The 72089-nt window shown below is 43.0% G+C and overlaps 1 protein-coding gene and 1 pseudogene across 1 annotated transcript; both read left to right on the plus strand.

Annotated features, from left to right (window-relative positions):
- Window positions 1–19348: 19348 nt before the first annotated feature.
- Window positions 19349–19807, plus strand: LOC101047747 (large ribosomal subunit protein uL24-like). Its single transcript, XM_003922776.4, has one exon. It carries the CDS (start codon window positions 19370–19372, stop codon window positions 19805–19807), a length of 438 nt encoding a protein of 145 aa, XP_003922825.2. The 5' UTR covers window positions 19349–19369.
- Window positions 19808–36782: 16975 nt separating this feature from the next.
- Window positions 36783–36889, plus strand: LOC120362222 (small nucleolar RNA SNORA70; annotated as a pseudogene).
- The last annotated feature ends 35200 nt before the right edge of the window (window positions 36890–72089 follow it).

The raw sequence follows: 72089 nt of genomic DNA on the forward strand, positions 1-72089 counted from the left end.
GATAGCCTGAATGAATTACTTTGTGTCCTTTCAAGGGTCACTCTTGCCTTGTTCATCATAAAATCTATCTTGATAACTTGTCTTTGAGCCATACAGACCTAATGAAAATAAGTTTCCAGTGCACAGCAAGGTCTTGAATTAAGAGAACACTGAAATGTCTATATTTTTGCAATTTCCTCTTCAGCTATCACACTGTTGCCATCCACTATTTGTTCAATTTATCATATGTTCCATTATCTTTTACTTCTGTGAAATGCATTCTGTGCTCTCTGTTTTATTGGTCTTCTAATTTTGCAATAGGTTGAAGGGCTAAATCCCATTTTATGGCTTACCTAGCAGGGTAGTGATATTTTCTTTGCTGCTGCCTAATTCTGAACAACTACATAGGAGCAATTTCCTTCATATAGGCCGTGGCCAATGGAGAGGTAATTCTTAGCCAGAAAGTCAGAGATGGAAGCAGTTTAGTATGAGCTGTCATGAATCAGACATTGACTCCTTAGGACTGACAGCATTTCATATCCTCAGTGTTTACCAGAGGGAGCTGACTTTGAGCTGCTCTCTGGATGGAAATCACCTTAGTCTAACAATTCTGACAGAATTCCATTATGCACATAGTGGGGGCAGAGTGTGGTAAGCAAAGATGAGGAATCACAGGGCAGAAGAAAGATAAATGCGCATTTTAAGAAAACAAGTATCTACACACCCAGCTTGCAGATAGCTTTAATTGCAAAGTTATTTTCTCACTTCTTATCTAATTTGATGCAGCCAAACATCTCAGTATATCAAAGATCTTATCTCTATTGTACAGGCAAAAAGAACAAGACCTCGAGAAAACCTAGAGTGCTTCCCTCTGTGCCCAATAGCTCACTGTGTCAGGGCAAAGGTGAATGCCTGGCCATGCCTGTAGAAGTTACACAGCCAGAAGCAGAGTTGAAGGAAGCCAACACGGAACCTTGGCAAGGGAGATGCAGAAGGGCTTGCTGATTGATACTGACTAATGTTACTCTCACAAAGGTAAATTGACAAACCACATCACCCTCATCAGTCAAATGTATGGGGTCCTCAGGAAATGAAAAGCCCTATGCCCACATCATCCCCCCATGCACTTGGACTTTCCATTTAGGTGGGCTAAAGGGTCACTTGGATGGAGGCCATACAGCAAATTTAGCAGGACGAGTCCAAGTCACATCAGCACCTCCAGCTATCAGGGAAAGAAAAATGAAAAGTAAAATTCTGCCTGTGGATCTTATTTGAGAGATGAAGGACAGGCATTCTGGCATCAGAAAAGCAAGAGCTCTGAATTTAAAGAGTTAAACTCATAATCTCATACCAGGCAACTGTCCTGAGCTCAAACCTGTATCCTCCAAGGCTCCTCCTTTACCCAGAAAGTTGTAATTGGGATTAAAGGGAAGAATTAACCAAAAATCTTATTTTAGATTAGCATATGCTGCTTCTTCCTAGAGCCTGTTTCCCCAAATTATATATTCAACATGTGCTTGTATAGATGTCAGTGCCAATGCAGGTGCAGGGGAGATGCTCCAAGACACACAAAAAAGAAAAGTCACTTTATGCCTTCCTATTGTAGATTATAAAATGATATTTCTCAACTACACTTCTTATAATGAAGCCAAAATGGCTGAAGCAATCATTGTCTTTCCCATATAGTTCAAGCTGTTGTTGGGACTCACTGTAAACTTTCAATTTGAAAGCACAAATGAAAACAGGTGTGCAGGAAGCAGAAATGCATGCTCATCATAGAATCTGAAAGGCATTGTGCTTTTAGCTTCTACAACAATTGTCTCTGCTTCATCTCTTCTCCTTTGATTTTGATCATTCACAATGAAGATGTTGGTTGTTTCCAGTATGAATACTAATAACATCTGATTGAATGTTTGTTTATTCTTGAGATAATCAGCTAACGATTCTGATTTGAAAATATGTATACAAATCAATATGTACATCACAGGGAAAGGAACACAAGGTGTGTTTGAAATATTTATTTTAATAATTACTAAACAAAGGGAGAATAAGACATATTCCTTCTCCCTAGCATGCTGATAAGCAAGTTCATACTCCTTTACAGTTGGGAACAAACAGGATGCTATGGAATTTTAAAACTTGAAATCAGAAAATTGCTCATGAAATTAGTAAGTGTTGTTTATGTAAAGCTCAGTGATGAGGAGTCAAATGAAATCAGCAGGTTCACATCTTGCTAGCAGAATGGTAAATTGGTGTACCTTTTCAGGAGGGCAGTTTAGCAGTATTTCTTAGGACCCTTAAAACTGACTGTACACTGCAGCCATGTAACTTTTATTCAGGAAATATTCTAGATAGATAACCCTAAATATGGGGAAAGATTCCCCATATTTATTACAATTCCCCATTAGGGCTTGTCACAGTGTTTACTATAACAGCGTAATATTAGAAATAATTGGTCAATCACAGGGAAATTGATGCATAAATGTTGGCATCTAAAATGGATGCTATGCATCCATTCAAATTGTGTTTATAAAAAGTTTTGCACTAACACGGAAAAAGCAATTATAATAGCATAACAATGGAAGCAGCAAAATGTAATAGTAGTCTTACTTTGTAGATACGTAGAATAAATCTTAAGATACATGCAAAGCCATGAAGAATTTTAATCAACAATTAAAAAACACTCAATTCAAGGTTTGACTAGCAGAGTAGGACAACTATACTTTTAAAAATATATTGTTCACAGGTGGTAAAAACCCTGAAAACCCTGCTTTGATCACTACACATTATATACATGTAACAAATTTTCTCTTATACCCCATAAATTTACGCACATGTTTTAAAGAAGAAAATTTGTCCAAAGTAGAAAGAACAGTGTTTTGTTCTCTATTTTTCCACTGATCTATTGAAGTACCATTTTGTATATAATCTTTAACAAATGTCATTAAATCCCAATATTAGTAAATTAAATTTATATTTTACAAAGCACTCATTTCCTAAAACAGATGATGCTATCATTATTTCATAGAATTTGTTAAACTCTAGGGAAACCACCAAATATTTTTTGAAAGAATTATAATTGATATGAGAGGAGAGAAAACAGAATTATATAAAATGATCACTCAACATCAAAGAAAGCAGAAAATAATTGCAAGAAAGAAAAGAAGGAGCAATGAATAGAAAAGTTATAAATGTAGTAGATATTAATCCAACAATATCAATAATCATCTTAGATGTGAATGTTCTACATATACCAATTAAAAGATGGCGACTATAAGAGTGGACAACCTTTCCCCACAATATCCGAATATATGTTGTCTATAAGAAGCCCAGTTAAATGTAAAGATAGACAGAATAAAAGTGAAGAGATGAAGACAAATATGCCATAACAATAATCAAAAGAAAGAGGAATAAATAACTCAATTTCAGACAGAGCAAATGCAGAGCAAACATTTAAAAAAAAACTCATCAGGTATTAAAAAAACTCATCAGCTGGCCCCTCATCAGTTATGATAAAGGGGCCAGCTCTCCAAGACAAGATTGCAGTCCTTAATGTGTGTGCCTAACAACAGAGCATCAAAATACATGAGGCAAATACAGATCTAACTGGGAGGAGAAATAGGCAAATTTACTACCATAAGTTAGAGACTTCACTATTTCTATCAGTAATTGACCCACCCTGCAGGCAGAAAATCATTGAGGGTAGAATTGAACTGAAACAAAGCCATCAATTTGATCTAATTGACATTTATTGAATACATCATGTAACAACAGCAGAATATACATCCTTCTCAAGTTCACATGGGACATGTACTAAGACAGACTACATCCTGGGCCATAAAACATAACTTACAAAGTTCAAAGAATAGACATCATGCAAAGTATGTTTTCAGACCACAATTAAGCTAAACTAGAATTCATAACAGAAAGATAGCTAGAAAATACCAAAATGCTTAGAGATTAAACAACACACTTCTAAATAACACATAGTCAGAGAAGTTTCAATAGGAACTTAAAAACATTTTGAACAAATGAAACTAAAACCACAACCTATCAAAACATATGGGATGTAGTGGAAGCAGTGCTTAAAAGGAAATTTATGACATTGAATGCATGTATTTAAAAAGAAGAAAACTCTAAAATTAGTAATCAATCTAAGCTTTCACCTTAGGAAACTATAAATTTTTTAAAAAAGCAAATGCAAAGTAAATGGAAGAAAGAAGGAATAATAAAAATCAATAAAATTTAAAACAGAAAAACAGTAGAGACAATTGATAAAAACAAAAGCTGGTTCTTTGAAAAGATCAATAATTGATAGGTCTCTAACCAGGGTAACCAAGAAAATAGAAGACATAAATCATTAATATTAAAAATGAAGAGGCCCTCACTACTGGTCCCACAAACATTAAAAGGATATTAAAAGCTATTACTAACAACTCTTTACCCACAGATTTTATCACTTACATGAAATGGACCTATTTCTTAAAAGATACAAACTCACATAGGAAAAACTGATAACCTAAACATGTTCAATTTTTAAAATATATCTATTTTAAAAGTGAGATTTATTTCAGGTAAGTAAGAATGGTTAAACATTTAAAAACTGATTAATCTAATCCACCATATCAACAGGCTAGACAAGAAAAATCATATGATTATATTAACAGATGCATAAAAAGCATTTAACAAAATTTAACACCCATTCGTTATAATTAAAAATTCTCAGCAAATTAGGAATAGGAGGAAATTCTCCAGAAAGAACATCTACAAGAAACCTACTGCTAACATTTTAATGACGAGAAACTAGATGCTTTCCCACTATGATCAGGAACAAGGCAAAAATGTCATCTTTCACTACAACTATTCAACATTGTAATGGAAATCCAAGCTAATGCAACAAAGAAGAAAACCAAATAAAAGGTATATGGATTGAGAGGGAAGAAATAAAAATTTATTCACAGATGTCATGATTGCCTATGTAAAAAATTTCCAAGAATCACTAAAAATCTACTGGATCTACTAAGTGATTACAGCAAGGCTGCAGGATACAAGGTTAATATACAAAAGTCAATTGCTTTGCTATATACCTAAAATGAACAACTGGAATTTGAAACTTAAGATAACACCATTTACATTAACACCAAAAATTGGAATACTTAGGTATAAATCTAAAAAAGTATGCACAAGATTCTATTCATTATATTGTATTATTTGCCGTATTTTTGATGCTCTGTTATCTAACTCTTCCCTAACCAGGGAAGATCTGCCCCTCCCAGTGTTAGCTAATTTCTAGATAGTAAAGAACTCACTCAAGAGCATACACTCCATATGCAAAATAAACAATCCAAAGTCCATATCCCCTGCCCTCCACCCCCAATTTTCTCTATGTAATTCTCACACTCAGGGCAAATATTTCCATACCCTAATTATGCCAGGTCTGGGTACCCTACACCTGAAAGCTGGCTGAATTATTCAAATGAGCCAATCCTAAATTTCCTTAGCCTGCCTTAGCCATTTTTTCTGACAGAAACCACAAGAAAGCCTCTTGTTATATTTTCGTCGCTCTTTCTGCTTCCTGACCAACCTTAGCACTTCCCTGTGTGGTGCCTTCACGATGTGGTGTGCCCTGTCCTCTTGGTAACTATCTTTTCAATGGCAGTCATCCCCTGATGTGCTATGCTCACCATACTTGAGTAATAATAAGACCTCCATTTCTATTTCTTTTCCCTCAGCTTATATTAAGGTATAATGGATAAAAATTATACACTACATATATTCAATGTACAATATTACACACACACACATACATATACACACTGAGAAATAACTAAATTAAGCTAATTAACATAAACATCACCTCACATACTTACCCTTCTTGTAGTGAGAACATTGAACATTTAAGAACTACTGTCTTAGCAATTTTCAAATATTTAATACATTATTGTTAACTGTAGTCATCATGCTGTAAATAGATCACCAAGACTTGTTTATCCTGTCTAACTCAAACTTTGTACTCTTTGGCCAACCTCTCCACATTCAATCTCCTCACCCCTACCATCAGGCTCTGGTGACCACCATTCTACTGACTGCTTCTGCTTCCCAACTATTTTAGATTCCACACAAAAGGGAGATCATGCATTATTTCTCATTCTGTCCCAGGCTTATTTCACACAGCATAATGTCCCCCAGTTTCATCCATGTTGTCATAAATAACAGTATTTTCTTACCTTTTAAGGCTGAATAGTATTTCATTGTGTGTGTGTGTGTGTGTGTGTGTGTGTGTGTGTGTGCGTGTGTGTGTGTCTTATTCTCTTTATCTATTCCTCCATCAGTGGACACTTCATTTGATTCTGTATCTTGTCTACTATGAATAATGCTGCAATAAAAAAAAGAAGTGCAGATATCTCTTTGACATACCAATTTTACCACCCTTGAACATATGTCCAGAAATAGAATTATTGGATCATATTTTAAAAAAACAAAAAAGCCCTACATTTTAAAACAAAGATCTATATAAGGAAAACTATAAAACTCTGACAAAAAAGAAAATCAGTTCTAAAAATCTGAGACATAGTCCATGTTCATGGATAGGAAGACTCAATATCATCAAGATATTAGTTCTTCCCAGCCAGGCACAGTGGTTCACATCTGCTATCCCAGCATTTAGGGCGACTGAGGTAGGCAGATCACAAGGTCAGGAGATCAAGACCATTCTGGCTAACATGGTGAAACCCCATCTCTATTAAAGATAAAAAAATATTAGCCAGATGTGGTGGTATGCATCTGTAGTCCCAGCTACTTGGGACATGGAAGAAGGAGATCGCTTGAACCTGGGAGCTGGAGATTGCAGTGAGCCAAGATCACACCACTGCACTCTAGCCTGAGCAACAGAGCAAGACTCCATCTCAAAAAAAAAAGAGCTACTAGTTCTTCTCAACTTAATATATAGATTCAATACAAAACCAATCAAAATCCCAAAAGGTAACTTGTGAATTTGAACAAACTGATCCTAAAGTTTACATGGAGAGGGAAAAGTCCCAGAATAGCCAAAACAATATTCAGAAAAAAAAGTGCCAGTCAGAGGACTGGCATTACCTCACTTCAAGAGAGTGTGGTATTATGAAAGAATAGACAAATTGATCAATAAACCAAAATACAGAGCATATAAATAGATTCACATAAACGTAGTCAGCTGATCTTTGGCAAAGGAGCAAAAGTAATACAACAGAGAAAAATATAGTCTTTTTTAAACATGGTGTTGGAACAACTGGACAACCACATGCAAAAAGTACATAAATAAATCTAGACATTGATCTTACACTTTTAACAAAAATTAATTCAAAATTAATCATATATCTAAATGTAAAATACAAAAATCATAAAATTTCCAGAAGGTTATATTGAGGAGACAATGTAGGTAACAACACATTTGGCCATGACTTTTAGATACAACACTAAAAGCACAATCCATGAAATAAAATATTGATCAATTAGACATAATTAAAATTTAAAACTTTTCTGTGGAAGACACTGTTAAGAGAATGAAAAGACAACCTATATTCTGGAAGAAAATACATGCAAAACATGTATCTGATAAAAGAATGTTATCCAAAATATAAAAAGAACTCTTAAAATTCAACAATGAGAAAACAACCCAATTAAACAAGTGGACAAAAAAATCTGAAGAGATGAAAGAAGACATACCATTAAAAATCAGCATACAAAAGGATGGATGCTCAACAGCATCTTAGGAAAGTGTCAATTAAAACAGTAATTAGATACCACTGCCCACCTTGTAGAATGGCCAAAATTCAAACCACTTACAACAGCAAGTGCTGCCAAAGATATGGAGCAACAGAAATTCAGTGCTGGTAGGAATGCAAAATGGTACAACTCCTTGGAAGACAGTTTGACAGTTTCTTCTAAAACTAAACATAATCTCAACCATATGATCCAGCAATGGCACTCCTTAGTACTTCCCAAAATAAGATTAAAACTTATATCTACACCAAAACCTTCAAATGCATGTAGATTAGCTGTCTTCATCATTGCCAGCATTTGAAAGAAACCAAGATGTCCTTTAATCATGAATGGATAAACAAAGCATGGTAGAGCCATACAATGGAATACGATTCAGCAATAAAAGTGAAATGGGCTAACAAGCCACAAGAAGACATAGAGAAGCCTTAAATTTTGCAGTGAAAGAAGTCAATATGAAAAACTACATACTATATGATTTCAGTTACAGGGCATTCTGAAAAAGGCAAAACTATAGAAACGACAGAAAGATTGGTGTTTGTCATGGGTTGAAAAGTGGGTGACAGGTGGAATGGAATGAACAGGTGAAGCACAGAGGATTTTTAGGACAGTGAAACTATTTCGTATCACATAGTATTGGTGGATACATGACATTATACTTTTCTCAAAACCTATAGGATAAATAACACAAACAATGAACCCTAATGTAAACTATGGGCTTTAATTAACAATAATACTTTAATGTTGGTTTGTCAATTGAAAAAAATGTACCACACCAATGCAACATGTTAGTAATAGAGGAAACTGTAGGGTTCGGGAGGGAGTCTACGGAAAATCTTTGTACTTTCTGCTCAGTAAGTAACAAAATCAAATCTGAATAGCAATAGAATTGCTACTCATACATAAATAATAATCTGTTTCATTGGCTGAGAAGATGGTGCCTGTGGCTCCACACAATCACCAGGCAGCTACCACCTTAGGCAGGCCCAATTTCTCCCCAAATCCACGCTGTCTCTCTGCCACATGAGTCCTAAGTGAGCTGTGTCTTCAAGCAACTCCTCCTCTCCACCATTAGCCCCAGGAGCTGTGTGGAATTGTTCAGTTCTGGTGCCTTGTCAGGTAGGGACTCAGAAGTCAGCCAGAGTCAAGTGTTGGTCTGTTAGCTGCCCAGGCAGGATATGGGATCCATCTCTTCCCAGGCTGCCCTCACCCAAGCACATGCGATGGGTCCTCTGGTGGTGAGACCCAGTGTCCCTTCTCCTCACTCTGAATCCACTGATGCAGTTATACCAGTTTTCTTCAGCCAGTGAGCGAAGTGGAGCTGCCAATCCTGCCACACTCTGTAATCCCTGATTGCACCCTCATGCTCTCAGTTTTGCATGCGGCCTTGCCCTGCTCCAGTCCTTCTACCTCCCCAAACCTTCAGTGTGACCTATGGGTCCCAGCTTCATGGGACCACAGAACAGCACCCCCAAGCCTTTTCCAATAACCCTCCCTGTAAGTACCCTATTCCACTTGTAGACTGGGCATTCCTAATACCTCAGATACCTCAGGGTCAGAAAGTAGAGTTGAGCTCCTTCTTACTTCCATCACCCTTCCATTCTATTGTAAAACAACCAAAAAATACATAAAAATAAAAATAACCCTGCTCTTTTAAAACTGCACATGCTGCTCTCCTCATTGAACTCTGGTTCACCCTCCCCACTGACTGACCATTCTGGCACCTGGCTGCATTTTTCCTACCCCCAAGCTCTGCCAATAGTTGAATTTGACATTTTCATTTTCACAAAGTGCTAATCTCAAAACCCATTTCCTCCACTGCTATCAGGTGTCCATCACAAAACTGCACTCTGGACCTTGTCATTTCCTGTAACAGTGCCAAGTCCAAAAATTATTAACTCAGACACTGCTCGCCTACAATCGCTGGCTTTCCAGCCTGCTTGGCAACTCCTCCCTAAGTAATGAGGATTTATGTCCTCTCCACTTTCCCTCGATCCATGATCATTTTGTTCCTTTACCTACTTTATCCAGCCTGTCTTCCACAGTCATTGTGCAGTGGCACAGCTGCCTTGATTCGTCTTGCTCTTCTGCTTCTATGCCTGCCGCTGAGAACCAACTGATGAGGCTAAAGGTCACACCACAGTGATAACTATACTATGAATTCTTAAATACTTCATGTGGTTCTTGAATGCTACTGAAAAACCTACTAGATTCCTCTTCTCAACTCATTCTCCTAATCCTTCACAGTGTTTCATAGTTGCTCTACTTTTTTCAAAAGATGGAAGTCATCAATCTTCTTCCATCCCAGCGTCTTTCTCTCTCAGCAGATGATGAATTATTTCTGTTTGCAGAGAAAAAGAAGTCATCAGGTGAGACAGCCTTGCCTTCCTAACTCAGCTGCATCTCAAACACCCCGGCTTCCTCCCTTTCGTTAGCAATAGGAATGCTGTTCGTCCTACCTGGGCCAGAACTCCCCTGGCCATTTGTTCCATTGCTTTCCAGCTTTTCAGGATCCCAGTACACTTACGTAATAATTATGTGTGAATATGCATAGTAATCTAATCTTATCTCTCCATATTCAACCTCTTCATCTCAAGGAGATGCATTCCTTGAGTTAGTCATCTCCTACTTTGGATCCTCCCCATTACTTTTTTATAAGTTCCTGACTTTTTTTTTAAGCGCACTCTAATGTGGCCATCACTGTACCTTACACAGTATCATATCTCCCTTTGGCCTTTCATAATGTCTTTAAGAGTTATTCAGAATATCCAGATGGAGTAATAAATTCATGTTTTGATCCACCAATGATAAATGAAATATAAAAAGAGAAAACCAAAACAAAATAGACTGTTTCAAATAACAAAAACAATAAGAACAAACCATAAAAGCAAACATTTATATGCCTGAAAACATTAAAATTTAAAACATCTGTTCAAAGAAAGACACCAAAACAAACTGAGGAATAAGGTACAGATTGGAAAAATATATTTGTAACGTACATTCTTGATAAAAGATTAGAGTCCAGCATACATAAAGAATTCCCACAATTCAATAAGGAAAATAACAAAAATCTCCAAAGAAGAATGAGCAAAAAGATAAAAAAGCAGACAGGTGTTGAACAATGAGAACACATGGACACAGGGAGGGGAGCATTGCACACTGAGGTCTGTTTTGGGGAACTAACAGAGGGACAGTCAGGGGTAGGGAGTTGGGGAGGGATAACATGGGGAGAAATGCCAGATATAGGTGATGGGGACGGAGGCAGCAAACCATATTGCCGTGTATGTACCTATGCAACAATCCTGCATGTTCTTCACATGTACTCCCAAACCTAAACTGCAATAAAATATATATTTTTTAAAAAAGATAAAAAAGCATTTCAGAAAAGGAAACTAAGTTGCCAGCAAGTAGCATGAAGATGCTCAACTTCATGAGTAAAGGGGAAAAGAAACCAAAGCCACAGGCCAGGCACGGTGGCTCATGCCTGTAATCCCAGCACTTTGGGAGGCTGAGGCAGGTTGATTACTTGAGCTCAGGAGTTTCAGACCTGCCTGGGCAACATGGCAAAACCCTGTCTCTACCAAAAATACCAAAAATTAGCTGGGTATGGGGGCACACACCTGTGGTCCCAGCTACTCAGGAGGTTGAGGTGGGAAGATTGCTTGAGCCTAAGAGGCAGAGATTGCAGTGAGCCAAGATTATACCACTGCACTCCCACCTGGATGACAAAGTGAGAACCCATCTCAAGAGAAAAAAAAGTAAGGGCAAATAAATTAAAGCCACCGTGAGATACCTTTTCCCATCCATCTGAAAGGCCAAGTTAGAAAGTCTGACAACACCAAGTGTTGAGGGTGAGGATGTGAAGGTAACAGAAGTTCATATGCTGTAGGTGATACTGTGAGAGCCACCATCACTCTCTGGGAAAACTCCAGGCATGTTACCTCCCATCACAGCATTCCCATTCCCAGGAATAGTTGGACACAGGCATGCTAAGAGGCACAAATGAAAATGTTAAATGCAACTCTGTTTATAATTTTTAAAACTTGGATACAGTTTAAATATCCATCAATGGAAGTTGCTAAATTAAGGCATATTTATAATATAAATAAACCTGAGCTATATCTCCAGTGGATATGTCAATAAATTTCTAATGTATAATATTGAGCTTAAAAAACAAGTTACAGAAAGAAATATGATATATAATACCATTTCTATGCAGATTGCAGACTTGCAAAGAAATAGTGTATGTTATTTATACAAACATACAAATGTAGTGATAGGATTAAATAGAATACGCAGACGTGGAAGACACCAAATTAACAATAATGGTTACCTCTGGAAGGTAGGAAGTGGGATTGAGAAGATTAATAAAGGGAAAGTCAAGTTGCTCTCTATATGTTTTTTAATCTAAAGCAAATATGGTGAAACATTAAAAACTGATAAATCTAGGTGGCAGGAACAGATGATCATTATACATTATTTTCTAGTTATATATTTTATATTTTAAAAATACAAAAGTTATTGATAATCTTTATATCCACCTCTTCGCCTGGCTCCCATCCCACTGCACTCCTAGCTGGCTTCCAGAACCATCATTCCACCAAAACTAACAATGCCTGTGACTTCCTATGTACATTCCAATGCACATTTTCAGTCTCACTTGGCCTACCAGAAATGGTCTCTGGGCCTTGATGACACAGCCTCCCATTCTTCTCTACCTCACTGGTCGATCCTTCACAGGTTGCTGAAGGAGAGCAGGGATGCCCCTCTATCACTGCTGCTCAAAGTTAGTTTTCAGAGAGAAACTTCCAGCATCGCACTATGAGGAACCATACAGACACCTGCCCCCATGACCCCTGACACCAGCAAAAATGGTAAACATTTTTTTAAACAACCATTTAAAGTGTCTGGGAATGATCCCAAGAGCATACGGCAAATGAAGAAATAAATGAAGAAAATCTTTAAAAATTTGGTAAGAATAATGAGTCTGTGGTATTTAAATTGAAACTCACTCCCTCCCTTTCCTATCCCAACACAGTGTGATAGAAATTCTACTCCAGACTAGTACAGTCAGGAAAACACAGCTCCTCTCCTCCCAGCAGCTAGTAAGAAGGCTTTCTTCCCAGGAGGGGCAAGATGTCAGCATTTCTCATTCTGCCTCCAGCTAACTGTTGTTGAGGCAATCTACCCATCTGACAAAGGGTTAATGACCAGAATCTACAAAGAACTTAAACAAATTTGCAAAAAAAAAGAAAAAAACATCAAAAAGTGGGCAAAGGATATGAACAGACACTTCTCAAAAGAAGACATTTATGCAGCCAACGAACATATGAAGAAAGCTCATCATAACTGATCATTAGAGAAATGCAAATCAAAACCACATTGAGATACCATATCACACCAGTTAGAATGGCGATCATTAAAAAATCTGGAGACAACAGATGCTGGGAAGGGTGTGGAGAGATAGGAACACTTTTACACTGTTGGCAATAGTGTAAATTAGTTCGATCATTGTGAAAGACAGTGTGGCAATTCCTCAAGAATCTAGAACTAGAAATACCATCTGACCCAGCAATCCCATTACTGAGTATATACCCAAAGGATTATAGAACATTCCGTTATAAAGACACATGCATGCATATATTCATTGTGGCACTGTTTACAATAGCAAAGTCTTGGAACCAACCCAAATGCCCATCAATGATAGACTAGATAAAGAAAATGCGGCACATATACAACATGGAAAACAATGCAGCCATAAAAAAGGATGAGTTCATGTCCTCTGCAGGAACATAGATGAAGCTGGAAACCATCATTCTCAGCAAACTGACACAAGAACAGAAAACAAAGCACCACATGTTCTCACTCATAAGTGGGTGTTCAACAATGGGAATACATGGACATAGAGAGGGTAACATCACACTCTGGGGTCCGTTGGGGGGTGGGGGGCTAGGGGAGGGACAGCAGGGCATGGGGAGATTGGGGAGGGATAACATTGGGAGAAACACCTAATGTAGGTTATCGGGGGACAGATGTAGCAAACCACCATGGCACGTGTATACCTATGTACCAAACCTGCACATTTTGCACATTTACCCCAGAACTTAAAGTATAATAAAAAAAGAAAAAAACAGATAAATTAGACTTCATCAAAATAGAAAACTTATTACCTGAAAAGATACCATCGAGAAAATAAAAAGACAATTCACAAAATGAGAGAATATAGTTGCAAACCATATATCTGATCAGGGAATTGTATCTGGAATATATATAGAATTTGAAAGAACAACTAAACAATAAAAATATTATTAAATAATATAAGATATTCTCATATAAATAACTTTAATTTATAATAAAAACATTTAAAAAACAGATTAAAATGGGGAAAGGAGCTGGAATACACTTCTTCAAGGAAGATACACAAATAGCCAATAAGAATATAAAAAGATGTTCAACATCATTAATCATCAAGAAACACAAGTCAAAATCACAATAAGACACCACTTCACTCGCACCAGGATAGCTACAATAAAAAAGTCAAATAATTAGAAATATTAGCAAGATTATAGGGAAATTGGAGCCCTCATGCCCTGCTAGGGAGAATGTAAAATCACGAAGTTGCTTTGGAAAACAGTCTGGTAGTTTATCAAAAGATTAAGCAAAGAGTCACCATATGAGCCAACAATTTCACTTCCAGTCACATATCCAAAGAAAGAATTTATATAAAATTCCACACAAAAGCTTGTACATGAGTGTTTGTAGCAATATTACTGAAATAGCCAAAAGGTGAAAACTAGCTATGCCCAACAACAGATGAACAGATTAACAAAATATGGTATAGCCATACAATGAAATACGATTTGGTCAAAACAAGAAGTAAACTACTGATACAGGCTACAATACGGATGAAACTTGAAAATGATATTCTAAGTGAGAGAAGTTGGTTGTAAAAGATGGCATACTATATTATTCCATTCATGTAGAAGTCCCAAGTCAGGAGATCTACAGAGATAAAAATGAGTTGGTGTTGCTCAGGGCTAAGATGGGGAGTATAGGGTGGTGATAACCAAATGTCACGGGGTTTCCCTTTGAGGTGATAAAAATGTTTTAAAATTGATGGAGGTGATGGTTGTATATGTCTGTGAATACACTAAAAACCACTGAATTGTACACTTTACTTGAACTGTATGGTATACAAATTCTATCTCAATTAAGCTGTTAAAAAAGAATAAAAATAATATTATGAAACCCTATGTCAATAAATTTAACAAACTCCTTGAAAGATAAAAACTATCAAATCTCACTCAGAAATAATCTGAATACTTCTGTATCTTTTAAAGAAACTGAATTTATAGTTAAAAACCTTCCAACAAAGTAAACTGGTCCATTTAACGGCTTCATTAAACCTACAGCTGTAACGCAACTCCACTCCATCCCAACAAGCTATTATGTAGAAATTGACAAATTGCTTATAAAACATATGCAGAAATACAAAAGAATTAGAACATCAAAAGCAACTTTAAAATGAAAATTAAATTAGAGACATCTGATACCGAAAACGAAATATGTCACACCCTGCAGAAGCAGAGCTTCAATGGGGTCCAATGATAGATATATTTCTTCACATACATACATACACAACTACATACATACATACATACATACATACATACACACCACATGTATATATATGTATGCACTCACATTATATATAGAAACACAATATTTACATTGCATATACACATTACACATATGCATATGTGCATACATAGGTACACGTATTACATGCATACAAACTTAGATTACATGCATATTTGCACACCCATCGCATATATGCAAACAATTATACACATAAGTGCATGCATACACATTCATGTTATATGTATGCATACACACATACACACTCTCTATATATATATTCTCAAGCCTGTTCTTTGTCTCATTCCCACAGTGTCCTCCTCTTTTGGCTGCCAATAACTCCTTTTAAGGCAGTAGATTGTACATTATTATTAAATTATATTCTCCAGTATATTTACTTTGAATTCAAAGACCAAAAGATAAATTAAAAATCCAAAACAAGACATTTGTAAGGGTGAAATGACAAGTAAATGCTCTTATTTTATGTTAGCATATCATGTCTTTCCTCTCTCATCTTCAATTTAAACCAAATCTGCTGCTAAGCCCAGCCAAATTGTGAACACAAGGAAGGAAATGAAATTAGTACATTAGAACCTAAAAAGCCTCCAGCAATTTGAATGGGCAGACTGTGAGCTTATTAACTGAGTTCTCATTTTATTTCTTGAAGTTTAATTTACTAGACTTTAAAACCTTTAGTTATAAAAATGAGGAAACTTCACAGGTACCTGCAGCTTTAAAGCATGCACATGATGTGTCCAGGAGGTACCTTTGAAGAGAAAATTAGATTTTAAAATAGAAGCATTTAACCCAGTACACCAATAGTTCTCTTTCCTCAGCTCAAAGTGAGGCTATAGCAACACAGCAGAAAGGCCAAGGATATGAGAAACCCACTTCACAAAAATATTAATCATTCTTTTACCAAGATGGTAATGGTTTTATTTTGTAGCAAGGATTGCAGGTGGTGCATGGGAAAATCTGGAGTAAGTATGCTTATGGCAATTACTACATGCATCTAATCATTTACCATAAGAGGCATTATTTTCTTTAATTCTCTTTCGTTTATGGCTATACTTTGTATATGTCACTGTATGAGATGTGTTTTTATTTCAAAGCATTAACAAATTCAACCATAAATATTTCAACAGATCATTCAGTTCCAAGACTTTATAACAAATGTATTATTGTACTGGAATGATATTTTTGCCAAGACCACATCATGTCTCTTTTGTAATAGCCAGGAATTTACACTTGTCACCAACTACTAAAATAATTTTATTCTTGAGCAAAGATAAAACTGCTATTATCAAAAGAGTCCTATTGGTAAAAGTTACTTCTACCTCTCTGTAGGCTAACTAGTACAATGCCTTACTTCCAAGTAAGCATGGCGACCAGTTCTCCCCTTGTGGTCACATGGTGGAATTGCATCTCTGGCCCCATAGAATGAACGGTCACATCACTTGTTTTGGTAAGAATGCGCAGTGTCAGCATTTGCCACTTTGAAGAGGAAGCGCTCAGGGTCATTCTCTTTTCCTACTACCATGGTGCCTAAGTGTTCCAGCAAGCAACTCCTCTAATAACCTGGGACCCAGAGTATGGATAAAAACAGAGCAGAGCAAAGCCCAACTGGCCTATGATGGGCAGGCATCGAGAGTGGGAAACAGACCTATGTCGTTATAAACTACTAAGATTCAGAAGTTGTTAGTGGCTGCAGCATAACCCAGCTTACCTTGACCGATACAGTCATTATCAGATGTAACCAGGAGAGCCTCCTGCACTTGTTTGTATTAAATTAATCCATGCTACCCTACAAATTATTTATCAAGCATGTACTTTGTGCTAGGTATTATTTATATTATAATAAAAATAGCTATGTGCCAGGTGTCTTATATGCACTAACTGATTTTATTTTTAACACAACCCTACAAAGTACAGAACATTACTATCATCCCAATTTTGAGATTATCTAGAGAGAGTACGTATCTTTGCTAAGGCCATACTCTCTGTGCCAAAAGCACAGCAATATGGTAAAATACAGAAAGAGTGAACCCAAAGACTGCAGCTGGACTGAAAACCAAGAAAACAGTTCTGTGAACCAATCAAAAGACAAATACCAGGTCACAAGAGGAGCAGAGGCTGTGCGCCTCCTGGCCTGCAGGGTCACAGGAGACAGGTGAAGAGTAACCTGGCTACTGCAGAAGAACAAGCACTGGAAGTTCTTTAACAGGAAGGCATGTTGGAGCCAGCTCATGGATGGTGACTAAGAATTAAGCTGACCACGTACTCTCTGACCACCTTCTCTCTGGGGCGGGCAAAAATGTGAACTCCAGATGATGAGAAACTAAACCAAGCTACCTCTAGTTATTTTAAATAATATTCCCAATATCATAATGGAACCAAAGTCCTTGAAATCCATCATGCTATTTACTTAAGATCAGGAGGCCTGGGGGGCTGGCTGAGAGTAACAGCGAAACTAGAAAATTACCAGACAAGAAAAGAGACTTAGGGAAAAGTAAATAAAGAATAGAAACAAAAGCAAGAAAATCTCCAACTCAAAGGAGCTATTTGCTGAGAAAAAAATCAATAAAATTTTAAAAATAGGACTGTGAATTCACACCAGCTGAAATTAATGGCATTGAGCACTGTGTTCAATAAGTATAATTACGATATCTAAGATGATAAAAGCACAGCTTCCATTAATAAAAGGAAGTATAAAATAAATTCATAAAACATATAGATAATAAAAATTACAAATTTGGAAAATAAAAAACTTTATCAATGAAATAAGTAAACTCAGTAAATGAGATAAACTGTAAACTGGACACAGTAGAAAAAAATTACTTAATTGGAATATGGTACTGATATGGTTTGGCTGTGCTCCCCACCTCCCAATCTCATCTTGAATTGTAGCTCCCATAATTCCCAGGTGTTGTGGGAGGGACTCAATGTGAGCTAATTGACTCTTAGGGGTGTGTCTTTCCCACGCTATTCTTGTGATAGGGAATAAGTCTCACAAGATCTGATGGTTTTAAAAAGGGGAGTTTCCCTGCACAAGCTTTCTTCTCTTGTAGCTGTAATATGAGACATGCCTTTCACTTTCCGCTATGATTGTGAGGCCTCCCCAGCCATGTGAAACTGTGAGTCCATTAAACCTCTTTATTTTGTAAATTGCCCAGTCTCAGGTATGTCTTTATCAGCAGTGTGAAAATGGACTAATACAGGTACCAAGGGATTCATCCAGAATGCATCATATACAGACAAAGAGAAAAGAATCTATGGAAGAGCAGGTAGGGGTTATGGAGGACAGAGTGAGAGGCTCCAACATCTGTGTAACAGACATTCCAGAAGCGGTATTTGTGGCGATCATAGTGAGGGTGTGGTTGGCCAACTTCAAGCTGCCATTTCTGGCCATGAGCCTGGTCCCTGGGCAGTCTGTGGGCTTTCAGGTAGCAAAGGATGAGGGAACATGGAATAAGTGAGCAATTGCTCCATTATAATCTTGGAAAGTCCTGATTTCCTGGTTGACCTCACAGGATGTCAAAGGCAAGCAATCCCAGCAGGTTAGCCACTTGCTTTCAGAGACAGCTTCATCCCTCTAACATGTATATGAAAAAATGGTGAATAAACATCAGGCAAGCAGAAGTCTAGAGTAAACCAGAGGGCCAACTTGGAAGCTGTTGTGAAAGCCCCACTCCATGGATATAGCTACTTACTTTAGAGCACAATGAGCAAAGCTAAAGCAGCATCATAATAAAAGATATAGAAGGTTTACAAGTTAAGACAACCAAACAAAAAGGGAACACATTTTAGATTCTCAATGAGCAGAGCAACTTTTAAATCAAGAATCAACAGCTTGAGTGAGCAACAGAAAACCCTCTAGGATGCCATCAGAAATTTGCAGGGTTCATTGAGAGCCCAGCATGGTAATTGAAGATGATATGCAGCGTCTACAAGAAATAGTGAAGAGGCAGCCATCACCTAAGCGGGAGCTGCCAAAATGAAGTTCAGTCCCTTTGTGACTTCCGACCGAAGCAAGAATCGCAAAAGGCATTTCAATGCACCTTCCCACATTCGCAGGAAGATTGTGTCCTCCCCTCTTTCCAAAGAGCTGAGACAGAAGTACAACGTGCGATCCATGCCCATCCGAAAGGATGATGAAGTTCAGGTTGTCCGAGGACACTATAAAGGTCAGCCAATTGGCAAAGTAGTCCAGGTTTACAGGAAGAAACATGTAATCTACATTGAACAGGTGGAGCGGGAAAAGGCTAATGGCACAACTGTCCATATAGGCATTCACCCCAGCAAGGTGGTTATCACTAGGCTAAACCTGGACAAAGACCGCAAGAAGATCCTTGAACGGAAAGCCAAGTCTCGCCAAGTAGGTAAAGAAAAGGGCAAATACAAGGAAGAAACAATTGAGAAGATGCAGGAATAAAGTAATCTTATACACAAGCTTTGATTAAAACTTGAAACAAGGAAAAAAAAAAAAGGAAATGGTGAAGATTATTTGAATGTTTAACACTTTTTTCTGCAAGGATGTTTCCCTCCAGAAGAAAACACTACTTAAAAAAAAGCCTCACGTTCTTGAAATCAATTCAAACATGAAAAGTGTTTGAGTGGGCTCACTCTTATTGTCTCTTTTAGACACTGAGAGGAGAGAAATGCAAAGGAAAATCATTAAAAGCCACATTTCTAATATTAGATCACAGAAAACTAAATCAAAATCTGAAGACAAGTCGGAGACATGGCAAATTAGGTTGCTTCAGATCAACCCTCCTACTGAGACTTATTTAAATATTTCAACTTTTTTATTTTTAATTGTAAATATTTTCTGTTAAACATTTTGCAAAGACTACTTAGTGCATAACTTTTTAATGCTCTTTAATGTTTTTGAAATAAATTTATAAAGACGGAAAATAAAAAATAAAACACTGGGCTCTGCAGATCAGTAGGGTAACCTAGTTTCTAATAATCTATTGTACCTTCCAAAGTAACTAGAAGAGAATAATTCAACATTTCTTGCATAAAGAAATGACAAATATTTAAGATGATGAATATCAATATCCCAAGCGCACTGATTTGATCTTTACAAATTATATGAAAGTGTTAAATTATCACATGTACCCCAAAAACTATGTACATCTATTATGCATCCATTTTTAAAATTGTAAAAAAAAAAAAAGCAAACAAATTAGTGGTAGCCAATCACTAGAAAGTGGTGCTATGAAAGGGTAGCAAACGAAATTCGTAGGATGAAACTGTTCTGTATCCTGACTGTGGTGACATCACAGGAATCTATAGACAACAAAATTGCATAGAACAAAAAATACAGACACAAATGAGTGCATGTAAAACTGGTGAAATCTGAATAAGGTCAATGGAGTCTATCAGTGTCAGCCTCCTGGTTGTGAAATCATACTATATTACACAAGATGTTAACACGGGAGGAAAGTGGGTGAGGGGTATTTAGGATGTCTCTGAGTTATTTCTTAAAACTGTGTGCCCATAATTAGTACAGAAAAATTAAGTCAATTCCACATATTAATTCTTAGAAATAAAATTAAAATAAACATATAACTGGACACACAGTGTGAAACTGCAAAACATTAGGGATGAGAGGAAAATCTAAGAGCCTACCAGAAGCAAAAGACACCTGCCCTACCTACCATTAAAAAATATTAGTTAATCAGAGACTTCCTCTCAGCAATTCTAGTGGTCAGGTATTTTCAGGCATAATATCTGATCCTCAATTTAAAAACAAATAGAATTCCCAGAATAACCAAAAATAATCCAGCTTCCGGTAATGGCAAAGTAGCTTGTTCAGACTAAGTCTCCTTCAGAAATAAAATACAGTTAAAACCAAACAAAACGACTCTGGAAGGCACCTGGAGCCCAGGCCAAGGCAAGCAGAAACTGGAGGGATGTCCAGCTTTGAAAGACAGAACCTAAAAGGGAACATGAATGAGTCTGTGGCTTTTTGCCTATGGGTATCCCCGATATGTGCACACAGTTTTGAGGGTCAGAAAATTGTGGCTGCTCTGGCAAGAGGTGCTAGAAGACAGAGTTAGAGTCTGGTAGAACAGCTAAAAACATACAGGGAAAATCCTGAGAGAAAGCAGAATCGACATGTAATCACCCTCCAAATATCTGGCTGACTACTAGACTTCAAATGTACTGGTGAGACCCCAGTAAGCCAACAGAAGGGGTAACAGCTGGAACCTGGAAGAACTGAGCCAAGACTTTGCTGCCTATCATGAAGATAAAATAGACAAAACTGAAAATATTAGTGTAAGTTTGAAGTATTGTATTATCTTTGTTTTTAGCATAATTTATGTAAATTGTAAGTTCAGATAATTGAACTTTAATAATGGTTTTTTTTAACTACTGGCTTGCAAAATTCCTGAAAATTTAACAACTGGCTCCCACGAGCTGGTTCAAGCTGACTCCAGCACATCACTGAAGCCACCCCATTATTGGAGAGGCTGACTTTGTACTGTAATATTATCTAAACTAGAACCCCATTTTCCAGATTTCCCTTCCATGTACGGCACCAGATTGGGGCTGGGTGTAAGAGAAATTCGTGCGAGACATGGAAATTGACATGAAGCAGATGGCATGACGGTCAGAAGCTCAACACAGGGCCCCAGCGCAGCAGTGGATTGTGCACATTGTCACTGATATGTTGGCTCAGCCTGTTGGCGCGGGATTGCCTGGGGTGGCAGCCACCTGCAGCTCTCCCAGCACCTGCCAGATCATCTCTTTCAGCTCCCAAGCCAGACATGTATATACTTCCAAGATGAGGGGCATCAGCTTTTTTGCTGTTCAAACACATCTTCAAAGGTAGATTCCATGAGAGACAGACCAGGCTCCCAGGTGTCCTCTCACTTATGTCCATGAGCTCCAGTCTGTCTTTACCCTTCTCCACCTACATGCAGAGTTTTTTTCCAGCTGCCTGCTCCACGGGCACACAACAACCACCTCAGTCCCTCTAGCTGCAGAGGCAACAGCTTTCCTCAGACTTGTCCGCTTCTCCCCTTTGTAGTTTCAAATCACTGTCCTGCTGCAGATCTTTACTTCTCCAGTGAAGTAAAGCTTCCCTAGAACAACAGTTGAAATTGTGTAACTGTGTAAAAGTATCAAGCCCTATGAGCAATCTCATATTCTATATACCCACGGTGGCTCTGCTTCCCTGATTGGACCCTAATATGAGTCTTGATAGTCATTTTTTTTTCTTTCTCTCTTTTTTTTTTAGACAGAGTCTCGCTCTCTGTCACCCAGACTGGAGTGCAGTGGTGCAATCTCAGATCACTGCAACCTCCACCTCCCAAGTTCAAGCAATTCTCATATCTCAGCTTCCTGAGTAGCTGGAACTACAGACACATCCCCCCGACACCAGGCTAATTTTTATATTTTTAGTAGAGATGATGTTCCGTCATGTTGACCAAGCTGATCTCAAACTCCTGATCTCAAGTGATCCGCCCACCTCAGCCTCCCAAAGTGCTGGCATGACAGGCGTGACCCACCACACCCGGCCTTAACCATTATTTTTAAATGGAAGGAGATGGGATAGGATAGCATAGACTAGTGATAGAGTTTGGATATCTGCCCCCTCCAAATCTCATGTAGAAATGTGATCTGATCCCCAGTGTTGGAAGTGAGGCCTGGTGGAAGGTGTCTGTGTCATGGGGGCGGCTCCTTCATGAAAGGCGTAGTGCCCTCTCCATGGTAATGAGTGAGTTCTCACTCTGTTAGCTCACATGGGAGCTGATTTTGTAGGAGCCTGGTACCTCCTCCTCTTTCTCTTGCTTCCTCTCTTACCATATGGCATTCTTGTTCCTATTTAAACTTCTGCCATGAGAAAAAGCTTCCTGATGCCTCCCCAAAAGCCAAGTAGATAATGGCACCATGTTTCTTGTACAGTCTGCAGAATTGTGAGCCAAGTAACCCTCTTTTCTTTATAAATTACCCAGTCTCATATATTCCTTTAAAGCATTGCAAAATGGACTGTCAGAGTTAAGATAGGATAGGATGGGACAGGATAAGACAGGGTAATGTCAATGTATCATAGAGAGTAAATGTAACTATTATTTATGAAGATTTTGCTTCAAATTTTTAGATAATCTAGGTCACCTTGGGTTTAATCCCAGGGATATCAACCCACATTCCAGTCTGTATAAATGATGGCCTCCAGAGCCGTGCAGTGTATAGCCTGTGTGTTTATCCAAATGACATCAGTCCTGGTATAAAAAGTGTTTCTCTGTGTAGGGGTGTCCTAGTTTGTCTTACACTGCTATGGAAGGAAACTACAGACCGAGTAATTTATAATGAACAGCAACTCACATCTCTGGAGCCTGGGAAGTCCAAGCACGCGTGCTGGCATCTGACAAGAGCCTCGGTGCTGCATCATCCCATGGCAGAGGTGTGACATGAGGGGGGAAAAAAAGAGGGCCAGGCCTCCTCCCTGTATCAGGAACCCACTCCAGGGATAATGGCATTAATCCATTCATGAGGGCCCTGCCAACTTTTAGGGTAAAGAAATTTAGAGGAATAAAACCTGTATTCAAAGACACCTTCTGATCGCTAACTAGGTACACTACTACATAACCCAGGTTTTGACTGGACATCACACCTTAGTCCTCTGAGCCTAAAACTCACAGTGAGAGGAGAGACAGCTGTGTTCATACACAGCCAAATAGGCTTCACAGTTAGGCAAATACAAAGAAAAGCCCTCTTCTCAAATAGAATGTGGTTCCATAAGCATCAAGGCAAAAGAGTTTTCAAGCTAGAGACAGATACACAGGCCAGTCACTTTAAGGACAAGTCCTAGTGAAGAAGGCCTAAAGACAACCGAGGGATGGGCATTAACAAGGCTCAGAGGATGCAAGATTCTGTGAGACTGCAGGAGCAAGCAAAGATTTGACAAGTGAGGCCCAGAGCTGGGGATATGCTAGTTCTCCTGACTGCCCATAAGCCTCAGGACACTGAGGGACATGGTACCCAAGAATGACATCTTTTAATTATTAAAAATATCCCAAGACTTTCAAAGTCTTTCTGCTCTTTCCACTTTTTGCCTAGTCTCCGCAGACAGATATGTCCTGCTAAAAATTTAGCCAGATCAGCTGGGCATGGTGGTACACTGTAGTCTCACCTACTCAGGAGGCTGAGGCAAGAGGATGGCTTGAGCCCAGGAGTGAGCGACTGTAGTGTGCTATGATCGTGCAAAAAAAAAAAAAAAAAAAAAAAAAAATGCCAGATGATGCCACTCGTCCCTGAGTCACCAACAGTCTCGGAAATCCTGTGAGACCTGGCTCCCACCCATTTCTCTGACCCATTTTCTACAACATATCTCCCATGCACACACTCTGACCAGCTCCACTAACCTGCTTCTTCCAGAACGGGAGGTTTTCGATCTCAAGGTCTTTGCATTTGCTCTTCCCTCTGCCTGGAGCTCTGTCCCCCCGGAAATCTGTATGGCTCTCTCCTTCACCACCTCCAGGCTGTTACCAGTTTACACCTTCGCCATGAGCACTTCCATGAGCCCTTTTTGAAAGTCACAGCCCCACACCCACAATCTTCTTCCTCCTTCCTCACTTCTGCATCCCCCAGGGCCCCTAACACATCTCACACTTGGCATATTTCACCTATTTGTTGTGTTAATTATCTGTCCATCTTTACTAGAATATAAATGCCAGTAAAAACAAGGGTTCATCTGCTTTGCTCACAGCCATATTCCCACGGGTAAAGGGACCTGGAGGAAAATCCACGCTCAATACATACATGTTGAATAAACTCTATTCCCTAGCTGGTTTTGCCCATATAGAGGAATGGTACTGCATACATATATACCTGCACATGTACATAAATGTTGGTATTCAATCAGCTTAGTGAACTTTATTATTAGTCATAATACTGAGTTAATTCTCAGGTTTTTTTGAGTATAGATATTCACACAATATCAAAACTTTCCTTCCCAGAAGCAATGAGCCCCAGACCGACCTAGCTGTTTTGGAAATGGTAGCAATATTCAAGAATAATAGGGAGGTAGAAAAAGAAATCAGACTTTCAAATAATATTTTAAAAATATTATCCAGCCACAATAGAGAAAGGGCTTATATCAGAGCCAGTTGTTGATTGGATTTCTGATTGTGCTGATTAGTTCATGAGATGGAAAAGTTGTTGCTTTAAAAAGATACTTGCGTATTCACCATAGATTCAGTTTGGTACTAATAATGCCAGCCCAGGTGAACCTCAAAAAAATAACTAATATTAGGAATAGAATGGTCCTAATATTACTTCTGTATTTTGTGGTTTCTTTGAGATGGAGTCTCATTCTGTCACCAGGCTGGAATGCAGTGGCTCAATCTCAGCTTACTGTAACCTCCACCTCAAGCAATCCTCCTGCCTCAACCTCCTGAGTAGCTGGGACTGCAGGCATGCACCACCACACCCCATTAATTTTTTGTATTTTTAGTAGAGATGGGGTGTGGGTAACACCCCCCATGGGCACCGAGGAAGGAGAACTGTCCAGACTCCAGGCACAACTAGTGCCTGAAGAATATCTTAGTTTATAGTGTTATTGCTCAGCTGTTTCCTTTATATAATCCTGCATATATAATCATATATTAGTTTATAGAATTAGTGCTTGAAGTGTAACTTACTGCTTACATATATCCAGTTTATATAATCATACTTAATACTTATATCTAGCATACTTAGTTCTATATAACCTTTCTACATAATCATACATGTATTGTAGTCAGAGCTGTACTGACACATTAAGTGCTGATTTATATAATCCTTCCATATAACCATATAGTAGTTTGTAGTAGGAGGAATGCCTAGAGCAGTCAGAACAGAAGCAGTACATGGGAAAACAGCTAGACCAGGACGAGAACCAAAGATCCAGGCAGTGGCGTACCTGCCTGAAAGGGCATACGCTGTATGGCAGGCTTGCAGCAAGAGCCTCTCCTCCTGATAAAGGAGTTGTAGTACCTTGCATCCAGTTCCTGTGGAAAGTAGGCCTCAGGCCTGAGATCCTGGAAGTAACCGAGGGAGAAGAATCCCTCTGGTGTGACCAGTCACAGCGGCTGTACACCTTGTCAGTCTTTTCTCGCTTCTGTGCTAGCTCAAAGAATCCTCCCATAAATATCTTAAGAGAAGAGCACAAGTCTGTCAGCTCCCACTGCATTAAGCTTACGGCATCCTTCTACTGGAAATTGAAGTCTCCAGCCCCTAGATAAGAAGTGTTGCGCAGGACACCTGTTGCACACAGCCCACCTCCTCGCCTCCGTGACCTAATGGGGGTGGACCCCTTTCCTGCACACAACCCTCTACTACTGTGCATGGCACGGCCCCCTGCAGCGCACAGCCCACCTCTCCGATCAGGTGATGTAATGGGGTGGCCCCCTCACTTGTAACTCATGTGATTATGTATGCCCTATTACTAAGCCTATAGATGATGACCCCACTCATGACCCTGCCCCCTGCTAGTACCTAATAAATACAGATGCTCTTGGGCATTCGGGGCCACCGCTGCTCTCCGCTCACAGGTGGTGTGGGCCCCCAAGTCCAGATGCTCTTCACCACTTCTTCAGTGTCCTATCTCTTTACTTCTCAGATCCTGCACTTTAGCACAGTATAATGGACACCCCACGACCCTGTGGGGCCTCCACAGCCCTACAATGGGGTTTCACCATGTTGACCAGGATGGTCTCAATCTCTTGACCTTGTGGTCTGCCTGCCTCAGCCTCCCAAAGTGCTGGCATTACAGGTGTGAGCCACCGCACCCGGCCCTAATACTACTTCTAATACTAGTTCATCAACCACATTTCAAGATAGAAGCAGTAAGAATATTTATCAGAGAAGAAAAGAAGCTGAACAGAAGCTGTCAAGAAGGTTATATTTCCACCATTGGTGGCAAACCTCTGCCTATGTGACTTGAGATATCGGCTAATGCTATTATGAACCCGTCAGCATTAGAAAGACATTAAAAGACATTGAAAGACATAAAATAACGATGTTGAAAGACATCCTTATTTCACCTTCGGCTCATCATTTAGTATACAAGTTATGAATAAATAAATAAACATACATTGGGGGTGCACAGTCCAAAAAGTTTCAGTATCACTGCTCCAGAGCAAGGTAGAGAAGTTTAATAACTTCTGGGAATATGAACCCTTTGCAGCATCTGGAAGCTGAAGCTGTAACCTTAGGTAAATATGCATTCACACTAACTGCTAACTATCAGGAGGGCTTGGCCTCCAGGAGGCCCACCTACATACCCTTTTTTTTTTTTTTTTTTTTTTTTAAGATGGAGTCTGGCTTTGTCGCCAGACTCGAGTGCAGTGATACGATCTGGGCTCATTGCAACCTCCACCTCCCGGGTTCAAGCGGTTTTCCTGCCTCAGTCTCCTGAGGAGCTGAGACTACAGGCACGTGGCACCACGCCCGGCTAATTTTCTGTATTTTTAGTAGAGACGGGGTTTCACTGAGTTAGCCAGGAAGGTCTCAGTCTCCTGACTTCGTGATCCGCCCGCCTTGGCCTCCCAAAGTGCTGGAATTACAGGACTGAGCCACCCCACCCAGCCAGCACCCGCATACCTTCTAAGGGTCCGTGGACTCCCGTGCTCTTGTTAGAAATGTTGGCTTATCTTTGATTTACGTTAGAGCGTAGCGAGTGCTTTCTGTCCATTCTTCTGAAGTAACCCGAAGCAATGAAAATCTAAGTCTCGTTTCTTTGGACCAGAAACAAGACCCAACGGGAAGGTTCACAGGCGGCACAGCTGCGCATACCCGGACTGGGCAGCAGGGGGCAGCGGAGCGCGAGGAGCGGGGTCATGGCGCCTGGAGGCGGATCCCCAGGGCCCGGCAGCGGGTCCCCCGCGGCTGATCCACGGCACAGGGGTCGTGTGTGAACCCGGAGGGCCAGAGGACGCTGGTCAGGTGAAATACGACAGGCACGGAAGGACAAACACCGCGGACTCTCACTCATATCTGGAACCCGTTTTTTTTTTTTTTGAGACAGTCTCGCTCTACCGCCAGGCTGGAGTGCAGTGGCGCGATCCCGGCTCCCTGCAACTTCCGTTTTCCGGTTTCAAGCGGTTCTCCTCCCTCAGCCTCCCGAGTAGCTGCGACTGCGGACACGCAGCACCACGCCCGGCTAGAATTTCTACTACAACTGTAGTATAACACAGCTAAATTCAAAGCAGCCTTCTGAACAAAGCAGAATATTTTTCAAACAATAATTATGAGCTACATGCTGCCGCCCACTTGCTTAATATCCATCCCTGGCCACAACTCGCTACCCTCAGCCCTGACTCAGTCAGCTATCTACCTCTGGCCCCACTGCCCGTCTACACCCCATGTAAACCCACGCACTGTCTACTGCGTGCCCCATTCCATTCATTGACTCCACACTTATTAACTTACCTTCCCCAAGCACATACCTGCTTACAACCTACCTCTCATTCCAAGTAACAAAGTCATTGTCAAAAGCATGGACATACTTGCAGTACTCTGCTTTTCCCTGCAGAAATACTGTCTTCTCTTTTACTGAAATCTTTTGTGACTCTAAGGTAAATTCCAGTTTTTTCATCTAAAAATTTTATGGTTTCTGTTGGCTCATTGTTCTTTTATATTTGCCACTGCAAACAAAATATTTTTCATTACATATTCAACATTATTACTGTGGCATACAGAAAAACAACTGATTTTTACACGCTTTGTTTCTATGTTGAGACCACTTCTCTGAACTCTTGCTTCTAAGTTTGTGAAATGATTCTTGTGAGTCTTCTCTCAAAATGTTTTCAGATATAGGAAAAGTCGTTGGAATCACAGCAAGAAGAGTGGCGCTGAACAGAGGTGAAAGGAACCAGGAGTGAGGCTTGTCCTTCATGGTTCCGCCCCATGGCCTCACCTCTGGGTCACACCCTTCTTTAGAGGTGCCCTTCCAGTTCCCCTGTCTCTCTGGGTTGAGCAAGCCCAGGGTGCTTTTCTGACAATCTGGACCACACCAGTGGGTCACCACATCAGTGGGTCCTTCTTACTTAAAAGGTGTCTGACAGCTAACCTGTGGACTGATCATTCGGTAACAGATCTACCTACATGCCTAAGGCGTCGCTGCCTTTGAAGAACTGAGGTTCGCTCCATCCTAAGCCAGCCAAGGCCTCCTCCAGCTGCTGTGTGTCCACGGCACAGGTACCTGACGCACTGTGGGCCATGAGAGGTAAGGTGATGTTTTAGAGAAGCCACCTAGTTCTTGAAATGCACTGATGGAAAGACATGGCCTCTTCTTCTCTGTCAATTGTGTCATGTTTGATGGGAGTGCATACTTGAGGCCACCATCTTGACACCAGGAAAGGAGGGGACCCGTGGCACAGCAGTCATGGGGGGGCATGCAGGACCTGCCAGGAGCATTGCAGAGAAGTGGAGCTGGAGCCTGACGCCTCCAGGACTTGCCTCCACTTCACTCCTTGCCTTGGGCATGGCCAATGGTCTTCCAGTGTAGGCAGGAAAAGCATCCACACTGATCATCCGAAGGATGCAAGATCAGTACTATCACAAAAGGCTTCTTGCAAGGACTCACCATTCAGCAAATTATTTACCACTAACTAGGCACCAGGACTCTGTTTACCTCCTTATCTAAATCAACAGTACTCCCAAGGCAAAAGACATAAAGGAGGAGATGCAATGGACATAACCACAGACTTTCAAAATGGCTTCAAGACAAAATTATTTTCTAAAATTAGCCAAATCCGAAATCAAGTGAAAACTGGAGAAAGTATATTTACAAAGAATCTAATGAAAACCCAATTTCCTTATGACATTAAAAAAAATTATCACATCAATAGCAAAACGTAAAACAAAAACCTAATAGAAATAAAACAGGGACATGATAGGATACAATTCTAAATAAATACGTAAATGACTTTAAATAAGTTCTCAGCAATTTCAACTGCACATTTTAAAATTCATGAACTATTTAGTATAAGAGATCCTTTTCACCTATCCAAGCAAAAATTGTTTACCAGCTTGATCATACACAATATTTGCAGCGTTGGAAGGAAGTTCCCCTCATACACTGTTAGAGGTCAACAGGCGCCACCTCTTTGGATTTTGAAATTCGTCAGATACGTAAGCACACAGCCAATGACCCTGACATTGTCATTTTAGAAATGTGTTTCACGGATAAACTTATTCCTTTTAAATAACTGATTTAACAAGTCATCTTAGGGCACCGTTTATTTGACAAGAATATTGTCTACTTGAATTCAGAGGTTTTGGCACTGTGCAAGGCACGCATGAGGCATCTATAGATATGAATAAATAGCATCTCATCGGACAGCTCCGGACAGAATTATTCCCTGGAATTTTTTCCTCCAGGCATTGTCACTGCGATGCAAGAGCATGAAACAAATAATGAGAGAAAATTCTAAAGCGAGAAGAAATAGAAAACTCAACGCTAACTCGGGAAGTTTGGTCGCTTTACCTCATCCTGACTCCAGATGGCAGCATCCGCTCACTTCCCCCAGCTGGGCGGCCATCCATCGCCCCAGGCAGCCCCGTGCAGAGCGAAATTGAACCTTTTGCAAGTAGGAGAATCTGCCCGGCGCAGGTTAGGAGGATTCTCCCCACTTGAACGAACTCACAGAGGCAGCTAGCTGACCCCACTTCGGTCCATTTACTCCATGTATATAAGCCAGGGTAACGGCATTTGTTTCTTTTCTTTTTCTATTTATTTGTTTATTTTGGTGGAGGGGAGCTGTGATTTGTTTGGTTATGAGGTTATGAGCCAGAAAAATGCTAGATATGTCCTGAGTGCTTCCAAAGCTCAACCACGGATAGGCACTGCCTTGACTTAATTGAGCTTCAAAAACAGTCATCAGCAAAAACACCGAGTAAGAAGATGTCCGAAGGGAGGCACCTCCACCTCGGGACACACCCCCGGCAACAGCGGGAGGGGCCCGCGTGCAGGCAGCTCCTCCAGGGCCCGCGGAGAGAGCAGGGTCTACCTGCCACGCTTGGGGTGGAGGCGGTGCCGTGTCCGGCTCCCCTGCGGTCCACCTAGAATCCTCAGCTTTAAAACTCCATTCGCAGGCTAGGAGCAAAAGAAAGCACTGCGAGGAGAAAACAGACAAGAAGGCCAAAATTCAGGTTATGGAAAAAGAGAGAAATGAATCCTCACAGAAGCAATGTAGACTACAGGCTTGCAGAGCCCAGGGTTATCCGGAAGAAATGAGATTTCCCATAAGCATAAAACCTATGGTATGGAAATGAAAATGGTTGAAGAAGTGTGTGTGAGTGTGTGTGTATCTCTGTCTCTTCCTGTCTCTGTTTGTCTCTGTCTCTGATCTCTGTATCTCTGTCTCTATCTCTCTGTCTCTGTCTCTGTCCACCTCTGTCTCTGAATCTCAATATCTCTCTGTAGCTCTGTCTCTATCTTTCCGCCTCTCTGCCTCTCTCTCTGTCTCTGTTTCTCCGTCTCTCTCCCACATATGCACACACTCCAAACAAAATGTAGGGACGGAGAGCTGGATAAATTACTGCACACGTGCTGAGGGGAAAGGCAGATTGATAGACAGGAGTGGCTAAAAAGCAACCCTGCGATCCCCTTGCCGGCAAATCTGCCACTCAAGTTTCTCATCTCATCAGGGCTGGGAAGGAACAGAAGGCTCCACTGCGGTGCTGGCTGTGCGTTTACATGTCGCGCATCCCCGGGGACTGGACCCAGGGCTGTTCTGCAGAAGGCAATTGAAGAAACGCTACTAGGAATGAAGAAACCACACAAGTGAAGGAAGGTAACAGATGGAAAGAATGTGTCTAAGCAGTTTTCACGCAGGGTTGTGAAAATGAAGTGTCTACAGAGGAAAAGGACATGTTTCACAGGCTCAAGGATGTGCGTTTAAGCTGCAATAAATAAGGAATTTCCCCAGCTGTTTTTTCTACAGAAATCAGTGTGAAGATCTGAAGGGCTTCAGGACTGACAGCAACTTCCAAGCCGCTTCAAGCCGCTTCCCATCAAAATGAGGTGAATATCCAAAACATTTCCTCCCTGGAGAGAACTTTTGACAGGATTAGGGAAATACGAGTTTAGCAACCAAACCAGGACATGGTGGGAAGGCTCTCCATTCAGTGTGCCTTCCTTCCTCTTCCCCCAACCACCGTCATCACCTGCGAGGTGCGGGCCTTGCAGTGAGATTGAGATTTTCACCCAGTTTTCTTCCTTGAGTCTAAGTGAAGATTGCTCTGTAGACATTAGAATCCATGTGCATAACAGGCTACGTTGCAGGGGCTGAGGAAGCCGGTGCTATCCTGGGAGCTACACAGCAGCGCCCTCAGAGGAGGTGAGCAAAAGAGCCTCTAGCAAAACTGCAGTTGCCTGGGGGGACTGGCACTCAGATTACCAGAATGTAGCTTTAAGTATAACCTGGATAGGAGTAACTAAGCTTAATATTGCAGAAACAGTATTTTAAAGAAAAAAGATGGACATATGGCCCAACGAAGAGTTTTTTTCTGATTTGCGGATTTATGAGTGAAAGTCTTCAAACGAGTCTTGAAAGAAGGGATGAAGACAATAGAGGGCATGCTAAAGAGCGGATTCCTCGGCAGGCAGCTGGGGCCCCCTCCAGGACACTGTCGACATGCCCCGGGGCTGCCTCTCCTGAAGGCATGGACGCTGGGCACTGGTCTCTGGCTCTTGCTAGCTGTTCTGGTGGCTGCTCCTGGTGGTATCAAGTGCCCTGCACTTCTGGCATGTTACAAGCATCAAACGGAGCAAAAAAGCCCGTGGTAGGAAACCTCAGGTGCCTGGAGTATAGACCTTCAGAGGGTTCTGGAAGGGCCGCTCCTGAAAGCCTCTTTGCAGCAGCATCCACTATGCACCCATGTAAGGGAGCAGGCTGCATGGTTATTACAGAGTGCCACAATCTCCCCAGCTACCAACAGTCAAGATGGTCCTAGAGATAGCCAGAGGTACCACGGACTGGCTGGTTTGCCGTGATACAGTGGATTGGTTTGGCTGCATTTATAGCTGGCCCCAGTCCCAGGAAAAAGAAAGACGCCTGCCTGGCTCTGCTGCCGCCTTCCGAGGGCTGCTGTGTTTCTCTAACAGCTGGTTGGATTCATCTAGATAATTTCCACTCTGCCTTTTTGTCAGCAGATATCTTTAGCTGCAATTTTAACCCTGGGTCGCCAAGTTTACCACTCACCACGATGAAAAGTGGCAGTGTATTTTCCTGCCAGCCAGCCTGGAGGCTGCCAGCAGCACACCCCTCAGAGGAGCTTTAACCTTGGATGTTAATGAGAGATGACCCACAGGGCGGCAAGCAGGGGGCAGTGTGGCTGCCTTCTTATTTCTCGTGCTGTCTGGGAGTTTTCATAAATTCAAGCTAGCTTGAAATTGCGCACATCATGTTTATGTGCAGAATAAGAAACCTCCACCATATTGATAATTAACTTGGTGATTTACACAGATACTTTCACCTTCTTTATTTAATCTGAATCCAAATCTGCCCATACACTTGTCTCTCTGTCAAGTCTAATATTTTAAGGTCAATTTACAAACAGCGTGTGTCACTGTATGAATTCTTGCCACATGGCACCATCTGAGTCCATCTCCCAATCCCCTTTGAAAATCCAAGACAAATTTCCCTGATCTTTTCCCTTTTTACAGTCTGATAATAAGATGATCTCTAAACAGAGTTTATAACATAATCATTTTGAGATTAAAAATATCAATCTTACATTTTGTTTCACAATGGCTGCTCCTTAAAAACCAATCCAGTTTGCTTTATTTATTGTCTTATTTGCTATAAATCTAGAGCCAATTATAGCAGTTTCTCATACATTGCCCATAAAAAATGCTATACTATTTCAGCTTCTCAACTGATACTCTCATGAGAAAATTAGAAAGCTCCCAACAATGTGTCTCATAGATGATTACCTTGTCCTCATTTCCAAATGACAGTCATCTAAGGAAGTAAAGGGACTGATTGCAGAGTTTTTATGTATGTGAAGAATGTTACTTTCAAAGTACAGATGCGCCCAACTTACAATGGGGTTATGGCATGATAAACCCATCATTAAGTTCAAACTATCCAAGTCAAAAATGCGTTCAACACACCTCACCTACAGAACCTCATAGCTTAGCCTCGCCTGCCTTAAACATGCTCAGGACACACACATTAGCCTACAGTAGGGTAACATCATCTGGAATCATAGCACCCTGTACATTATCAGCTATTTGCCCTCATGATCATATGGCTGACTGGGAGCTCCGGCTCAATGTCCTACGCAGCATTCTGAGTATTGTAACCCATATCATTAGTTTTGAAAGATCAAAATTAAAAATTTGAAGTACTATTTTTACTAAATGCATATTGCTTTTGTACCATCATAACGTCAAAAAATCCTAAACTGAACTACTGTAACCATCTGTAGTTGCTAACTGATTGGCGAGGCAGGGCAACAAAGACATATATCTAAATAAACGTGAGGTTTTCTGGAGCGTCCCCATTTACTTTTTCAAAATATTTAGCAAAATATCATGCATGCATTAAGCACTTTTCTGCATGCTGCAAAACAGAGAAAAGGTCTTGGCTTTTGCTGTCAAACAGGGAAGATGTTTCAGAAAGCGGAATGCACATGCAAAGTCACATAAGAATGAAATCACCATCTTCAAATCAGGCTTCCATTCTGCTGGGGTGAAAAGAGGAGGGCAGGAGTAGCAGAGGTGAGGCCGAGCAGTTGGACAGGGTACTGGGAAAGTCAATCCCGTGTGCCCTGGGACGAGCCTGGTTGATAGGCTCCTGGCGCTGAGCGGCCACAGAATATGTGTGAGAGTGGCCAGCTTTTGACATGAGAAAGCCACTGTAACTAGGGTGTGGAGTGAAGCAAGATGCTTGGTGTATGCTCATTGCTATGGTCCAGAGGATAGGTGGCAAGAAGGTGGGAAAGAGACATGGGACCTGTGAGGCACATCAGGCAGGCTGGAGGGACAATCAGATTCGTAGATTCAGAAAGAGCCAAATCCAGGATAAGGCTCAGGTTTCCGGCTTAGGTAAGATGTGCATGGTAAGGCGCTCTGTGGAAATGGAGAGAGAAGGAACTGGTGAAGGAGAAGTCAATGTGTTCAGCCGTCGCCACCTTGAGCTACACATGCCCCAGGGCTTTCGGGCACACTGGGGCTCCAAGAAAATATCTATGTGGGAAATGCAGAACTTTCCTCTGTAGAAAGAGGAGAGGAGAGAGGGCTGAAGATGGAGCCCGTCATTCACAGGGGCCCACAAAGGAAACTGAAAAAGGGCCACCGTAGCTCGAGGAGGCGGTCATGGACTAAACCTTGCCAATCGTGATGGAAATATGACCCGCCCGTCATCAGGCTTCACCCAGCATCCAGGAATGAACCCATCTTTTTCTCTTACACCTCAACCCACTTTTTCTTCCCCAGAGTGGAAGTAACTCCCAGACATCAGAGTTTTCATCTCTAAGCATGAGAAGTGCCGCTCCAGAAGACAAGGACTCTCTTTTAAAAAGCACGACCTTAGTTTCCCTCCATTTTGTGGGCCTCTGTCACATTTTCATCACCTCAAGGGACTTCTTTCATACCTGCAGTCTGTTTTCTTTTTTTTCTTTTTTTTTTTTGTTTGTTTTTTGTTTGTTTGGTTTTTTTTTTTTTTTGAGACGGAGTTTCGCTCTTGTTACCCAGGCTGGAGTGCAATGGCACGATCTCGGCTCACTGCAACCTCCGCCTCCTGGGTTCAGGCAATTCTCCTGCCTCAGCCTCCTGAGTAGCTGAGATTACAGGCACACGCCACCATGCCCAGCTAATTTTTTGTATTTTTAGTAGAGACAGGGTTTCACTATGTTGACCAGGATGGTCTCGATCTCTTGACCTCGTGATCCACCCGCCTCGGCCTCCCAAAGTGCTGGGATTACAGGCTTGAGCCACTGCGCCCGGCTGTTTTCTTATGATAACTTTGGAGGATTCAGCCATGACTCTTTGTTGTTTATGTTTATAATTATGGCAGGAATATTTTAGTAATAAGAATCTTTTGGACATGTTGGCAGGAGCCGGCATCTGTTGTTTTTGCAAAGTGGTCAAAAATGGCCTGTTCTCACTCTGATCTGCCTCCTTTCCTTTCATTTTTAATTGACAAATAATAATTGTGCCTATTGATGGGATACAATGCGACGTTTTGATCTATGCCTACATCGTAGAAAGATTTAGTCAAGCCAATTAACATACCTATCACCTCACCAACATATTTTGTTGTGATGAGGATGGTAAAAATCTATTCTTTTAACAATTTTGCAATAGACAACACATTATTATCAGCTGTGATCTTCTGCTTTTATCTGGACCTTCTCCTCGCTGTTCTCATCATCCCTGTCTGGCTGTAATTGGATTCTCCTTCCAGTGTTTGCCTCCCTGTGGATGTGTTTTAGACAGCAGCTTCCTTTTTAGAGTAATGCAGCCTGCTTCTTGTATGGGCTGCTCTAAGGGACCTTGGAAACAAGCCTTTCAGATATATGTTCATGTCTCTGAACCTCGCACAACCCCAGTGCAGGCTCCACACAGGCATGTGAGGTGCCTTTGGAAAGGCCCCGAGCACCGTGGCCAGGGTTCACATTGGCCAAGTTATCAGGTCCATCGCACCAAGCTGGAGAACAAGGAGCATGTGATTGAGGCCCTGTGCAGGGCCAAGTTCAAGTTCCCTGGCTGCCAGAAGGTCCACATCTCAAAAAAGTGGAGCTTCACTAAGTTCAATGCTGATGAATTTGAAGACATGGTGGCTGAAAAGCAGCTCATCCCAGATGGCTGTGGGGGTCAAGTACATCCCCAGTCATGGCCCTCTGGACAAGTGGTGGCCCTGCACCATGAGGGCTTCCACTGTGCTGCCCCCTCTTAATATTCACCAATAAATTTACTTCCTGTCAAAAAAAAAAAAAAAAATGAAGAGAGTTGAATTCCTTGATCAAGAGAGTACATAGGCCCAGCTTCTCCCGCACCTTCAGGCTGATCACATCAGAGCCTGTAGAACAGGAATGCTGTCAACACCCCCACAAGTGCCTGCTTGACCTGACCCACCTCCCACGGTGACCGCTGGAGGACAAGGAGCCACACCCCAGTGCAGCTGGCAGACCTTCCCTCCCCCCTCCCCCCTCCCCTCCTCTCCCCTCTGCTTCCTCCACACAAGCGCTCATGCCACATTGGTCCCGGGACTGCAGGTGTTCCTATCCTGAGTGCTTGTATTCGGGGCATGTGGGGTTCCTTACCACTCACTTGGCTCTCTGGGTGATGTTGTCTGAGTGTCTTTGGTTGTGCTATCCTAAGTGCTTTGTTTGCTTTTATGGGCAGATCCTGGAAATTCAACCCTACCAGGCTGGCCCTGCCATCCTTCCAGAATCCTCTCTAGATGAGAGCACAGGAGAGAGGAGAGAGCAGTGTGAGATGCTAAGAGAATTAATTAACACAAGTACCGGCTGGGCACAGTGGCTCACATCCGTAATTCCAGCACTTTGGGAGGCCGAGGTGAGCAGATCACCTGAGGTCAGGAGTTCAACACCAGCCTGGCCAACACGGTGAAACCCCAACTCTACCAAAAATACAAAAATTAGCTGGGCGTGGTGGCGCATGCCTGTAGTCCCAGCTACTCGGGAGGCTGAGGCAGGAGAATCACTTAAACCCAGGACGCAGAGGTTACAGTGAGCTGAGATCATGTCACTGCACTCTAGCCCGGGCATTAGAGTCAGACTCCATCTCAAAAACAACAACAAAAAAAAATATACAAGTACCATAAAAGGCTTACATTTTTCCAATTAAGCCCAGCCTAAAACTGCCTCTTGATATATTTTAAGTTTGTCCTAAAGGTTTCTACGTCCATAGTGAATCATAACCAAACTGGATCTGCAAACAGACTGTCACTGACGCTTCTCAGTAGCTGAGGCTCCGCCAAGCACAGGTGTCCAACTGCTCAAGCCATGTTCAAATAGTGCAAGCACCAGCTTTAACCAATACAGCTGTCTCTGTGCCTCGCCTTCTTTTTTGCTCTGTCACCCAGGCTGCAGTGCAGTGGCACTATCTCAGCTACTGTAGCCTCTGCCTCCTAGGTTCAAGCAGTTGTCCTGCCTCAGCCTCCCGAGTAGCTGGGACTACAGGCATGTGCCACCATGCCCAGCTGATTTTTTTGCATTTTGGGTAGAGACAGGGTTTCACCATGTTAGCCAGGATGGTCTCGATCTCCTGACCTCATGATCCGCCTGCCTCAGCCTCCCAAAGTGCTGGGATTACAGGCATGAGCCACCACGCCTGGCCCTGCCTTCTCTTTTCTAACCATGAATGTTATCTCACCATGCAGCAGCCCTGGTGGCACTCCGAATCTATTCTGGTTGGGGGCCTGTCCCACTGGAACATAGCTCAACTGTGTTACATTTACTGTGTCTACAGTTTTTCTTTCAACTCTCTTTCCAGCTAAGATACTATTGTTAAATATCTATACCCACCACCACCACCAGCTGATAAACTTTTTGAGGGAAGCTATCATACTTCATTTAGCTTTCTATCTCCAGAGCCTATTGTGGCACCCATCATGTAGGAGAGACACAATCAAGCTGGGTGCATTGAATTAAAGTAATACTTCTTGCTGGAAACTGTGAATCTACCCATTTTTTTTTCTATTGGGGCTAAACAACTGCTAGGAAATCAAAGATGGGTCAAGTTCATATTTATTTATAGTTCCAAACAGATTTTCTTTTCCTGAAGGAAAGAGTGTAATAGACAAAAGAGACCTGAGGTTAAGTAATCAAGGAATTAAAATTTAAAAGACCCTAACTTAGTGATGGTTAAAAGACCCTAACTTAGTGATGGTGGCTTCCTGTTTTAGAAAATTAATGGGTGAAAATGTTTTCAAAAATTGCCCATTAAAAAGTCAGTGCAGCCAGACATGGTGGCTCATGCCTGTAATCTCAGTACTTTGGGAGGTCAAGGTGGGTGGATCACCTGAGGTCAGGAGTTCAAGACCAGCCTGGCCGACAGGCGAAACCCTGTCTTTACTAAAAATCCAAAAATCAGCCAGGCATGGTGGCGCGTGCCTGTAATCCCACCTATTCAGCAGGCTGAGACAGGAGAACCACTTGAATCCAGGAGGCAGAGGTTGTAGTAAACCGAGATCACACCACTGCACTCCAGCTTGGGTGATAGAACAAGACTTCCTCTCAAAAAAACTTCTGTGCAAAAATGATAGCAGTTATTATATTTCCTTTTGTTTCACTGCTACTACGCAGTCTCCAAACCGGCTTTGCATAGATCATCTGATGGGAGGCTCACAACATTTGCGTGAAGTTGGTGGCAAGTGAGATGAGCTACAATAATGCCAAGCGTTAATAGCTCTCAAGGGACCACATATGGATTCAGATTCAGTATTCCTGGCACAGCAGACTACCTCTAAAACCTTGTTCACATAGCATAATCTCCCCCCCTCTACTGGGTCGAAAATGGTCAGGAGAGCTGGAGACGGGCAAGCCAAAGCCCCAGCTCTGACTCATGGCAAGCCTTGACCCAGTTCCTGTCAGGGAACAAGCAGGCCTGGACCCTCAGTCCAGGGATGCCAGAGGAGGGACTGGTTCATTTTTCCTCTTCCAATCTCTGCATTTCATTTTAGCTAGATATCACTCATTTTAGCTAGAGAAGCTTTTACTAGCAACTGTAACTTTTAGAGAAGTTTTGCAATAAAAACAATTCCTTTTCTTCTCAAAACGTGCAAGACACACATCCCCATTTTCCCTGCCAATTATAAAACTGAGGTCTTCTTAGCAGAGAAGAAGGGCAAGAATGACTATTTGGAAAGCAAAGGACAATCTCTGCCATCTGTGTCCTATAGAAAAAGTGCTTCTCAAACTTGAAAGAGATGAGGATCCTATTGAAATACAGATTCTGACTCAGGAGATCCACAGAAGAGCTCCAGAGGCTGCAAGTCTCACAGCCACCCAGGTGCCATCAATCTTGTGGACCATATTGGTGTAGCAAGGCTCTAACCAGCAGCTGTCAGACTTAAGTGAAATCAGAATCACCTGGAGGCCTGGTTCGTGCTCAGATTTCTGGTCCCACCCTAGAGGAGCTGATCCGGTAGGTCAGGGCTGGGGCTTGGAAATGTGCATTTATGGCAAGCTCCCAGGTGATGTCAATGCTGCCAATCAAGGCACACGCTTGGAAAACCACAGGTCTGCTGTATTGGTTAATAATGGTTGTCAATCTTAAATAATGAGATTCAGAAAATATGTTACGTTTAGAATTTATTCAAGTGCAAAGCTTGAGGACGGGAAACACCAAACCAGGAAACACCAAACACCGCGAAACACCAAACCGATGGGGTCAGCGTTCCAAAGTGGTGGGGTTAAGGTTTCACTTAGATGAAAATTTCGGCGGGATTGCAACCTTTTCCATCCACTACAGCGATCTGATTGATTACATATTGTTAGATTCTAAAAAAAATTATTACTCCATGAGAAGGGGTAGTGATCTGAGGGGGGCTTATCTCTGACACCATTTGGTCTTGATTATGAATAGAGAGGCAGGTTGCAGCTGCATGACTCATGACTCAGGCTGCACAGCCACATTCCTCTCATGGCTCAGGATAATTTAAAATTCCAATAGCTTAAGTTTGAATTCTTTCAAGTTTTTAATTTAATTTCACATGCTTAACGGCTATTTGCATGCTCATTTTCAGTTCTGAAGATGGAAAATTCTTAAATATTCACACTAATCAACCTCTACTTGAAACACCATAGGAATTGGAAATGTATGCATATTTATCTTCATACCCACATGGATGGCGGTGTATTGGGGCACTGGGTGTGAAGAGGAGTATTCATTTTCTTGGAATTGTCAGTTAATAAATAATTACCTGTTTGTATCAGCTACAGTAAAATACTACCTTTAGTAGCCTTTACAGTCGTTCCACTGAGTTACATCAAGTTCAAAAGATGACGCCAGGCGGCCTATACCCACAAAGGGCTCAGGTAGGTGTTTCTTAGAGGATGAAGGTGCAGTTTTTCTGCACACCACCTGGGGGCAGCAGTGCTACCCATATTTTACAACTGCTGAAACAGAAACTAAATAAAACGTGGAAAGTCAGTATCCAGCTATTATTGCTTTAGCAAAACTGCGTGGTCTGCATAAGAGCATAAAAATTATAATGCATTGCAATTTGCCAGGTAATAACAGTTCCAGAGTTAAAATGTCTGAACTTGATGGGCGTGTAAGAAATAAATAAGTCTTAAAATTTCATATGTCTTAGCAAGCATGTTATTTAAAATAAATGTCACAGGAATCCAGTAGAAAATATTAGTAAACTATGTATTTGTCATTTCGTGCAGATCACAAACATCTGCTGTGAGCAATGCCTTCAGCCCCTTGCCCGAACTGGATCTGGTGCTGCCCTGAGAGGCCACTTGTGCTTCTGCCTGCTGAAGGGTGGGCGTCTTTGCTCACACCCATCCTATCCTGGGCTTAGAGATAATCCTGTTTGTTCCTTGCCATCACTTTCAAACCTTTATACTCCTTCTCCTGCCCTCCTCATGTGCCCCATAATCCCTGACTAAAGAAAAAGCCTTGTGGCCCATGCTGTAGACTGTGGCACCAACCCCGACCCTTAGAGGTCACCTCTGAGGCCACTGGCCTCATTCCCTGAAGACCTCAGGACCTGGCCGCTTAGCAGTCTGTCTCCCCAGCACTGCTTCTGCTGTAATTCATTAGGTGTGCGTATTCCCATGGAGAGTCCCTCCAATGCCGGGCCCTCCAGCGGCTCCCTCCTCTCCTCCAGGCTCCTGCTGTCCACAGGATTCCAGGAACCACTTTCCATCCCATCATAGCGTCATGATCGTAACTGTGACCCTTGGTAATCTCTGTCAAGCATCCCAGCCCCGACCCCACCTCCTATTTTCCGGCCACGCGCCTCCACCTCAACAAAAGTTTGATCCCCCAGGACCTAGACCTCCCTGAAGCTCCATTTGCAAGGGTCCCTCCCTTCCTCCTTATCCTCGATTCCCTCCACACCAGCTCGGATTCCAGAGCCCACCATTAATCCTTCTCCTCCACGTGCGTTCAGTGCTTTTGCCCTTTCTCCCACATTCATATCAGCCAGGAAAAACCCCAGACCCCATTAAACCCAACTCTGCCAGTCTCTCACCGCATCCTTACACCTGAATATACTGGAGAAAAACTTCCACCTGGCCTATGGGCCGCACTTGAATTTAGGACCGCTGACCTCAAGAGGGCCCTCCGAGCTGCCTGGAAATCCTGGGTTCACCCTTCACTTTAGTCTCCCACTATCCTAGGAGACTATGTCATTCCTATTCGTCTCCCCACAAACTTTCAACCCTTCTCCCAGCCCCACTCTCTGATGACCTAACTTACTTTTTCACTGAGAAAACCAATCAACAAAGGTCATCAGCACCTACTCACCTCCCCGTGTCTAGACCCACATCTGGCCTTCCTTCCTTTTACTGCAGATGAACTGTTCATGAACCGACCAAGGCAAAATCTTCTGGGGCACTAAACCCATCCCTTTTTGCTGTCTCAAGTCTCTCCTCTTCCTCCAGGGCACCACAGGATTTCCCCTCTCCTGGATCACCCTGTCAGGATACAAACAAGCAGGCACTTATCTCATCCTCGAAAAAAGATGGGAGTGAAAGGAGGAAGGGAAACAGGGAAGAAGGGAAGGAACAGAAGAAGGGAGGGAAGGAGGGAGGTGAGAGGAAGTGAGGGAGGGAGGGGGGAGGGAGGAAAGAAGGAAGGAAGGAAAAAAGAAGAAACGAGAGAGGGAGAGACAAGAAAGGGAGGGAAGGAAGGCTTTCTAAACCTCGCCCTCTGGCTTCTGCTCTGTATCTCCTTTGGGTCCTCTTTAAAGAAAACTTTAGAGAGTTTTAAAGAGTTTAGAGAAAACTTTAGAGAGTTTTTAGAGAGTCTTAAAGAGTTCTCGCTGGGGTGAGGTGGCTCATGCCTGTAATCCCAGCACTTTGGGAGGCTGAGACCGGCAGATCACTTGAGATCAGGAGTTCGAGACTACCCTGGCCAACATGGTGATATCCTATCTCTACTAAAAGTACAAAAATTAGCCAGGCGTGGTGGCCTGCACCTGTGATCCTAGCTATTCGGGAGGCTGAGACAGGAGAATCGCTTGCACCCGGGAAACGGAGGTTGCAGTAAGCCGAGATTGTGCCACTGCACTCCAGCCTGAACAACAGATTGAGATTCCATCACAAAAAAGAAAAAAAAAAAAGTTACTTTTGCCAGGTGCGGTGGCTCAAGCCTGTAATCCCAGCACTTTGGGAGGCAGAGGCGGGTGGATCACGAGGTCGAGAGATCGAGACCATCCTGGTCAACATGGTGAAACCCCGTCTCTACTAAAAATACAAAAAATTAGCTGGGCATGGTGGCGCGTGCCTGTAATCCCAGCTACTCAGGAGGCTGAGGCAGGAGAATTGCTTGAACCCAGGAGGCGGAGGTTGCGGTGAGCCGAGATCGCACCATTGCACTCCAGCCTGGGTAACAAGAGCGAAACTCCGTCTCACAGAAAAAAAAAAAAAAAGAGTTCTCTATACATGTCACTTCCACCTCCTCGCCTCCCATTTCTCTGAAAATCGCTCTCTTGAGGCTGTCACTCCCACTGCTCCACCAAATCTGCTCTGGTGGCAGCCCCCACTGCCCCACACACTGCTGACGTCAGCCCGCAGTGACTGGCCTCCCACAGCGCTGGGCACAGCTGGCAGCCAGCTCTCTGTTGAAAGGCTCCATTCCCCTGACTTTCAAAACAACGTTCCTTCCTGAGTCTCCTCTTGCCTCCTGAAAGCTCTTTCTCCCGTCACTCCTCGTCTCCCTGAGCGTTCTGAGCGCCAGAGTGCGGCCTTGGTCTCTTCTCTCTTCTGCTCGCACCTTGTCCCTGAGTGACAGCTTCTGCCTCCTGGCTCTCATTGCTGTCCTCTATTGACGACGACTTAATGGAGTCTTTACCCTGGAGCCCTCCCTCTTCACGTGGGTCTCCAGCCTCCTACGCACTGTCTCCTTTCAGAAACTACCCCCAGTTCTACATGGGCTTAAACCTGTTTCTTGTAGTCTTCTCCATCCTGGTGGATGACAGCAATATCCTTGTGCCAGGGGTCCTCTCCACATCAATCCTCAGCAAATTCTCCCAGCTCTGTCTCAAGGGAGCACCTTCTCCCCACCTCCCGAGCCCCGCCTTGTCCTGGTTTATCATAACTGCCTTGTGCCTGCTTCTTCCTGCCCCAGCCCTCCCCAGAAGGCTGTCCTCAAGAAAGCAACAACCAGGAGCTTCCAAAAATGCAAGTCACCCATGTTGCCCTGCTAAAACTCACCCGAGCTCATCACCCTCTAGGGCTGAAGTGGGAGTTCTAACAGTGAGCGAGTCTTGCAGAACCACGTAGCCTTCCCGGTCTCCTTGGCCTCGCTCACCTCTTTCCTGCTTCTCTCTCTAGCCGCCTCCCCAGGTTCCTTTCTCAAGCTCCGACCCCTTCAGGGCTCGCCTCCCAAGTCTTAATAGTCTCCAGCCTATAAAAAAATTACCATAGACTGGAGGCTTAACAGACATGGGCCGGGCGCGGTGGCTCACGCCTGTAATCCCAGCACTTCGGGAGGCTGAGGCGGGCGGATCACGAGGTCAAGAGATCGAGACCATCCTGGCCAACATGGTGAAACCCCGTGTCTACTAAATGTACAAAAAATTAGCTGGGCGTGGTGGTGCGTGTCTGCAGTCCCAGCTACTCGGGAGGCTGAGGCAGAATTGCTTGAAACCGGAAAACGGATGTTGCCGTGAGCCGGGATCGCGCCCCTGCACTCCAGCCTGGCGATAGAGCGAGACTCTGTCTAAAAAAAAAAAAAAAAGACATGTATTTTTCAGTTCCAGAGGTGAACATCCAGAATCAAGGTGCAGCATATTTTGCGCCACGGGAGAGCCCAGTTCCTGGGCAGTGGGCGGCTGCTTTCTTGCTGCATCCTCACAGGGCTGAGACAAACCTCCAGCTGCCTCCTCTTTTTACACAGACACTAATCTTACCATGGGGTGTCTTCCTCATGACCTCATCTCACCCCAATCGGCTCCCAAAGGCCCACCCTCCCCAATACCATCTCATTGGAGGGCAGCATTTCAACATATGAATTTTGGGGGGACCCAAACATTCAGTACATAGCACCCCATATGCCCTCACGTGCACTTGCTCTAGGGGTGCCTTCTGTGGCAGCCACAAGAGTGGCACTTATACCCCTTTCAAAAGAGAACCTGCCAACAGGTCAGCAAGGAGTGCCCCCAGCCAGCATCAACCAAGTGACAGAGTGTGGTGGAGGCACCAGGACTCACTGATTCTGGCCAGCATAGAACTTCTGCCCCAGAGCTCCCCGCCAGGAGGCTGGGACTTGCTCTGAGCTGTGCAGAGGCTCTCCGTTCACAATCCTCCCTCCTGCCTTCCCTCCTCTCCCGGGATCACACCTGCATGGCCCCCTCCTGCTCCCTCTCTCCTGTACCCTCCATAGCTGCCTCCCCCAAAACATCTCTTGCACATCTAGCTGTTTCTTGGTGTTTGCTTCCAGGGGACTCAAACCACTACAATGGCCAGATCACTAAGCATGAAACAGTAACTGCCTTCTCTTTCTTGCTTTGTGCCTCATCTGCTTTCTTGACCCCATAGCACCTCTCTCCAGCTGACACACCCACCCTGTTGTCATTCTTCACTCTGGAGAGCACAGGTTCCACCAGGACACTCTGTGCTGCTCACTGCACAGTCCTCACCACAAAAGCTGAGCCCGGTATACAAGTGAGTGCTCAAAAGCCACTAGGCAAATGAATGAGTAGGTACACCTAAAAATAGCAAATTCCTAGAGCCATAAATATTTGATGTCACATATAACTGCTTCTTATTTATCAATTTTAGCATTAGAATTTAAAATCCCACCTGCCCCTAAAATCTGTGCTCATTAGGAAGTCCTTGCCGGTGTGCAGGAAGAGGGCAGGAACTATGTTCCTTTCTTTCTTTCTTTCTTTGAGATGGAATTTCACTCTGTTGCCCAGGCTGGAGTGCAGTGGCATGGTCTCAGCTCACTACAGCCTCCATCTCCAGGGTTCAAGCGGTTCTCTTGCTTCAGCCTCCCAAGTAGCTGGGAATTACAGGCGTCTGCCACCACACCTGGCTAATTTTAGTATTTTTAGTAGAGACGGGGTTTTGTGTTGGCCAGGCTGGTCTCGAACTCTTGACCTCAGGAGATCTGCCTGCCCCAGCCTCCCAAAATGCTGGGATTACAGGCCTGAGGCACCGTTCCCAGCTGAGGGAATTATTTTTCACCAGAGTTTGCTGCAGTAGCATCTGGAACCCAGAGGAGGTGAAGCTGTGGCAACAGCTCTTCTGAGAAGATCCATCAGCACCATTGCATGTTCACACTGGGCCTTTTCCTCTCCACATCCCTTTCGCCCTGAATATCTGAGCTGAGCCTTCGTCTCGGGACTTGGACTTTGCTCCAAGGAACGTGCAAGTCCAGCAGCCTTCAGTCACCTCAGACAGAGCCAGTTTGACCCAGGCTGTCCTGTCCGTGTTGATTAGATCAGGGTCCCCCCCGCCCCCCAGATGGTCATGGGCAGCCTGTAGGCCACACAGTCAACAAGCAGGAGCTATGGAAAAGGATGACCACATTGAAAAATAGAACAATTTTTGTTTGAATCCTTCTTATATTTAAACTCCCAGATAATCTCCAACTGCAGTGATAGTAACAGTGGCTACCACCTATGTCAATCACCGTGAGAGGTGTTTCCTCTGAATGAATTCCTAGTTCAGCAATGTTGCAGAAAAGTCTAATTTTAATAAGGTGGAAAATTCAAACATTCACCATCACCCTCCCTTCCGCAGGTTAGTGATCAATCCTGAAGGGTGGATGGGTCCCAGGCTTCTGATGGCTCATGGCTTCCAACAACTGGTATTCGAATGTGACGCATGTGCTCAGCTCTCGCCCTGTTCTCGGGCCTCAGTTGCTCTCCACGAGGCCCTCGTTTCTTTAACCCTCCACTCTGAAATCCAGCATATGTGCCCCCAAGTCTGAGTTATTCTGTCTGGCATAGTACACTTGAACTACAAACACAGCAAGATGGCCTTTGACAGCTGGAGTCCTTCAGGGTGGGCACAGGCAGGCCAAGTCAATCCCCTCTGAGGCCCCAGCTGCACGTGAATTATAGCTCAGTGACTTTGCTACTTTTTTCTTTCCGGTTGTCCAGAGGGTAACTGCTAGCATCACGCATATATGTGCACACACAGGCACACACACACTTACGCACACATACAGGGGCATGTGCGCACACACAGACGCGTACTCTCTCTCTCTCTCACACACACACACACACACACACACACATACCCTCTTTCCAGCGGCAAGCAGCCATTTCTCCGTGTAGCAGCACAGGCTGTCCCCTAAGGAAGGAACAGTTTCCTAACCATTCCTCGCTCTGTGAGACCACCTTGCGCATGGTGCAGTTAGTACTTCACAGGACTTCACAGGATTTTGCAGAGTAGGGTGGTTCCTTTTCTTTTTCCCTTGGTGCATTTTCAAGTTTGCTGACTGGGTGCTAGAAATAAGAAAAGAACTTGTACAGCCAAGCGGAAACTTCTAAAGGGCCAGTCCATAGCCGCAGAGAGACTCAGTGGGAGATTCTGATTCCTTTTTTGTGATAATTCAATTAAATTATTTGACAAGGTGCCTCTCCCCAGTCTTACCCCCAGTATCTGACTGAAATGCAGGCTGGTGGCTTTGTCCTTCCAGGTGACATTATACACAGCAGGTATAGAGAACGCCGTGTTCAGTCTATCCCAAGGAAATGCTATCTTTTTCTCAAGGGATAATGCTTCTGAGAGTCCTACTTCGGGAACAGTCAAGACTTGCATGACGTGGGGGAGCCAAGACCACAGCCAGGGCCCCAAGAAGAGTTGGCATCTAGGAAAAATGATGCAAAAGCCAGTGTTGACAGCTGGTGTCTTAAAGAAAACCCTCAAAACTGATTCTACAAATACATATTTTCCCAATGAGGAAATTAGGAGTGCAGATACCCAAAACAGAGAATGGTCTCAAGGAGGTCTCAAGGAGACCTCTGAAACACTTAGGAATAAAAGAGACGTGTATAAAGTCGTGCAGGTAAAGCTTGCAGTCAGATCACTTCGGTGAGGTCTGTTCACGGGTCAGGAAAATGGTGCACAGTGAAGGCAAGAGACGCTGTTAGAGCATATTCACAGGAATCCTGGGCTGGTAGAGCTCAACCGGTAAGGCAAGTGAGCTGCAGCATTATTTGGGGGGGGTCTGCTGGGTGGCAGGGCCCCTGCTACTGGTTGGGTCATAGGTAAGGGCCACAGTCCTATGGAAAGAGTTGGGCAGTCTGCCTCAGAGGCCCCCTAAAAATAATACATCAAGCAAAGTGACGAGGGAGGTAGTGCTGGAGCAGTGCAGCAATCCAGGTGTCTCTGGATTTGCTAAACAGAAAGCTATGCCAGGAGTCTACTATCAGGAGTGTTTACTAAGCAACAAAAGATGTTGCTACTGAGAACCCAGGTTAAGCAGATGCACCAGTGTGAACATTCAGGGAGAAACGAGCCTGTCATCTTAGGTGAACAATAGTAAAAGGAGGGAACTCTGGGTTGTGGCCAAACATGAACCATAGAAAGCATGATGAATACTCACCACCATCAGCTTTCCTGTTATTCTGGGACTCGGAAGACAGCACTGGCAGCCCCCTCGCACTTGGGAGGCTATGTGACTAGGTCTGTCTGAGGAAGGGTGGGCAGAAATGGCATGGGTCATTTTCAGGTGGAGGCGGTGAAGAAGCCATGCCTTACTCTGCTGTGTCTCTGGCCAGAGAAAAAAGGATGGATGGAGCTGGATCCCTGAGTCTCTGTAGGAAGGACATGACCTTGAAGAGCAGACCAAACCCACAGTGAAGTGAGAACTCACTCTTCTGCGTATGGTTGTAAGACGTGGGGCTTGTGTGTTAGGGCTGGGGCATAGTCTAAACTAACCTAACGAATATAGCAGGTTTCAAGACATTCTGAAGAAACTCATTAAAGTATAAGCCCATGCCTAGAAAGTCCTGGAGAGAAAGAAATCTCACATCATTAAAGGGTCTTAAAGAAAACCCCCAAAACTCTGACTCTACAAATACATATTATCCCAATGAGGAAATTAGGAGTGAAGATACCCAAAACAGAGAATGTCATTGAATCAAGAAGACCTCTGAAACACTTAGGAATAAAAGAGACGTGTATAAAAATTGAACATGGACTATTTGACCAACCGCAAATGCAAATGAAGAGCACTGAAATAAAGAATTGTTTCAGGAAAACCAGGACCTAAAAATAATGAAAACTTGTTGAGAAAGCAATAGGCCTTCAAAAGCCCTCAATTAGGTATGCTCAGAGAAAACTAACCGGAAAAAGGATCGCCAGCTCGGGCTAACAAAAGAAAAAGCACAACTGCTCAGCTGCTATTTTGTTTCCAACTTCTCTCTAAGTGGAAAAGTAGAATCCATATCACAAAGTCATGGAACATAAAGGGAGGTGGAACATGATTAGATTGTTGTGCTTGATGCTGGGCACGTTTTTAGAAGAAATCTAACAAGTTAGCTCTATCCAAGGAGAAACTGTCAGAACAGTGAAAGGTCAGAATCCTCTTACGTGAGCGCAGGTTGAAGGCTGGGTGCAGCGGCTCAAGCCTGTAATCTCAGCACTTTGGGAGGCTGAGGTGGGTGGATTACTTGAGCTCATGAGTTCAAGACAAGCTTAGCCAACATGGCAAAACCCTATCTGTACAAAAAGTGCAAAAATTAGCCAGGCATGGTAGTGTGTGCCTGTGGTCCCAGTTACTTGGGAGGCTGAGGTGGGAGGATGGCTTGAGCCCAGGAGATGGAGGTTGCAATGAGCCAAGATAGTGCCACTGCACTCCAGCCTGGGCAACAGATCCAGACTCTATCTCACAAAAAAAAGAGAGTGAGAGAAAGAAAGGGAGGCAAGGAAGGAAGGAAGGAAGGAAGGAAGGAAGGAAGGAAAGGGAAGGTGTAGTGGAGCACAGGGGCTGCAGTCATTGAGTGTTAGGAATATAACCCTTGGATTCAAGTGTCCGGAATCTAACTGGACCTGACCTGAGAGAGGAAAAAATCTACCACCTCAAGGACTCACAAACTCTGGACTAATATATTGAGTATGGGGAGATCCAAGCCCTTGGGTGCTGTCTCAAATCCACCTTCCCTCCCACTTCACTTCCTTCTGCTTTCTCTTCTTCCCTCTTCACCTTTCCTACTGCTTTCACTGTGCTTCCATTTCAGGCAGGCACATTCTATATGGCAGAAAACAAGACCACCACAGTGCCAGACTCACAGTCCCTTCCCTCACAGTGGGACATGTTTCCAGATAGCTCCAGCAAAGCCACTTACGGTACGTCTGAGAGGCTCCCATGAGTCACGTTCTCTTTATTAGACCAGTCATGTGTCCAGGGTGATGACATCATCTGATTTGCTGTCTCATCCCTGTGCCTACAGCTGCTGGAGAGGGAGAACCCCCAAAGCATAAACACAGTGGTGTTGCCAAGGAGAGGGTAAGGATCTCCAAAGTACACGATGCATGGCTGGGCGCTATGGCTCATGCCTGTAATCCTAGCACTGTGGGAGGCCGAGGTGGGTGGATCACCTGAGGTCAGGAGTTCAAGACCAGCCTGGCCATCATGGTGAAACCCCATCTTAAAAAGAAAAAAAAAGTACAAGATGCTGGCCTGGAAAAAATGAATAAATCATGTCCTGTACAATACACTTCAAAGGTTTTCATATGGCAGGTTATTTGATTTGAAATACTCATTCCTAGGCAGTAATACTTGGTCCAAGTTGCAGAGATTTTTATTTAATCTAGGCAAACCCGTTTTAAAAAAAGGGGGGGAGGGAGGGGGAAACTGTTTAAAACAGAAACAGAAAAAGAGAAATACAGAAAAACAGAAAAAAAGAAACATTCTGCTTCATACGGTAAAGATCATGGTTATTCCCCTGAGATACTGAGGTGGAATTCTTGCTTTGAAAGAGAGGCTGAGTCAGTGGCTTTCAAAGTCAGTTTCCACACCGACATCAAAACCCTAGGATACTATTGCATTGTTCAAAGACAAAAGAAAGCACATAACCAGAAGAATAACCAGGAAGGCCAACCTCAGCCAGATTCAGCTGTTAAACAAATGTTTTTTTCTTCCCCCACACCCAGGATAAATATAAACGTACTATGGGTTTGCCGTTCTCTGGGTACCAGTACAGTTTACTGGCTAAGGAGCTCTGATATAGCTTCCTTGTGGACACAAGGAAACTTAAAAGTTATTACTTAAAAATGAAACTTTTTTTTTTTTTTTTGAGACGGAGGCTTACTCTGTCGCCAGGCTGGAATGCAGTGGCACGATCTCAACTCACTGCAACCTCCGACTCTCTGGTTCAAGCAATTCTCCTGCCTCAGCCTCCTGAGTAGCTGGAATTACAGGCATGAGCCACCAGGCCCAGTTAATTTTTGTATTTTTATTAGAGACCAGACCATTTTTATTATTTTATTTCACCATGTTGGCCAGGATGGTCTTGATCCCCTGACCCTGTGATCTGCCCACCTCAGCCTCCCAAAGTGCTGGGATTACAGGCATGAGCCACAGTGCCCGGCCTGAAAATGGAACCTTTCAACATATGATTTTAGTTTTGCTGCTCGTGAAAGTGTGAGGTGCTCCCCGCACTTCATGGTGATGTTCCTGAACATAAGATCACACCCACCCATTCTGTGCATTGCAGCACCTGGGCCCCTCACATGGAGTTGCGCCCATCAGAAGCATTTAATAAATACTGGTTGGATTCATGCGTGAATAAATTAGTTGTTTGACTAATTAATGAAAAGCCTTACTTAACATTAAGATGGAAATGAGCTCAGGAGATAAGTGTTTCTGGAAATGAGGTAATTATAAGCCTTTTGTTCTATTTTTAATGGCTAAAAGATATCTTAGAACTTTTAAAATCAAAGTGAGGCCAGGGACTGTAGTTCACACCTGTAATCCTAGCACTTTGGGAGGCCGAGGTGGACGGATCACCTGAGGTCACGAGTTCCAGACCAGCCTGGCCAACATGGTAAAATTCTCCTCTACAAAAAAATACAAAAATTAGCAGGGCATGATGGTGGGTGCCTATAATCCCGGGAGGCTGAGGCAGGAGAATCGCTTGAACCCGGATGGCAGAGGTTGCAGTGAGCTGAGATCGTGCCACTGCACTCCAGCCTGGGCAACGGAGGGAGACTCTGTCTCAAAAAACAAACCAACCTTAAAAATCCACAATGAATTATGTCATACACCAAACTCATTTAACAAATAGTCCAGTCTTAAACAATGTGAGTAGCTCATTGGTAAAGATCTGAATGCTGCCGATAGAACTTTGTAGAACTTTAAATTTATTCCATTATGTAATAGTTTGTGATTAAAGTAAATAAACAAAAATTTTGACCCAATTGTCTACGAACAATTTTCTTCAACATAATTATCAGACGTCTCTCTGAGTTACTTTCTCTGTAGTTGCAGTGAACTAGTTAACAGTAAACTTGAATTTTACTACAATCCTGTGTCTGAATCGGTATCTGACTTTTCCCCTTTTCTATAGATTTTCCCACTTGCTGCTAGTTGAATACTGTTGCCTTGATTAAGTGCTTTTACCCTGGAAGTGGTTGGCTTTTTACAAACTATTTATTAAACTAATAAGTGAGCTTTTTTTAAAAAGCTAACTGGAAATAACAGAACTCTAGATATTCTTCACTAAGAATTTCAGATTTCTCTCTCAAAAGCTGCTTAAATGTACTTCCTTCCTCTGTGTTAATTATAGTCCATACTTCAGAGAGGAGTTCAGTAGATGGAAGAATCAAAGTAGACTCTATTTATATGCCATTACTTGTCTTTTTAGATCTGTTATTCTTAAGAATAACAGATGAAAGGGAAATTTTGGGATGTTCCCAGGTGAATATCCATGTCCAAAATTCCAGGCTTCTCACTTGGCTTGAAGTTTTTATTATTACAATTTCCAAATGTGATTTTAGTTTCTTTCCCTTTGATTTATTCAACCTCATAAAGAAAATCCTCTGAAATTTACAGAGAGAGAGGACTGTTTGTTCAACGGTAAGGCCATGGTGCTGTTCCACATTCTTGAGCCCAGAATAAAATGAACGTCTGAGCAGACAGACAAAGCCTCCTTCTGGAGCTTCCCGCTCGGCTCCGCCCCCCTTCAGCGCTGCCTCCCCTCGCCTTCCTCTTCTCTGGGGCTATCTGGGCCTCTTCCTGCCCTTGCCCTCTAGCTGTCAGCGTGCTGCCTTTTTGGAAATCATTTGAGTAAACTAAATTTTACAACAGAAATTATAACAGCTTCAAGGGTTGATCCCTCCACTACCTGTTGCATCTAATTGAAGACAATTCATTGGCAATAGATGCAATAGGTGGTGGAAGGGGTAGGGGTGGGGTCCTCCAAGAACTGTTTCCTGTGAGCTTGCTCAGCGTGAGCTCATGCCACACCTAGGAATTGTCATCTCCGGGAGCCGAGGGATCAAGTCTCTGAGGCTGCAGGGCCAAGGACCGGTGTAAATCCAATATGATAGGTGCCTCTTGGCAGAGGCTGACTGCGGAAGAGCCCAGGCTTCTGGGTCCCACTCCTTTCCTTCTTATTGAAGGCTCCTTTCAGACTTCTACAGCCCTTCCTGGCAGCTGCCATCGCCTTCCCCAACCTCCCAGACCCCTTTCAGTGCCTCAGCACCTCCTTCCTTTGCCCACCATGCCTCACTGTGGTCACCAGCTGGACGAACACTCTGTGACTATTACCCGTCTCCTTCCATACTGGCCTGCAAGCTCTTTTTTACTTTGTCTACCTGATCCGTATGTACAGTGCAATGCACTAAGTACTTTTAAAATTAATTCATGAGTGAATGAATGAGCTCCTTCTATTGGTTTGACTCAAAAGATCTTGAAAAATTGGGTCACTCCTGATTAAATTGTATAATTGAAGCTGTCCCTACAAAGACAGACCCATCCATTTCCCACACTGATGCTCACCCCAAAACAGATCCGTAGCCTGCACAGCACCTTATCAATTCCAGGCCCTAAGACGCCTGGAAGCCCAATGGGCATAGCTGAGGTTTGTGTGGCTGAAACTCATATTCTAACTTGCAGAGCCGCCTTTTGGGGCTGATGAGTCAGAGATCAGCAATTTTCAGCTAACAAGTTCTGAGGAACGAGTTCCCCAGTTCACCCCAGCGATTAATACTCTGGTGTGTCCGCTCCTTCCCGTTTGGCCAGGAGCAGTGCTGAGCTGGGGAGAGCTGGTAAGAGAGATGTCTTGAGTTATGTTAATCTCCCAACCTAAGAAGGAAAGAACATCCAAGCCTTCTTTTTCAAATAAGTCAAAAGAAGGTCAGAGAGACTAGAAAGCGATTTTGAAGAACATAAAAAAATATCTTACAAAAGACTGCAGACTTGTGCTTAGAGCTGTAAGCAAACATTATTCCTTCATGGCTGTGTTTTGACCAGAAGAAAGAGATTTAACATATCCCTTTACCCAGGGGTTGGCACATTTTTTCTACAAAGGTTTAGATAGTAAATACTTTAGGCTTTGCTAGCCATATGGTTTCTGTTGTAGCTATTCAACTCTGAGATTGCAGCATAAAAACAGCCATCAACAAGACATAGAGCAACATGCATGTTTCTGTTCCAATAAAACGCTGTTTACAAAAGCAGGTGGCAGCCTGGATTTGGCCCACAGGCCATAGTTTGCCAACTCCTTCAGCTTATGCGTAGGAGACAGTTGTACTTGGGAAGCTGCATTATAGACTCGAAACAGATAACAGTTTAAAAACACAACCCAACTCTGCACTGAGAACCCATCAGAAATCAAACATAGGATTCTCTGGTACTAACCTCACATACACAAGATTCTCTCTGTTTAGAACAGAGTTTCTCAGCATCTATTAACATTCGGGTTGGATAATTCTTTGCTACAAGAGCTGTCCTGGGCACAGGCAAGATATTTAGCTGCACCCCTTGCCTCCACCCACTGGATGCCAGTAGTACCCTTCCACTGCCAAGTTTTGACAACAATAAAGTGTTTCCAGATGTTGCCAAAGAGCCCCGAGAGACAATTGCCACCCACCGAGATCCACTGATTTAGAAACACAGACAAATGCAATCTCGTCCAAATGGCAAGCTCAAGGTGTCAAAATACTGAGGAACCAAACTGGGTTACTACAGTGAATATTCATTGTCAGCAGAAAACTTCTCATCCTGCAAGAACCATTTCAGTAATTTTCCTTTTCCATGATGCTTTCTGTGTGTGCTGACTTCCCCATTGCCACAGAACAAACACCATGGAAAACTGTAGCGTAACAGGACCCTTCTGAAGACACCTTAGCCCAGTGGGCACGTCTATAATGCTATGTCGGGAGGGACGGTTATTAACAAGGCCTCATGAAAGAGAATGGGGCCTGCAAATGGTACCAGCATTGGGTACTCATAAATTTCCTGCGCCGGCAGCTGGGATGGTGAGGACAGGAGGGACCCGTATTACTGCTCAGGCTACCTGGATTGATGGCAGATACAGGGCAGGCTGTTTCTGCAGAACCACAGCCAGCCGGCTGCCAGAACGCACATACCACATTGGCTCACACTGGGCACACAAGGTACTCATGAATACGCATGATAACTGGCAGGTGCTCAGAGAATGCCTGGCCAAACCCTGAACATCTCTGTGCTCTCCACCCAGGCCCAGGCTCTGAGATGTGGATGCTGATCCTACTCCCACCCTCTGTGGGACCGATTTTCAATAACAGAGCCCCCGCCTCATGTTCTTGTTCCTTTGACCCTGTTTTATCCCCAAGCCAACCAGTCACATCCTGTGTGACTGGACCTCAAAGTAGCCCAGGTCCCCCCCGGCACAGGTTGGGTGTCTACTCTGAACATCTAGACTTCTTGTGCTGTCCACCTGCTGAAAGCTGCCTGTCTTCTGTGGTTCCCCCTTTCCATCTGCTGCTGGGCCACCCTCTGGTAGCCCATCCACCCCCCGGAGGCCTGTAGTATCTGGGCTTACTTTTCTGACCACTGACTACTATGACCTTTCTCTAAACTTCCCTAGTCAAACATATCCCTGCTGACACCTGGAAACATTGCCATCGTTGGGAAAGCATTTTTGGCTGGAGCTAGTTCTATGCCAAGGATGAGCTAAAGCTGATCTGTAGAATACATTTTCCTGGAGGGGAATCAGGCTGAAGCATCTGTACTAGGTTTTCCATCAAAGTTTGTGAGATCACTGGAAGGGACACCTGGTCCCAAGCCATACATGTTAAAGCATGCTGTGACCCAAGGAGGCATGTGGTGGAGGAACAGGAGGTTGGCATCCCTTCTTGGCACCCTGGATGCCAGGAGCAACTCCTAAGAAAGGTTATGCTGCACCCCCTCACTCCCTCGCAAACCACATTCATCTTCCAGCCCAGGATCCTCAAAGTGGGGGCCCCGTTCAGCACCTACAGCCTCACCTGGGAACTTGGTAAAAATGAAAATTCTTCAGTCCCACCCCAGATCTCCTGAATCAAAGACTGTTTTATAATTTTAATTTTTTTTTTTTTTTTTTAGATGAAGCCTCACTCTGTCGCCCAGGCTAGAGTACAGTGGTGCGAGCTCAACTCACTGCAACCTCCACCTCCTGGGTCCAAGTGCTGAATCAAGGACTCTTGACAAGGGGCCCCAGCATCTGTGTTTTGACAAGCCCACCAAGTGTTCCAATGCATGCCCCAGGGTATAATCACTAAGGAAGGAAAGGAAGGAGGGAGGGAGGGAGGGAAAAAAAAGGAAGGAACGGATGAACAAAATAAGGAAGAAAAGGGATGAAGGAGGCCCCGGGTCCCCTGCACAACACTATGCCCTTTGAATCTGAATCTCCTGCGGTAGGAGTCAGGTCATCATGCACTTATTTTTTAAGCTCTCAGGCGATCTCAACGTACAGCTGATGTGAAAAGTATTGATCGAAGCCAGTAATTCTGAACCCTGGCTGTACTTTACAAACACCTAGAGCACTGAAAAATCCAAGTGCCCCAGGTGCACCTGAGACCAGTCACATTGGAACCTCGAGAAGTGGGACTAGGACATATTCTACACCACGCAGGAGATCCCAATGGGCAGCCACACTTGCAAACCACGACTTTAGGCCAGGCCCTTCCCACCCCATGCTGTCTTTAACAAACGGGATGAACTGGATAGAGATGAAGTCCCAGGGATAAGCATCACACACATGGCAGTTTAAAATCAAGCCAGCAGGCCCAAGTCACAGTCTCTGACATGGCCAGGCCTCATCAGGGCTGTGAGAGGAAGGGGAGGAGGAGGAAGAGGTTCTGGCAGATTCCGGTCACATCTAGCCTTACTCTGTGTAGCACACTGGGCCTTAGTTTTGAAAAAAAAAAAAAAAGGGTTGATGAGTAGATTGGTCTCACAGTTGGGGCAACAATTAAATAAAAAATGAAAACTGAATAATTAATCAAAAAGTTAAAAACCACTGGTGTGATTAACACTGAGTACACCCTAGGTGCCAGGCACTAATCTAGCGCTTTCCACAAAATCCCACAATACCTCAGTTATACAAGTTGTTAAGAAAGGAAGTCTAAGCACACGGCAACCAAGTACCTTTTCCAAAAGGACTTAGGGAAAAAAGTGTGGATCTGGGTTAAATCCAGGTAGTTTTTGTGAAGGTCACCTGGATACCATTTCAACCCTGCCAGGAATAGACTCACCTTCAGCAAATCACACTGCACCTTGGTTTCTCACCTGTCAAATGGGGGTCGTGGAGTTAGAGGGAGTTGTCTGTGGAAGACAATTTTTCCATGATCCAGAGGTGGGAGATGGTTTCGGGATGATTCAAGTGCATTACATTTATTGTGCACTTTATTTCTCTTATTATTACATTGTGATATATAATGAAATAATTATGCAACTCACCATATCATAGAATCAGTGGGAGCCCTGAGTGTGTTTTCCTGTGACTGATGATACTATGTGGAGGTGATGGGAGACACTGACAGATCATCAGGCATTAGACTTTCATAAGGAATGTGCAACCGAGATCCCTCACAGCAGAGCTCAGGTGTTAATGTGAGCAATGAGAGCAGCTGTAAATACAGAAAAAGTTTCCTCACTCACCTGATGCTCAGACCCTGCCGTGTGGCCCAGTTCCTAACCGGGCACAGACCACCTGTCCAAGGCCCAGAGATAGGGGACCCCTGCTGTAGAACCAAGTACTCTTTTTTTTTCTTTTGAGATGGAGTTTCGCTCTTGTTACCCAGGCTGGAGTGCAATGGTGCGATCTTGGCTCACTGCAACCTCCGCCTCCTGGGTTCAGGCAATTCTCCTGCCTCAGCCTCCTGAGTAGCTGGGATTACAGGCACGCACCACCATGCCCAGCTAATTTGTGTGTGTGTGTGTGTTTTTAGTAGAGATGGGGTTTCACCATGTTGACCAGGATGGTCTCCATCTCTTGATCTCGTGATCCACCCACCTCGGCCTCCCAAAGTGCTGGGATTACAGGCTTGAGCCACCGTGCCCGGCGAACCAAGTACTCTTACTTCAGCCCATCCCAAATGCCTGCATAGGTTATCTGAGTGTGACATAACTAGGTCAGGCGGATGGGGACAGCCATCCGCATGTATTCAAGATAGATGGCTTCTATCTGCAACAGAAATGAGCTTTTTTTTTTTCCATGTAAATGACACTCTCTTGTTAAAAGCTGAATTAAAGACTAGTCGGTGAACCCCTTCTCAATGGCAAATTAACCTCAGAACACCAAGTTTTTACATAGATGGTCCTGGAAAAGTGGAGAATATTCAATGCTCTCTCATTACCTTCATCACTGGGAAGTACAAAGAACATGGTTTGAGCTAAGGATGGGATTCTCAGGATGCAATATGATTCACAAAATAAACCAAGTTGTTTAACTTTAGAAAAGAGAAAATTAAGAGATCTTATCAAAAGTCAAAGATTTCACCTTCATCCCACCCCATTCCAAAATCCATCTCTTTGATACCTTTTTAAAGGCCTTGGACTTTACATCTGCTTCTCATCTATCCTGCCAACCTCGTCCCCTCTTCCCCTGGCATTTAAGGCTTTTCTAATGTGCTCCCTCTTCCTATTGATTAAACAACCAGAGATTCACTTAGGGGTGTACCCTGGGTAAGAGCATGGGGCCCGGAGTCAGGCTGCTGGACTCCGACCTGGGCTCCACACTTCCTAACGGTGGGACCTCAGGGAAATCCTCAGGCTCCAGGGACATCCTCATCAGCAAAATGTGGAAAATGATATCACCAACTTCACAGCGGTACCATTGGGTTTAATGACTTAAAATATGTAAAATACTTAAAACAGTGTCTGTCCCATAGACAGAATTCAATAACTGTTCCCTTTACAACACTGGGAATTGTTATGAGTTCTCTGGGGAAAATATTATCTCCTTTGATTCAATAATTTTACTACCAGGAATCAATGCTTATAAAACATAAAGAGATGAGGCTGAAGATACATATATACATGCAAATGCATCAGTGAGCTTTTCATAACATAGAAAAACTTCTAAGTCCACACACTGTGCTAAGGGCTTTTCATGCAACATCTCATCTAATCTTTACAAAAATAAGTGGTAAATATTATTATTCCCATTTTTATAGGAATAAAGAGATACAAAGAAGTAAAAAAAACTTATTCAATATTATATCCAGATTTGTCTAACTTCTATTCCCATGGTTTTGAGCTAAAAATGAGATTCTCAGGATGCCATATGAATCATACAATATAAACCATGCATGATCTCATGCAGAACTCCTACACTATACTACAACATTTATAAACATTATAGTACTACATATTTTATTTATTTTTTTATTGCATTTTAGGTTTTGGGTACATGTGAGGAACATGCAAGATTGTTGCATAGGTACACACATGGCAGTGTGCTTTGCTGCCTTCCTTCCCCTCAGTACTACATATTTTATAAACTATGATCCCACATTTGTTAATCTCATAAATATGTGACTCTGTGTGTGTGTATGTGTGTGTAGAGATGATAGAGCTACAGATATGGATAAAGATACACACACACGTAGGGACAAGAGTTAAAGGCTATACACCAAAATGTTTATATTGATTATTTAATAGGGACAGAAAACTTTACATTTTTAGTAATTTTATTTTTCTATATTTTAAATGTTCCTTATTACATTCAATTTAATTCAGCAAATATTTTTAAGCTTCAATTATGTGCCCATCACATAGTAACATATAAACAAGTATTACTCTTTTTAATGCCATAGAATTGTACTTCTATTGTACATCTAATTGTATGGTAGAAACACAGAAAACAATACAATCTAGCAAAAACGAATGAATTATCCCTCTTATGCACCTTGGTAATATTCATTTACAATGCTCATCTTAATGTGTTATTCATAAGTTATGGTATGATATAAATGGCAAATAATAGCAAAGGCAAGTAAATAAAATTCTACTTCCGTGTTGCTCATGGAAAAAAAGTGACTTTTAAATCAGTCTTTCTGAAAAATTTCCCTAAGTCTGTGTTTCCAAATTCAGTGTCAGAAAAGGTATTTAACTCTCAGAGAGGGCAAAAAGAAACTCAGCCAGAAAGAAAATTTTGATCATCCTAAACAGAGGGAGATAGAAGAGAAAAAGAATGCGAGGTAATGAATGAAGGGCAAAGCACTGAGTCTGAAATATGACAGATGTGGGAACACAAGGTGCAGAAGTCACATCTACATCTGTGTGTCCATCATGTGGCACCCAGCATACAGGGCATCTGCATGCCTAGTCTCCAAGTGAGTTCCTTCAGAACTAAAGGGAAGAAGTGCCATCTCATTTTCAAACACGCATTCACTGCCCACCATCTACGGCAGATTGCAATAGGGATCCAGATTCCAAAAGCATGCTTTTTTCCTATGTTCCTCCCAGAAGTTCTTCTTAGCCTATGATCTATGTCCTTGGTCTATTTTGCAAGTCAGAGTTAAAGGGCATAGAAAGGAATGCAAGGTGAGGAGTGAGAAAAAGCAGGTGAAAGGATAGAGGTAGGGAAGAGCCAAGGACGTTTCCCAAGAGACAGCATCTGAACCAGCAGAGGCATTCTCCTGCAGCATGAGTGAGCCTTGCCCAAGAACACCTGCAAAGCCAAGACTACCCGTTCAGAGAGCTCTGAAGGGAATCCCTGTCTACCACCTCCAGAAACCCTGCCATGGACTGTTATGGTGGGAATTTGCCTGGCTAGTAATAAAGAGGCAATTCAGGCCTACTAGGAGAACCAGGCGTTCCCACTCCATGTCTTCCTGCAGTCAGAGACACCCCAGAGAGCACTGATCAGATGGCCTGGGCCCCCACCTAGCTCAGCCATGGGCTCCAGGCCAGACTCTGGTTCTTGCTTTGTGACAGAGTAAACTTCTTTGCCCCAGTTTCTCCATCTGTAAAAACAAGGACATCTGACTAACCAACTACTTTCAAGATCCCTTCTAGATCTGGAGGTCTACGATTCTATAAACACCACCAAACACATGCATGCTTCAAAGTCTTTATCATCAAATTAATGAAAACAGCTCCAAGTTTGACCACAACTCATGCTAGTGACATGGCTATTACTCAGTCTCTCTGAGCTTCATGTGCCTCATCTATAAAATAGGAACATTAATATCCACACTTGCAGAGTTTTGTGAAATTCAAATCAAATAGGATTTAAATATCTAACACAGTAACTGCTACATAACAGGTGTCCACCCTTCCCTTTGTACTCAGAAATGTGCCACGTAATAATGAACTGCATATAGGACCATGGTCACATAAGATTATAATGCCAGCCGGGCGCGGTGGCTCACACCTGTAATCCCAGTACTTCGGGAGGCCGAAGCAGGCAGATCACGAGGTCAACATATCAACACCATCCTAGCCAACATGGTGAAACCCCATCTACTAAAAATACAAAAATCAGCTGGGTGTGGTGGCGTGCACCTGTAGTCCCAGCTACTTGGGAGGCTGAGGCGGGAGAATTGATTGAACCTGGGAGGCAGAGGTTGTAGTGAGCCAAGATTCCGTTACTGCACTCCAGCCTGGTGCCTGGCAACAAAGCGAGACTCTGTCTCAAAAAAAAAAAAAAGATTATAATTCCATATTTTCACTGTACCTTTTCTAGGTTTAGACATGTCTAAATGTGTAAATTCTTGCCATTGTGTTTCAATGGCCTATGGTACTTAGTACGGTCACCTGCTGTACAGGTTTGTAGCCTAGGAGCAGCAGGATATTGTACAGCCGAGGTGCGTAGTAGACTATACCATCTAGGTGTGTAGGTTCACTTTATGATGTCCACAGAAGGACAAATTGCACTTCTGAGAACATATCGACGTCATTAGTCAGTGCCTGACTGTAAATGATTCCGGCGGTGATCGTTTGCTGTCCACCAGGGTTCCTCAGCACTGTTGACAAGGGGGCTGGAGAGGCCTCTGTTGCGGAGCTGTCCTGTGCCCTGCCGGATGTTCAGCAACTTCCCTGGTCTCTACCCACTCAACGTCAGTAGGACACCCTCCCTGCATACAGTTGTGAACACCAAAAATGTCTCCAGGCTTTTTCCCCCAAAAGCACAAAAGTGCCCGCTTTGAGAACCACTGGTTTATGTAGATCCCAATTGCGCAAAAGAATGGGGGAAAGATGCCTCGCATAACGTCATTCCTCCAGTGAGAGCCAGAGACCAGGTGAGAACTTGTCTCTTGGGATTTCTGGTCCAGGTATGACTGCCATTTCCTCTTGGGATTTCTGGCTCCCAGAGGGCAAGAAAGCACGGGAGAGAAGAATAAAGCTAATACACTGTGCAACTCCAATGTCCCAGAAACCATTGCGAATGGCAACTGAATAACTGTACCAAGCAACTGGCAACCCAAATTCTTACCTTAAAGCAGGGGCATCCACTCTTTTGGATTCCCCGGCCTACATTGGAAGAAGAAGAATTGTCTTGGGCTACACATAAAATACACTAACGCTAATGATAGCTGATGAGCTTAAAAAAAATTGCAAAAAAACTCATAATGTTTTAAGAAAGATTGTGAATTTGTGTTGGGCTGCATTCAAAGCCATTCTGGGCCGCATGGCTGTGGGTTGGACAAACTTGCCTTAAGGGTATACTGAATTGATAATGGGAGCAGTGTTTCAAAGCCCAGGTGAGAACAGAAAAAGTGCCTGAGTCTTGCAAGCTTTTGAGTTGGGTGTACATAAAAAGATAAACAGAATCCTGGCTTTCATCTAATAAGAATATAATCAGATTCGTTCTTGCTATGGTTAGAGTCTGGCTCAGCGGCACGATTACAGGTGACTGATGCGTCTGCCCGGCACATGCTCGTTCCCTCGCTTCCCCGTGTTATTTCTGCATCAGATTGAATTCATTAGACTAGATTGGACTGAAATTCCATTTTTTCATTGGTTTTTCTTCAAAGGTATCGTCACAGATAAATGGCTCTGACATTAATCTTCCTAGAGAAAAGTCACAGCATAAACCCGCCCACACTGATGGTAGCCCACTTGAAAAATGTTTAACCCTTTAGAAGAAAAAATAAAGAAGGACAGCCATTCATGCTGGCCTAGATTCTGCCTAGGATGGCATGCTTCAGCAAGACGGTTCAGCTTCCCAAGTTGTAGATGAAAGACATTCCATGAATTTAGGATACTCTTTGTTGCCTCTGGTGTTAGAGGGAGTTACCAAGTCACAGGAGAAAAGTGAGCATGAAAGGGGAGGATGAAAAGAAACGCCAATAGCTGGAAAGAAGATGTGAGACAGGTCCATCAAGAATGATGGGGTGCAGTGACTCACCCGTATAATCCCAGCATTTGGGAGGCCGAGGCAGGTGGATCACGAGGTCAGGAGTTAGAGACCAGCCTGGCTAATATGGTGAAAGCCCGTCTCTACTAAAAATACAAAAATTAGCCAGGCTTGGTGGCGCATGCCTGTAGTTCCAGCTACTCGGGAGGCTGAGGCAGGAGAATCTCTTGAACCCAGGAGGCAGAGGTTGCAGTGAGTCAAGATCACAGCACTGCACTCCAGCCTGGGCGACAAAGTAAGACTCCGTCTCAAAAAAAAATAAAAATAAGAAAGAATGACAGGGTGATGGCTCATAAACGGCCTTTCCAGGGGAAATTTCTGGAGAAGAGAGGGAAAAGTGCAGAAAAGCAAGATTTACAAAATATTACAGTGCCAGTCACAGACAGGCAGGTAAGGGATGAAGGTGAGTAAGCATTTGTAACATATACCCAAATCAACAAGCTGAACTTCCACATAAAACATAAGCTACCAGGAGGCTTTGGGTGAGGCCACTGGATATTTTAATGAGCTTAATTTATAAATGTTTGAGTGTAGATATCAGTAATGATAGAAATAATCATCACAAGCAACTCCAGGTAGAAACATTCAGATGTGTACACCATCAGATTTGAAGGGCACAGACCTACAGCTGGAGAAGTAGCACAGCTCAGTTCAGAGCTTACTTACCATTTGTGGGGCATGTGAAAAAGCTCAGACTCAGAATAGCCGGCCAGGCACAGTGGCTCAAGCCTATAATCCCAGCAGTTTGGGAGGCCAAGGCTGGTGGATCACTTGAGGTCAGGAGTTCAAGACCAGCCTGGCCATCACAGTGAAAGCCCACCTCAACTAAAAATGCAAATATTAGCCAGGCATGGTTGGTGCATGCCTGTAGTCCCAGCTACTCAGTAGGCTGAGGCAGGAGAATTGCTTGAACTCGGCGGGTGGAGGTCACAGTGAGCTGAGATTGTGCCACTGCATTACAGCCTGGGTGACAGAGCAAGACTCCATTTCTAAATAAATAAATAAATAAATAAATAAATAAATAAATAAATAAATAAAACATATCCCTGTTGCTGTGAAAGCCCATTTTTTATTGCTTGGTAATATCCCATGGTGTGGACGTACCGTAATGTTTAGCCACGAACGTGCTGATCAACATTTGAGGTGTTGCCTGATTTTGGCTATTATGAGGAGAGTTGCTACGAACATTCACGTACAAGTTTTGTCACAGACGTACGTTTTCATCTCTGGTTAAATTCCTCAGGTGGAATCATGTAAGTGTACCTTTAAAATTTGAAGAAACAGCCAGCCAAACTTTTCCAAAGTGGTTTTACCAATTACATTCCCACCAGCATATGAGGGAATGCCAGCTGCTCCCCAGTCTTGCAACATTTGGCGTGACCATTCTTTAACTTTAGTCATTCTAATAGGTGTGGGTGGGGTATTAATTCCTCAAAGAGCTAAGAGCAGAGCTACCATTAAACCCAAAGATTCCATTACTGGGTATATACCCAGAGGAATATAAATCATTCTACCATAGACACCTGCATGCAAATGTTCACAGCAACACTATTCACAATAGCAAAAACATGGAATCAACCTAAATGCCCATCAGTGACAGATTAGATAAAGAAAATGCGGTACAGATACTCCACTGAATACTGTGCAGCCATAAAACAGAATGAGATCATGCCTTTTGCAGGAACACGGTTAGAGCTGGAGGCCATTATCCTTAGCAAACTAATGCAGGAACAGAAAACCAAATACCACATGTTCTCACTTGTAAGTGGGAGTTAAATGATAAGAACTTAAGAGCACAAGGAAGGAAACAACAGACACTAGGGTGTACTTGAGTGGGGATGGGGAAGAGGGAAAGAAGCAGAAAAGATAACTACTGATGCTGGGCTTAATCCCTGAGTAGTGAAATAATATGTACCACAAAACCCCATGACACATGTTTAACTACGTAATGAACCTTCACATGTACCCCCAAACCTAAAATAAAAGTTAAAAAGAACTTTGCACTTCCGCAACGATTAATGATGTTTAGAATCTTTTCATGTGCTTATCTCTCATCTCTTTTTCTTCTTTGATAAAGCGTCTGCTGAAATCTCCCTATTTTTTGTTGGATTGTTGTTTTCTTATCATTGAATGCTCACAGTCTTCATTCATTCCACAAATACAGATCGTAGAACCTGCTACACACCAGGCACTGTGTGCATCAAAGAAAAGGCAGACAACATCTTTTTCCTCAAAGGAATGGCATTCTAGGGAGTTAGTCTGCCATGGCGCTGGAAAACAATAGTGAGTCATGCTGTGGCAAATTGTATTTTTCAGAAATGGTCCCAGTATTATTTCTGATCTCAATGATGTCTCAGAGGATTGCCACTCATGATCACAAGACAGAGCCCGCTTCCCTTCCTGTGCCCCAGGTGGCCCTCCTGGCTGCCTTCATGAAGAGGTGCAGAAGTGACACCACAGGATTTTAGAGATGGGATCACAGGTAGGGTTTCCACCTGCTGCATCCTCGCTCTCCCTCCCTTTCTCTCTCTGTCTCCCGAGGATCATCCTCAGGGCCCATCCCCCATGTCATGAGAGCCTTAGGCCACATGAAGAGGTCACAGGTCCAAGCCAGCAGCCCTGGCAAAGGTCCCAGCAGACAGTCTGCATCCACTACATAAGTGAGTGAGCTCTCCGAGTCTCTAGCCGAGCTGTCAAACTGTCTAGGAGGCTGAATAGACCCAATGCTTCCCCAATGAGCCCTCCTCAAACTGCAGATTCATGAGTAAAATATATATTACTGCTGTTGAAGGTTGCTATGTTTGGAGATAATTTTTATGCAGCAACAGATGACCAAAACAGCAGCTATAGCAAAAAATAGCATTGTTCTATTTAATGAAAAATAAAATGTTTGGTATTCTGAATAGCTTCTCCCACAATAGCCGGGTATATTTATATAACCACGCACATATGTATTTAAAATTTAAAACATGTAAGTGACAACTCTAAGTGTGTTCTCCTCATTTTATAAGCATTTGCCTTAGAGACTTAAGATATTTGTTTTGCAACTAACAGTCCGTGAGTCTCAGAATTTCAAAGCTGAAAATGCTATTGGAGTTTATGGACTCCAATCCTTATTTTACGATCGAGAAACCAGAAGCCAGGAATCTTTCTGTTTATCTTGCATAATCTGGAAAATAAAGATACACATTCTTGCTTTGTCACTGTCATTAGAACTTCGCTGTTCGGGATGAATTGTACCAAATGTGGTAAGTATATCATTTCCTTCCTTATCTAAGAAAACATTTCTGTTTAAGAAGCTAAATTTGTCTCCGAAGTTATTAAACTTCCAACTTACTTACCGCCCGCTGACATCCCTACATTCCTCCCATAACTGAGGCTGGCGGTGAAGGCAGCAGGTGCCAGCAGGCACTCGGGTTTACATGCTGGCTGTGCCACCCACTGCCTGTGTGACTTTGCTAAGTTCACTTCATCCTTTCTGGACTTAGATTTCCTCATCTGTAAGATGAAGATAATAATATAGCATGCGAGAGGCCTCATAGGATTTTTGGAAGAAAATTAATGAAATATCCTATATTAAAGCACTGGAAACATAGCTGATATTCAAAAATGGCAGCAGCTCTTCGACTCTGCCACCCACTCCAGCAGCCACCCCTGGAATTCCATTCATGGATCTTTCTTACTGTGAAGACAAAGTAATTCATCTTTTTCAGCTCTCTTATTTAGCTTTTTCAAAAGTCCATGAAAGTCAGTGTGAGCCATCCAAAAGGGTTTAGACCTCACTGGGATGGAAAACAGGAAGCATTAAAGTGGCTTAAGCAGACAAAAGAATGTTCAAAACTTGCCTTTATAAATGATTGCTTGGAATGCCGTGTGAAGACAGGACCAGGACGGGTGGCTGACTGGCTAGAGGACCAGAAATCTGTTAAGAGGCTGTGCCCATAATTACGGTAAAGCATGTCAGTGGCCTCAGTTAGAGTAGTGGCAATAGGGCATAAATGATAGTAATTATTACTAGAACTGTTGTTTGTTGACATTTACGTGATTGCGGAAAGAGGACTCATCCACGGAGACAGAAGAGCGGGAGAAAACTATATTGTTGCAGAAGCAGAGTGTGTTTTAAAGGAAAAGTAGACAACAATAAGGAATTCTTTCCTTATTTTATTTTATTTTTTGAGGCAGGGTCTTGTTCTGTCACCTAGGCTGGAGTGCAGTGGTCCAATCATTGCTCACTGCAACCTCAAATTCCCAGGCTCAAATGATCCTCCTGCCTCAGCCTCCTGAGTAGCTGGGACAATGAACTACAGGTGCACCGCATCACACCTGGCTAATATCTTAATTTTTTGCTTCTCTGAGTGTTGGAGCGGATGCTGCCTCAGCTCATGCATTTGCAACTACTGAAGTTTACTGAGGGACCAGCTTTCCACAAGCATCCCCCAAGGTCAGGCTCCAGACCTATGGAGGTCCACTCTTGAGAATGCCTCAACAGTCAACACTCAGAAATCCTCCAGGAGGTGAGATGATGCCTGAAGGTCCCCTCCCAGATATTTACTGCCATTCAGAGAGCCGACAGAAACAACCCAGTTCCACCCTCTGCTTTCTCTCAGTTCGCACCAGACTCCCTCACTTCTCCAACGCAGGATCCAGAATCTCTGAATTGGATAAGGCCTCAAAGACCATCCAGCCTCATCCCTTATTTCACACATGAGGTTGTGGAGATGTCAGCTGAAGTGGCTTGCTTCGGGTCATGGGTAAGAAAGTGGATTCAACCTGACTCAGTGTCTGGAAAGGTACCCTGGAAGGGCTGAGCCTGTCCTCCAGTGGAAGCTGAGAGGAGGCTGGACCCCAAGAGCCCTAAGCTTCAGGCATGAATTGAGCGGCTCTCTCTGAATGAGAAGACACATAAACTACCCACTAGTATGGTCAGAATTGTGATCTGTGAAACTGGGCTAAAAACAGCAAGCTACATTTAATCATTAAGACGTTATTTCTGTAACTCCTTCCCATATTCCAAATCTATTCAAAAACCTATTTGGATAATTAAAAACACATTGGTAAGTTTTTTACAATTCCCATGCAGCTTCGGGATGGTATCTCTAGACACACGTGCAGTCTAACTGAGCACTTGTTCAACCATACTCCACCAAGTCCTGCAGTCACCGATGAAAAGGCCGCATGCAGGCAAGTCACTCGCTCCTGGCCACAGTGGATTCGGCAGTCCCAGCCCCCCAGCTAGGTGCTCATGGGGAAGTGTGAAAACACTTCACAAGAGCTGGGTCTTGAAGAAAAATAGGTCTTTCATGAGAAAAGAACAATCAAATCAGTTGGAAAAGATGGGTGAACAATGTACATCACAAATCTTTTAGTGTATAAGCACAACAAATCTACAGAAATGCATCCAAGTTCACGGAAACTGTGAAACTCATAGAAAGCTTGAAGTACAGGCTGTCCAACTAAGACAGCCTCAGCTCCAGTCAATAGGAGTAATTTCCCTGTGGGTTCTCCATGGTCCAGGGCAGCTGGAATTCAGAAAATCCTGATATTTACAACATGGATTAACAGGCTTTGGATATTTTGTTTCTTTTTACTTTTTTATTCTTTATTTTGTTTAATTTGTTTATTTTGAGACAGAGTCTTGCTCTGTCACCCAGGCTGGAGTGCAGTGGTGCAATCATGGCTCACTGCAACCTCAACTTCCCGGTTCAAGCAAGCCTCAGCCTCCCAAGTAGCAGGGACCACAGGTGCGTGCCACCACGCCCGACTAATTTTATTTTTTTGTAAAGAGGGGGGCGGTTCTCATTATGTTGTCCAGGCTGGTCTCGAACTCCTGGGCTCAAACGATCCTCCCAGGAGGCCTCAGCCTTCCAAAGTACTGGGATTACAAGCGTGAGGCACTCCGCCAAGCCTGGATATTTTATTTCAAAGTATCGGAGCCTCGCTTGCGGTACCTACTCTGCAGCAGCAGCAGGTAAGACAATACCCGGCGGTCAGGATACAAAGAGAAACATGAGAAGCCAGGGTCCTTCCGAACTGAAGTTACTTCTTTTCAGGAGAGAACCTCCAACTTCCTTTAGACTGTTAACAGAGCCTATAGCAAGTGGCAATTACGATTAAATACTTGTTCCTTGGGCTCAAAAACCGTGAACATTGACGCGGACCTCCCGGAACTGGGGGCATGGCCGAGGGCTCTTATTTCTTTCTGCAGTTCTTCCCTGGAACACACGGGGGCAGCAGAGTCTAGCCTGACACTGAGCAAGGTACCGAAATTTTAGGGGCGCTGCTCAGCTCAGGGGTGGTAAGCCAGGCTGCATGATGAGCACATATGTATACACATATCTACACATACGTACAAATACACATGTATATGTAAAATATATACTTTCATATGTATATATACTTCATATATAATGTATATACCTGTATATTTAATTATATAACCTGTATTATATTTTCTCTATATATTATTCATGGGGAAGGATTTCTTTACATCTTTCTGGTCTACTCAAAGTTGTCTTTAATAGGCATGTATTTGTTAAATAATCAGAAAAAAACAGAATTAACAAACTTGAAAGGGAAGAAAATTCACATTAATGAAAATCAGGTATTTATATTGAGAGTTTTTTCTCACAAAAATATATTTCAGTTTACAAAATAATTAGTAACATAAGGACTTTAAGTAACCATCTCTATTCATGAATGTATTAGGCAGATGCTTTTTGGGCACTTCACATGTGTGTAAGGCACTCTTTTAGTGTCCAAAGATGGCAAGAGAAGTCAGATATAGTTACTGCCCACAGTGAGCTCACAGCTGAGCAGCCGTGAACCCCAGATGACTGTTATATCAGAGGCATGCACAAAATCCTTTGCAGACAATAGAGACAGAGGCCGTGAACTCTACAAAGGCTGAAGACCATGAGGCTCTACACAGGAGCTGGGGGCTGATGGTTTGTCTTCAAAGGTTAAGTAAGAATTGACCAGTTAAAATGGTGAGTGATATATCAGATACGAACAGTCAAGACAAAGTTTATGGAGAGTTGGAAGAAGTTGGCTGGAGGTAGAGTGAAGGGTGAGTCATGGGGCAGGGTGGTCAGACCAGAGAGTGAATAGCCCTAAACTCTAGCTTGCACTGTCACCACTGCAATGGGACAGCTGGCAGTGGCTGTAGTTGAGGCCAGGCCTGGGCTCTGGATACAGCTCTGCCAAGATAGGGCAGACTCGTGGGGGAGCTGGAAGAAGAGTTAAAATATGTTGGTACGTTCTCTATTCCAATGACCTCCCTATTTTTTAAACTGCAATCTGCACTAAGGAATGCCTTTTACCATGCCACTCAACATACAGAAATACACAAGCACGTGTGGTGGATATTCATTAAATGCAACCATGCATACAATATGTAATGCACTCCAACCTTGTTTGTTCTCTATTTCATTAATTGGAAGAGATTTATTGGAAATAGATGCTTAGCGCTACTAAGAAAAATCAGCACTGAGACAAAGGATCTTTTAGCAATGCAATTTTTACTTCTTGGACTGCAGGAAGGGTACTCTCACTAGCCATCTTGCCACGAGAGTACAATGAACAAAGGAAAACAGATACACTTATCCTTTTTGCATTTTGAGTCGTCCTTACTGCTGTATCTGATCTCCGTTGCTGGAGCCAGACCTCACAACTTAAACTAAAACCCAACTGGCTAACAACTTAAAACTTTTCTAAACAGGGAAAAGCGATGGAGAGCTGGGACACACCCGTGAGTATGTCCAGCACAGA

The sequence above is a fragment of the Saimiri boliviensis genome, chromosome 1 (genome assembly GCF_048565385.1).
Source record: "Saimiri boliviensis isolate mSaiBol1 chromosome 1, mSaiBol1.pri, whole genome shotgun sequence".
NCBI classification, from domain to species: domain Eukaryota; kingdom Metazoa; phylum Chordata; class Mammalia; order Primates; family Cebidae; genus Saimiri; species Saimiri boliviensis.

What these genes read in the sequence shown, in the direction of transcription:
- LOC101047747 (XM_003922776.4), top strand. Translation starts at nt 19,370, where the DNA reads ATGAAGTTCAGTCCCTTTGTGACTTCCGACCGAAGCAAGAATCGCAAA.